This window comes from Pezoporus flaviventris, unplaced genomic scaffold (assembly GCF_033815535.1).
Source record: "Pezoporus flaviventris isolate CSIRO_AGI_PZ_B2104156 unplaced genomic scaffold, CSIRO_AGI_Pfla_v1 ptg000086l, whole genome shotgun sequence".
In the NCBI taxonomy this organism is placed as follows: domain Eukaryota; kingdom Metazoa; phylum Chordata; class Aves; order Psittaciformes; family Psittacidae; genus Pezoporus; species Pezoporus flaviventris.
Genome location: NW_026892634.1, coordinates 2,356,731 through 2,428,819, shown reverse-complemented (window position 1 = coordinate 2,428,819; position 72,089 = coordinate 2,356,731). Strand labels below are relative to the sequence as shown.

The following is a 72,089-nucleotide window of genomic DNA, read 5'->3' as shown; positions in this document are numbered from 1 at the left end:
TAATAATATCTATGTACCATGGATAAATTCTTGAGCTGTTTTGAGGCTTTCAGAGGCTGCAGTGATGAGAACAAAAATGCTAAGAAATAACAAAATATACTACAGATATTGTACAGTAAAGCTAAACAACTTGTCAAACATTTCAGCTGGCTTCAGCAGATAGCACAGAAAGAAAGCAAGAGCATACATCATTAGCCAAGCATGAAAGCCACATAATTCACCTTTAACCTACAAACTTCTGTGATTTTGAAGTAAATTGTTTTTCTGTTCATTAATCTGAGGCATTATTAACTTTGTAATAAAGTCCAAATGTTCTTATTATTGCTGAACCCTGATGCTGAAATCTAGCTCTTTTAAAGTCAGCAGTAATCATTTGCAACACAGTAAGCAGATGGAGACCCCATCAGAAATCAATGTCCCATTGTAATAGGTCCTGTGTGTCTAGACAGTAAGAGACAGTCCCAGCCTTTGAAAAGAATACAGGCTGAATAGACAAGAGAAACAAAAAATGTGGAGAAGAAGCCAGCAGACCACAAATGAAGTGTTGTGCTCAGGTTCCCACTGCTGGTCCCTGGTGAAACAGAGATGGGGATATGCCTGGGGGTGCTGTGGCTGAGGGCCTCACACATTACCTCCCACTTAGGGCTCGATGTAAGGACTGCTGAGGGGCTCCTGCTGCCTGTGAGAATAACAATGAAAGAAAGATAACAGGATCAGCCAGGGATTCTGCAGCTGAGGAGAGCTGACATGATATTTATCAGCTGTCTGCAGGAGGGAATCGTATTTCTTTTGCACAGATGGATGCGCACATAATCAACTTCTGAAAATGCAAAACAAGAGTTTCTGATTCCCACCCAAGTGACCTAGTAATTACATTAAATCCAAGGATGTTTGTACCTGCATCTGAATAATTAGCAAAAATTAATTAGTGCATGTAAATGGAAGTATCTGCAGGTGTAACAGACTTGCTTTAACTAGTTCTTCTTAGGATTAAGCTTCTGTGAATACAGTCTGTATGATTTCCAAACCTGTTCACCAATTTCATCAAAACTTAGCAATGGTGTTGCTGTAAGATCTGTGAAAATATGTGGGTTGATAGGAAAGACAGTAATAGTGTCAGTATCTCTCCAGCTGCATGCCCTTATTTCATTGTATATTTGGGCTTCCATGCAGACAAACAAAATAGGAATTGGTGTTACATTTGTTCATGGTTTGTCTTGTCTTTAAATGAACCCCTTGTACCTCATGTCAATAGAACTGAACCCTGGCTAAATCAAATTTGCATTTTAATACAAATGTTTTCACTCTGACAGGTTTTTTATAGATATTTTTTTTCTCAGCATCTTACCCTGAAGCCTTGAGAAAAAACTGAGGTCCAGAAGCAGTCCTGTCAATCCTGGTAAAGTCACTATGAACCAAGAACCAGTAATGATCTGAAAATGTAACGGCTTGGGCTTACCTCACTGGTTCAGGACCTTCACAGTGTAATCACCTGAGCAGACTCTGAAAAATCTGTCCTTTGAACTGGGAACATTTCAGGGCAAGGAACACACCACTACATGCATGGGCACTATCTACATATTGCAGATGCCAGAAGAATGTGAATGAATGATAGCACTGTTTTCTTCATTAATCTGAACGTAGAAGGTCTTCAATGATTCAGTTTTCTCATAAAGAGGACTTTGGTTTGATGAATCATTGCTTGGCTGTTTGTAATATTAAGGAATGTAAGAGGGACTGCTTTGTATGCCCATGATTGATTTAATAGATCAGATCTACACTCCAACTTCAGAAGTCACATCAGTGCTGTGGCTGATTGTCTTCAAACAAGTATTTGCTGAAAGCATTGCTTAATAGATTGTATATAAGGACACTGTGATTTCTTTTCTAAACAAGACACTGAACCATCGACATCCTTTCCTGATGTGCTCAAATATGGTGGTTCAGACTGTAGATTAATCACTTACAATATTTCAGTCTGAGACTTATAAAAAATATTTAGTTTTATAACAGTTTCAACAGCTGAATTAAATACATATTGAACAAAAATGGTATAGACACATTAAAAATGGACTACGCCTTTTTCAGTGAGGCTTTTTGGGGGCATAACTTAAAAATAGGTAACAAATGTCTAAGTTCTGGTAGAAGGATTTGGGGAAACAAACACTTATTTTTTAGTCATACATGAAGAATCCATTTTCCTGAGCATATATAAAATATAAAGCATAAATACATTATATATTTATATTTAAGAGTATGGTTCAATCCAGCTGGATTAAGAGTGGGTTTAAAGTTAGGAAAGAATACACAGTTCTTATAAACAAATGCATTTTGTGCTTTGATTTGTGTCTTTGCACGTGTGTACAAAACAACCTGTTAACCACTCTGCTTATGAACTCTGGTATTAGGGACTCTCTGCTATTCTATATCACATTGAAAATTCTGTTCTCACTGTTGTGCATGCTTGTGTCCTCTGTGACCTCTTGCCTCCAGATTCAGCTGAAGTCCCCTGGGAGGTGACAGAATGAAAAAAAATCTTTAACTTGGCTAGATATAACAGTAGAGGGTCATTAAATCCTGGTGATCAGCTATTCAATTACAGTCCATTTAATCATACAGCAGCAAAATAATTGGCAACAGCTCAAGGCAAACTAATTGTTCCAACTTGAAACTCTAGGGTGACAAGTGAGCTGCGGATGAGGTGGTGATGGATTCTGAACATCTGACAGTTCTGATCTGGGAGGCTCCTGACAAGTAGACTTCTGGCAATCCGGGAAGGGTTCTACCTTCAGTCATGTCAAAATATGAGGAAAGACTGGGGGCAGAAAAACAGCTGCTGGAAGGAGAAGAAAAGAGCACTTTCAGAAGGAAAGAGGAGAGGAAGAAGGGTGGACTCTTCAAAAGCATCTAATCTAAAGACTGCTTTTCAACAAGGGCACAGAGGCCAATGTGTGCATAGAGTTTGCCCTTTTTTTGTTGGTTTTTTTTTTTTCCCTCTCTGTATTTCTTGCATCAGCCAAAAATAAATTAGGCTAGCTGGAACTTATGTATGCCCTGGGAGAACTGTATGGTAAGCTCAGAGAACTCCTGGTCTTGCAAGTGCAGGAAGGAATTAGCTGGAGCACTCTGTGTATCAGCACCAGTGCTGGAGGCTGGCCTGTGAAACTCTTGTCACAAAGGTTGTGGCATGTCTAAGAGACAGAGGCAGAGCCTGGAACCACACCCAGTCCACTGGGACTCAAAACACAAGGCTAGGTGAGGATCTGCAGGTTCATGACAGTGCAGGCTTTCCCTATACGGAAAGTACAGGGAAAACAGTGCCATCAGGTGAGACCCTAATCAGCTCTAGCATGCCTTAGAGAAGCAAATGTTATTCACTGCTGGAAAAGCATCAAGGTTAGATGGATATTGTGCTTTTTCAGGCTGGAAATTCAGATGTTCCTCACTAAGACCTCAAAAGTCAGGAGATATGCCAAAACGTTTGAGGAGTTTTGAGGACAGAATTTCCTGGAATGGAGGTACAAATGCTTGCGTTGCTCTTTCCATGTGGTAGCACAAAAGCTTTCCAAAATGCAGAGTTGGAGGTACCAAAACAACAGAGAGATAATACAAACAACTCCAGTGGGAGCTATGAAGAAGTTAGTACACCTTGTTTTATAAGGCATAACCTGGTGATTAGTTGCAAATATCAGAAATTACAATAAAATTTTATTATTAAAAAAGGTGTTTTTCAGAGGGCAACAGCCATTGCCAGAAGCCAGAGGCTGAACATTATGAGCAAATAATTCAGAATAAAAATTTCAGGTTTTGGGGGGAACAAACTTCTCTCTTAACAGCATCTACCGTGATGTTTAGTGGAGGGGCACAGGACTGGAAGGGATGCAAGAAAAAATTGAGCGTAAGCCTAAGGGATGACTTATGTACATGATTTTATTAAAGTGGCCACTAGAGATGGAGGACAATTTTGTAATCAGATCACTTGTTTCTCATTCACTGTAATCCTGCTGCAGAAACCTGGGAGAATCATGAAAATGACAGAATGTTCCAGGTTCAAAGGGACCTTTCCACAGAAGGGGACTCCAACTTCTGTAGAAAGCAGTGACTTATCCATGCTCTGTTGACTGAGTCTTGAATACTTTCCTCAAGGGGAGGTCCACCACTTTCCTGGTTCCCATGTCTAATTGTTCTCATGATAATTTGTTTTTTTTTCTCCCCTATATCCAGACAGAATTTCCTCTGAAATTAGGGAAGGTATCTGTATGTGTCCAACTTGTAGACATGGTCCATAATTCAGTTACTGGTAGTTGCACATTTGTTTGTCATTATTTCTCAGTGTGGAGATCTGGAGGCTGATCTCACCCATGATGACTGAGGCAAAGACGACACTGAGTATTTTTGTCTTTTCTGTAGGCATTTTTTATTAACCTTTCAGCCCCACTCAGCAGCATACCTACAGCTTCCTTGTACTTCCACTTGGTAACACACCAGTAACAGCCTTGTTTGCTTTTCTGCTACATCTTCTGCTAGTTTGAGCTCTGGCTGTGTTTTTGCTTTCCTAACTACATTTCTGCATGCAGGAGCAGTATTTCTATATTTCTTCATGAAATTCTCACGTTTTCCATCTCTCTCATACTGCTCTTCTGCATTTGAGCACACTCAGTGACTCAATTTTTAACCAGGCTGTTTTCTTGTTATTACTTACTTTTTCTGATGAAGGGTGCAGGCTGCTATTACACTATGAGAAGGCTTTCTCTGAAAATCTCTGGTACTCCTGAACTCCTGTGCCCTCCAAGGCAGTCTCCTATGGATTTCTCCTAACACGACCAGGAGAAGCTAACATCTGCCCTTCTTGGATTCAGGGTCTTCATTCTGCAACTTGTCTTCCTTAAGACCCTTAAGACCTTACACGTCACAACCTTGTAGTCACTGTAGGCAAAGCTGCCAAAAAGTCTCCATTATTGGTAAAGAGTAGGTCTAGAAGAGCACCACTCCTAGTCAGTGTATGCAGTAACTGCCTTAAGACACTTGGGACATGTCTTCAGCACAGAAATGTAGATTGCTTATGCACCACTGTGTTGCTTTCCCAGGACATACCAGGGTAGCTGAAGGATGGATAGCTGCTGGCATGTGCCACTTGAGTGAACTGCTGATAATCACATGAAGCCTCTTGCAACAAAAGGATGGTTTTCTTGCAAAAGGCATGGGAACAGAGCTTGACCTGGATGTCTGTGTAGAATTTGCTGTGAGTCTGTATGCTATTTCTCTAACAAGCCGAGGTGGAGAGACAAAGAATTAGGCAGGTGGCTTTGAGAGCTGATCATTCATACATAAGATAGACCTAATCTAGATTTATGGCTACAGGTGAACACCTGAGACTTCAAAATGCACAGGAAAAAGAGATCTTTTCCACTGACAGTTATGAGTAGGAATAGGAGGACTCTGAACTAAAGCTATCAGCTGAAGAACAGACAAAGCCTTTTAATTGTCATTCAACTTTGTACAGCTGACATTGAAGGAGACAATGAAAGCTGATTGATTCTTGCTTCCTATGCTTAGTCATAAGCTGCACTGACTCCATGACAAAGAGAGAAGCTGGGAACATCAGTACAATTTGGCTGAAAGCAAGCCCTATCTCTGTTTGATCCTCCCTACCATTTCACTGACTTTGATGATGGTGAAAAAAGAGACCATAGTTAAAACGTGCTCACAAACTCAACTTGTTCTCCTGCAGCAGAATTGGCAATCTGGATATTACCACCCTCCATTTCACAAAAATGAGAGCTTTAGGAGATTTATATGAACCAGAATTCTGCTGGAACGATAGAAAGACCATTGTTACTTGTATTGCAGCAGCAACTAAGTGCTCAACTGGAGCTCTTTGCCCATTCTTACATGGCAAAAGCCATGTCCAAGAATGCCAGCCACCCAGAGCAAGGAAGCAGACTGTGGGAGCAGTGCTGGGGAGGAGCTGCCCTGCTGCAGGCACTCAAACACTTGGAGCTGTAAGAAGGTTTTTGTCAGAGCAGTGGCCACTCACAATGAATGTAAGCAGTGAGACCTTGTCCAGCAGCCTGAACCAAAACCTGATTCTGATGAACATCTCCCCTGTTGAAGGAGACAAGGACCTGTCATTCCTTCTTTTTCAGAGTTCCAATTTGTTCTGAGAATAAACGCTGGCTTCCAGTAGCAAACTACTGATGCAGTCACATGATCACATAAACAGGTAATTTTCAGTACTTATTAAATGTTTCACAAGCATCATTCTGCATTATGTTTTCAATGGTTAGTTTTATTTATGTCAATGGTAGAGTATAACTGAAATTACTACATCTGTTAAATGAGTAATTACAAAATTTAGAGTATCCTAGAAGCATCTTTTGAGTATTAATTGTCTTAATGGAAAGTTATGCAAGTATGCAACCATGCAGATGTACATAAAAGGAATATTATTAATGCCTGACATATTATTTACTAAGAACATGATAAATTCTGTCATACTACATACCTGAAAAAACCCTGTTGTTAAAAAGCATGGATAGCCTCAGTGAAACAGAATTAAGCACAGAAAATTAGAATAAGTATAAAGAAGAAAGAATAAGTAAAATTAGAATTAATATTAGATTCAATTCTTAACAATGTGGAAAACAATCACAGTGGAAAAGCCGAATTTAAGGATGTGTTATATAACGTTGCCCAAAACCTAAGCAATACTTCAAGACATGCTTAATGAGATACATTGATCAGAATGCATGCCACTGAGGCACATAAAAAGTTATTGATCGAGATGTTAACGTTTTATCAACATCAGTAAACAAATTTATAATGGATAAACAGAAAACAGACAAAAATTACTTATAAAAAAAACTAGGTTCAACTTGAGCAACCTGTAACTGAGAAAGTCAGGTAAATCCTATAGAGAGAAAAGGTAGCTTACCATCTTATTTATGGGGAAATGGACATCACTTCTTAAACTTCCATTTTCTACTTAATTATTCATTGTTACTACCAGGAAGACACGAAAAGATACCCGAGTACTACAGACAGACTTGCTTAAATATCATGGATGATTCAACGTTAAGGTTGACTCCAATCACAGCTGAAGTGATTACCTTGGAGTCTTCAGATCTGAAATTGAGGGCTGAACTATAACTGCCTATTAATTATTTCATCTTTTTTTTTTGCTAAAGAACTATTTGAATTGCATATTCTAGGTTCAAAAAAAAAAATAAATCTTAGAATCATAGAATAGTGAGGGTTGGAAAGGACCTTAAGATCATCTAGTTCCAAACCCCCTGCCATTGGCAGGGACACCTCACACTAAACCATGTCACCCAAGGCTCTGTCCAACCTGGCACTGAACTCTGCCAGGGATGGAGCATTCACAACTTCCCTGGGCAACCCATTCCAGTGCCTCACCACCCTCACAGTAAAGAACTTCTTCCTTATATCCAATCTAAACTTCCCCTGGTTAACTTTTAACCCATTACCCCTTGTCCTGTCACTACAGTCCCTAATGAAGAGTCCATCCCCAGCATCCCTATAGACCCCTTCAGATACTGGAAGGCTGCTATGAGGTCTCCACGCAGCCTTCTCTTCTCCAGACTGCACAGCCCCAACTTCCTCAGCCTATCTTCATACAGGAGGTGCTCCAGTCCCCTGATCATCCTCGTGGCCTTCCTCTGGACTTGTTCCAACAATTCCATGTCCTTTTTATGTTGTGGACACCAGAACTGCACACAATACTCCAAGTGAGGTCTCACGAGAGCAGAGTAGAGGGGCAGGATCACCTCCTTCGACCTGCTGGTCATGCTCCTTTTGATGCAGCCCACCAGGATACAGTTGGCTTTCTGGGCTGCAAGTGCACACTGAAGCCAGCACATGTTCATTTTCTCATCAACCAACACCCCCAAGTCCTCCACAGGGCTGCTCTGAATCTCTTCTCTGCCCAACCCGTAGCTGTGCCTGGGATTGCTCCGACCCAGGTGTAGGACCTTGCACTTGGCATGGTTAAACTTCATGAGGTTGGCATCAGCCCACCTCACAAGCGTGTCAAGGTCCCTCTGGATGCCATTCCTTCCCTCCAGCATATTAACCGAACCACACAGCTTGGTGTCATCGGCAAACTTGCTGAGGGCGCACTCAATCCCACTGTCCATGTCAACAACAAAGATGTTGAACAAGACTTGTCCCAACAGAGATCCCTGAGGGACACCACTCGTTACTGGTCTCCAGCCGGACACTGAGCCATTGATCACAACTCTTTGTGTGCAGCCATCCAGCCAGTTCTTTATCCTCCAAGTGGTCCATCCATCAAATTGATGTCTCTCCAATTTAGAATGTTGTGAGGGATGGTGTCGAATGCTTTACACAAGTCCAGGTAGATGATGTCAACTGCTCTACCCCTGTCCATCAGTTCTGTAGCCCCATCATAGAAGGCCACCAAATTGGTCAGGCAGGATTTCCCCTTAGTGAAGCCATGCTGGCTGTCACCAAGCACCTTGTTGATTTTCATGTGCCTTAGCATGCCTTCCAGGAGAATCTGCTCCAAGATTTTGCCAGGCACAGAGGTGAGACTGACTGGTCTGTAATTCCCTGGGTCATCCATTTTCCCCTTCTTGAAAATGGGGGGTATCTTTCCCTTTTTCCAGTCGTCGGGAACTTCACCTGAATGCCAAGATTTTTCGAATATGATGGCCAGTGGCTTTGCAACTTCACTTGCCAGCTCCTTCAGAACCCGTGGATGGATTTCATCGGGTCTCATGGACTTGTGTATGTTCAGGTTCTTATGATGGTCTCGAACCAGACCTTCTCCTACAGTGGGTCGCTAGGGTCTTCATTCTCACAGTCCCTACATCTGTCTTCCAAAATGTTTTACCAAACATTACTCCCATTGAACTGTAACAATTGATTTGACATCCTTCATACATAATATAATATTCCTTTGGTTGGTAGTGTTAAAATGATTTTCTTAAAAAGAACAACAGGAAAAAGCCATCACTTTACTACTCTTTCTTGCATTGGCAGCCTTTAGAAATGTTTGCTAGGAAAGCAACTGGCAGAAGAGACTTTTTATGAAGAGTAGTGTAGAGGGGATTAGACACAGATAAGCAGCTGTCTTTTGCCATCCTGGAAATGGAAGAGCAAATGGATTATATCATACTTCTTGTAAGAACTGAAGTGATAATTACAAATTTATTTCTCCTAATAAAGTATAGAAATTAGAGTCAACTTAAGAAAGTATGGCACTGCAAATGAATTTATTAGACCTTCCATAGTCATAATAGGCTTTTGCATTAGCTTTTTTTATTAATGCATAGAAGCAGTAGTTTTGAACTGAATATTCGTAAGTTATTAGATGCTAGACATAAACTGGGCCACGCCTGTGAAGTCTATCAGGAAGAAATATGATTTAAAAGTAATATTATTTCAACAATTTGATTAACATTTGCTATGTTGTCTATGTGTTCACCATAGCCAGAATACTGCATATATTTGGAGTACAGACATCAGTTTAATAATGAACTTGAGAAATCAGCGTCAAACTGAGAAATAAAATATAACCTCACCTGAAAGCAGTAAAAGAGAAATTCTTCTTGCATTTATTTTTAAGTACATTGAAGAAGAAAAATAAAATTGCCAAATTGTTAGGCTTCAGGAAAAGATCATCAACTTTAAAAAATACATACATATACAAGTTTTCTGAGTCAACGAAAAAATAAATTTAGGTCTTCTAAAATAATCCTGTTGGCATAATTATCTTTCAAATCGAAAATGACAAAGAAGGATCTCTGCAGGAGCCGACAGTACAAAGAAGCATGTAGCTTTTCTAGAGCTCCGATGCCATCTGCTGGACGGGTAAAAAGAATGCAATGAGCCTGAACGTGGTTCTGCCACATGGAAATCCCAGGATGGGCTGTCCCCAGAATACTGGTACATAAAAAGATAACTTCAGAATTAGGAAACAAATCCTTCATGGGATTGAGCAGCTCTCCAGGGAATGGAAGAAAGGTGAATAAAAGATATAAAACGGTGAACTGACATCTTGGTTCCATGCAAAGAGAGAAAAAACATTTCAGGAAACAGGAAAAGAGACACCAACTTCAAATGTTTTGAAAAAGTTCCTCTAGCAAGAGTCCTTTCCAGACAGTAATCTCTCAGTTTGGGCCCTAAATTAGCACTTAAGTCTAGCTTTATGCAAGAAGACTTATTCTTCAAAGATGAAAGATATAAAAAGAAACTGCAACAAAACTACAAGGACAGATTAAGATTTACATCTTAGCTGTAAACTACAGAAGAATGAGAAATCAAACTCCAGGGATAAAAGTTTTCTGAAGGGTTTTATGTCCTTTGAAGGCCCACAAGGGTGATATTTTTAGTTTGTTTAGCTGCACTCCAGATTTCTGTTCTGCAAGTTCAGACTTTCATGCTGATAAGCTTTAAATACTGTAATATATGCAAACCAGTAACTCTTCTACAATACTCCCACTTCAGAGACCAAATGGCAATGTCACCTGGGAGAGAACAATGAGTGTAATAAGTGAGCACCAAGACTGGGAATCTTCTCCCTGAAGCAGCAATTGGATACTTGAGGAATGTACGTTGAGGCATAAACTAACTTATTTTTCCAAACCCAATACAGTCATTATTTGCATATTAAGGTTGACAAAATCATCACTTATCAGATTAAAATTACACTTTTACTGTAGTAAATTGATTTTAATAATTGTTTTCTGTGGGGAATGTAGACATGAATCTTCTAGCTAAGCCAATCCATCTCCACTGCAGCCTTGGTTGTGGAACTTTCTGGCTCTTTTGAACAATCTTTTACTTTCTTGTTTTTCACCAGATGGAAATTAAGAGTATTTTCTGCACTACTAGAAATCTCTGATGAGACCACAGCATTGCTTGAGTCATGGCAACCAGCTGCAAGTACTGTGTGTGGCTGCTGGGCTGAGTATCTGGGGCTAAAAACTGCTGGGCTTCCATGCAGGTGGCATATACTGTGTCCTGTCTTCTCAGCAGGTATAAGTGATTTGCTGCATATTGAGTTCACTGGAAAGCATGTATACACGTAAAAGCGTGTAATTTACATGTTTGTCTCTCGTGCCCCAGCTGGAAACATTAAGGCCCTGTCTCATCTAACAAGCAGCACACTGCTAAGGTTATGGCAAATTTTATTTTTCTGCCTCTCAATGTGAAGTGCTATTGATCATGTACTAACTAGTATTGCTCCACTACAAGTTTTACTCTGTTTATCCAATCACACCTCCACTGCTTCTTATTACAAGTGTGCACAACTATGGAAGAAGAATCTTCTCAGTTTCTCCTCTTAGAGAAGCCATTAAACAGCAGCAAGCAAAGAAAGAATAATCTGTAACTCCTGATAATTCCTTTATTTTCTCCCCTCAGTGCAGATTAACCTGGACAGCATGACATCTCCATTGCATCTCACTGAAGCTCGGTTAAAGTCTGCTTGCTTTACCTGATTTGATGTTTGGTCTTTATGCTCAACTTGAAGGAATTTATGCTCATGAGTTTATGGGGATTAGTACCATCTTGATAAAGGTAAAAAGCTGATATAGGAAGAAGAAGTGCTGAGAAATCTGTAATGACAGCAGGGATCATTAGCTTGTAAGTTATTTGAGAAATTATTCAGGGATTGCTGTTTGGACCCATCTTACTGGAAATTTTCCTTAATGACTGTCTTGCAAAACATGAAGAAACATTGTGATTAGTTCAAAGTTTACAGGCTCAGTCCACATGGGAAAAGATGTAACTCTGAGAACTGGAAGAAGGTATATATAAATTAAGCAGTACAGACTACAAAGTCATCTCTTTGGACAATAGCAAGAATTTCTGCTCTCAGTTGGTGATCAGTAGTTGAAAATTGCTGAGACAGCCAGGCAAGTGTGTGTAACTGGGTGTAACTGGTCCTAACGTAGATACAAGTCACTAAGAACACAGCGCTGTGAGAAGGGCAAGTGCTTTCACAGGGCAGATGTAAAGCAACATCCAGAAACACAAATTGTACTAGAGAGATGGATCCAGTTCAAGTCCAAGAAAGATTAAATAAATCTAAGAGAGGAGCAGAGAAGGACAACTAAAACACCCACAGGAAATAAGGCAGAACTACAGGGGCCTGGCATGTTTAGCCTCACAAAATGAAAGCCAAGGAGAGTACAATTACTGTACATGAATACTGTAGGAATCCTGAATGGCCATGCTGGCCCAAGACAATTAGGTTTAAATTTATCACAAATACATTTATGCATGAGAGAGAAAGACCTTCAGTTTCAGAAGATGGGGTATCTGACTCATCATACCCAATTGCTAGAGGCAGAAGGACCAAAAAGCTCTGAACCAAACACCACCACCACCAACAAAAAAACCCCACGATGTAATTTTTTTTGAGATGTTTCTAGGAAATAAGGAGCCCTATTGTATCTTCTGGCTCTGTCTCATATTCCTATTTTCTACGTTTGAGCCAGAGCACCCTGTGTGTACACAGAACTACAGTGTTCCTGGTACGGCTGAGTTTCTGGTCACTAGCCATGGTTATCCTTGGGACTTTTAAACTCCCTGGCAATTGCTGCAAGGAAAAGGCCATCATGAGATTTCTGAAGGTTGTCAGGGAAAACACAGATACTGGATGAACCAACATGGCATGATGCTGTCCTGGATGTGCTACTTAACAACAAGAAAGAACTGGCCAAGGCTGCGACAGTGAATAGGAGCCATGACTGTAATGATCCTGACACAGAGGAATTCAAGATCCTGGGGAGGGGTGGGAGGAGAGGAACATTGTCAGTACATTGTCACTACATTGTCTATGAACTACATGTCACTACATGAACTAAATTGTTAGAAATACCAAGATGGTTTCTGTAGTTTTCATACATTTATCGTATCATTCAATCCTTAGGGGTAGAGTAATAATGACAGCATCCCGGTACTCCTGAGGGCTGGAGGATACCCAGCTGTTGGCCCAAGCCCTGGCTGGGTGAGACATAGTACGTGGGCATAAGCAGCAAGGGATGCAAGGTCCCAAACCATTGCTCAGGGACGTCACCATGGGCCATACTCACGCACATGCGTCTGGGTTTACCACAGCGCCACTGTATTGTCTAGTGCTCCAAAGAAACCAGCTATTAAATAATGAAACTTTTCACAGCTAAAAAGATTTGTACATCTCCAAATAAGCTCTTTTGAAGCAGTGCCACTGCCCGCTCCGTCCCTCCATCTCTTCTCTTGTGCTCTGTGTCATTGTTTTGTGACAGCCATCGAGGCCTCAGCTGCATCTTCCCAGGGCCCAGTCAGGTTACTCTGGCCATGGCAGACATCCCCAGGCAGATTTGGCAAGAGGGTTCATTCAATAACACCTCCTGCTTCCCTGGGTGGCTGCAGGACAAAACCCCACAGGCTTTTCCAACACTCCAGCACTGTTCGCCATCTCTCTGGCCTCCCCTGCTTCCTCCCACAGGAGTTCCTCCCAAGGGCTGCATCATAGACAGCACTTGGCTCACTCTGAGGGACTGTCACCCCTATCCAGGGATGGCAGAACCAGGCAAGTGTGATCCTCTCTGCTTAGCGCCCATCAGCCTTCATCCAGGTACTATGTCCTCTTTGGGTTCACACACAGGAAATACACTGACAAACCAGAGGGGCCCAGGGCAGGTTGCTGGGACCTTGAGGCTGAAGTATGTGACCTGAAAGGATGGTCTGGGGTCTGGAACTGGTTCAGCATGCAGCAGAGAAGGGCTTTGGGCACCTCACAGTACACCCTGGTGCCTATAGGGATACAATTAACAGCATCAAGACAGGCTTTTCCCAGTGGTACCTGGCAAGAGGGTAAGTGATCACTGTCACATCAGCTGAAACAAGAGAGGTTCAGCATCAGGTTAGTAGAGGAAAAAAATGAGAATAATTCAGCTCTGTAGCAAGAGCCAGAGACGCTGTGGGTTTGTGCACTCAGTCAGCATACGAACTGTCATAAATGAAGCCAGTGTGATACTCCAGTCTGAACACAGGGCAACTATCCAAAATACTTGAGATACAAAATGTAAAAGATCCCAAGCACTGGCTGTCAAGGAGAACCACTATGAAACTACAAGACAAGAGTACACTGTAAAAAAGAAATAAAAACAATCCCCAGTTCTGCAACAGGTGGGAAGCAATTTGAAGAAAACCTGGAGAGTCAAACTCTGCTGTAACCTATTTTATGAAGCTGAAAGGGCTGAGCTAGAGGAAACACCAAGAACTTGTTCATTTAATTTAGTAGGACAAGGCCCTATATCGTGAGTTGCCCTAAGGTTCCCCAAACCACTCAGGAGGAAAAAAAAAATTCTTACCTTTTTTTTATCCTCATTCTATTTGCTCAATGTTCAAATAAATGGTCAGGAAAAACTTCAACCTTCCCAGTTCACAGCCTTTGGGGCTCATTCTCAGTTATGCCGAGGCTTCCACAAACCCTCACACCAGAGCTGAAGAGCTACCATGTAAATGAACCCTCCCCTCACCACAAACTGGGCAGAACTAATTCAGAGCAACCACAAAAATCAGAACGAGTAGTTACATTTAACAACTTCAGAGCAGAAATGAGTAGTGAAACTCCCACAACCCCTCAGCACAAGGTACTTTCATTTGCATGTGAAGCTCATTTACACATGCTTGACTGCTGAATGAAAAGTTTAAAAAAAATCCCTTGTATTTTATATGCAAAGTACAGAATTAGATCCAATATCAGGCAACAGTGAAAGTGAACAAGCAGCATACTGTAAGTTGCTGCCACCCATGCAAAAAAATAGCAAGAAGTATTTTATCTCTTTTATTCTTTTTAAAGTATCTCTTCACGCAATGCAAGCAAGTTATTCTGTGCTCCCAAGAATCTGGCTTCCTACTAGCAACAGTCAGCAGTTTGTTTTGGGTTGCAAAAACCCAAGAGGCTGTGGCTGTCCAGCAGCTGTGTATGAGACCTTGAGGTGGATGATGACAGAAGCAACATCAGCTGTGTGTGGAATACATGCACAGGTTCAAATACCAGCTGTGTGTGTAATATACACATAGGTTCATGCACACCCACAGGGAGAGGTGTCTCCCACTTTCCTTTCGTATTGCAATGCAGCCTTCTGGCCCCTTCCCCCCTATGCTGGTGGCAAGAACTGTCATGAAGCCAATCTTACCCTAATAAGTTAGAAGATAGATTTTACTACATTGACGAAGTGGCAGAGTAGAACTTGTCAAGGTATTGCAAAATACAAAGAAACCTGGGGTTTAAGTCTATTACAGCATTGAGTTAGCCTAAGATTAGTGTCCTCTTTTGCAAAAAGACAGCCTTGGTTACAAAGAAAATGCACTGGGAGATTCCACATCTACTATATAAGAGGTTGTAAAGAGCTGAGCAGGGATCAGGGATCAGCTTTAAGGGTTATTCGTAATAGGGCTCTCTCTTCATTGCCTAAGGAGTACTAAGGGAAACCGAGGTTAGTAACTCATTAAAGGTAAGGACTAACTATCGAAACCAGCATTGGCAGAACTGAAATGCTACGTTGCCCCATCCCCTGCACCAGTTTGTGTGATAAGCAAATGACATCCTGGGCTCTTTGTATCCATGGGATCAGAGTAGAAATGATAATGCAGAAAAGATGACAGAGACTTTAAGAAAAGCAGACAGCTTATAAATGCTAGTTAGAAAGCTTGGGGTTACTATGGCAGAGAACTAGTCTCAACTGTTGCAGTATGCGCACAATAATGCTTGTCATGACTTTGAAAAGACATTTTGCCTTCAACATGTTTTAGGTGAAACAGCATGCCGTTATCACCACCTTGGAGGAATGCTAACCTGGAGGGTTGCTTTGGTGACAGGTAGTCTTCCTTCTGTTGAGGCAGCTGAGGTCTCTGCACAGCAGTCAATGCTTCCCACAAGGGGCAGCCATGCTGCTCTGACACACTGTCATGCAGCATCACCGTGGGGAGTGACTGAGAAGGAAATGTCCTGCCCACGGGCTGACTGAGCTCATACGAACTCCTATGCGTGTGTGTATACCAACAGATTCACGACGATAACCCGCACGAGCTGCACTCACTCACCCACCAACTCCCGCCCGCACCCCCGGCACCCCTCCCTCACACCTCTCAGCTCCCATCGCCTGCGCAACAGCCCGGCCCCGGCCGCGCGGCTCTCCGCGCCTGCGCATAACGAGTGCGCCGGGTGTCGGACAGAGAAGTGGGCGTCGCGCAGGCGGGTAGGCCGCGGTCAGCCCAGCCTCCCGCGGGCTGGCGGCGGAGGAGCGGTGGCTCCGCGCAGGCGTACGCCGTGCCTCGTAGACCGGGAGCGGGTATCCGCCACTCCGAGCCAGGGCAGCAGGGCCGAGCGCCCCTCAATCCCGCCCGCCACTGCGCGGGAGCGTGACTGGTAGCCGGAGCCGCGCGGCGCAGGGCGAGCCGTTGCTCCGCCTCCTCCACTTTCTCCTCCTCTTCCTCCTCCTCCTCGCCTTCCTCCCTCTTTCTCTTCGCTTCCTATATTGGTTTCTCATTTCCTCTCCTTCGCTCCTCTCCCGCTTACTCTTGCGTGCTTGGCCCCGCTGCGCTGTGGGGGACACGGAGGCAGGAGCGTGGCCTGCCGCCGCCATGCAGATCACACTGAAAACGCTGCAGCAGCAGACCTTCCGCATCGACATCGACCCCGAGCAGACGGTGCGGGCCCGCGCAGGAGCGGGAAGCGGGAGTGGGGTGTGTGTGTTCCGTGCTCCGTCCCTTCCCGGCCTCTGGCCTGGCTGCCTGCTCTTTCGAGAGAGCGCCGCGGCTGAGGACTGAGGGGGCTCTGGCCCTGGGCCGGGGAGGACGGGCCCTCCTTTGGGGGAGGGGTGGGCAGTGAGTGCGGGGGGGAAGGGTGGCCGGAGCCTCTGAGGGCCTGGGGCCGGGGTTGCGTGTTTGGGGGTGTGGTGGATGCCCGGGAGGAGTTTGGGGGTGCGGGTTGTGCGCTGCTCCGTGGGGACGGGGAGCGGGGCGCCTCACCGGAGGGATGTGGAGCAGGCCCGTCGTGGGGGTCCTGTTTTCCTTGGAGTGCAGAGGGGTCTCCTGCTGGGGAAGGGCGGCTCCTCCTAGCTGGAGGAAAGAGGCTGTTGTGGCCGTACCCCCTGCGGATGGACTGACTGTCCTCGCTGGTTTTCTAAAAGAACGCCTAGAAGGTGGAAAGGAGAGCAGCTGACGCTGTGCTGCAGAGGAGCAGAGCGAGAGGGCTATAGGAAGCTGAAGTTTTTCCTTTTGGGAATATACATGACAACACCCATGGGTTAGTGGGCAATGGGGGAAAGTAATAATTTCTGCTAGTTTGTATTGGGAGTGGGTCATGACCTCTTGGGTGAAGCGGGGGGTAGTGCAGCAGAAGGGAAACTTGGTGGTAGCTCTCTGCTGATACCCGCCTGGGCAGGAAACGTGGGGAGAGTTGTAGGGTGCTTCCCCACGGGAGTGTGTACCGGAGAGGAGATCCTGAGCATCCAGAATGCATCCGTGTATGCTTAGATAATCGTACACTGTGTTTGATGGAGGTGGTTGATTGCAGGGAGGCTTTTTTGCTTTACCTACAGTGTGAGCCACGGTGATTAATCTGCACCTCCGAGGTGAGGGAGTGCATGTGAGATTCCACGAACCGCTTAGCATGAACGCAGGTGTCTCCTGCAGAGCAGGCATTTGGGTGAGTGGTGAGGTTTGTAATAGTCTTACTCTCCCTTACTGACAGGTTGCAGTAACTGTGTATCTCTTACAAGACTGGGAGTGGGGAAAGGGCAGGTTTTGATTGCAGGTGAATGTTTTCTGTCGGCCCACACGAGTCTGCTGAGAAATCCTGAGGGGGAAGTACAGGGTTCTGAGACAAGAAGGGCTTTAAGTGAGTTTGCAGGGCTGGAAGTTGCCTTGTCACTTGCCTGAGCACAGATGGTCGCCTTTGATAGCGAAGCCCAGGCATCCTTGTGGCTGCCTTCTGGAAGATTTGGGGACTTTGGCGTCTGAAGGTATGTCTGCAGCAGCTCTTCACATGATGTCTGGGCAGTGAAGCTCTGGAAACCATGGAACACTGCATCTGCTTTTACGAAGTCTGTTAGTTTACTCTCTTTCATCTTAAGAAAAATAAAGGGTGGCAGTTAAACTTGGACTCAGAGTTGGCTTGGTTGACTGGTATGGAAGAGACAGGTGGCATATGTCTCTTTAAGCAGATGTTGGAAACCTTCAAGAATTTAAGGTATTAGCCTACTTGTTCATGAGGGTTAGATCTCTTTCCCTCTTTTTTCCTGTTCTCTGTATTCAGTAAGGTCCTGAGAAATAAAGTCAGGAAGAGGACTTAGGACACATTGCCAGTCAAAACCCCCACCAGCTTATGAGACAGCAAAATGCACTAGCTAGGAGTTGACTGGCGGAAATTAGACTGCACACTCTGTAAGTGTAGTTTTTACAGTAGCTCAGTAACTGAAATGAATTATTTTCATGAGCATAAGGCTTCACGTTTTGGCTAGGGATGGGTGGTGAAACAGAGGAAAGAGAAGGGGTAGGATTTGAGGAGATCTTTTTTTTAAAGTGAGAGGGGTGAATCCTTCATCTTAGCTGTAAAGGTGTGGAGGTGAGAAATGTGTTCAACACTACCTACTTTTTAGAGAATCACAAAGGAGTTCTTATTGAAAGTGTTGAAAATCATGGAACTTAAAGTTTTGAGCCTCCAGTTAGAAACCAAATCTGTTAAAATGGGAAAAAGCTTCAAAATGTAATTGGTTAATCAGGTGTTTTGCAAGTGTGTGTTTGAAAGTTCTCAAATCTGATGTTGAAAAATACTAATTGTACTAAGTGCACTGATTTCTTAGATAATTTTCCAACACCTTGAAATAAATGTGTGAGAGCTGCGGAGGTAAGGAGAATTACTTCTACTCTTTGAAGTTTGTGTGTTTCTCTCCTAGAGGTAGGCTTGTTTACTTGGAGTTGTGCCCTATACTGTGACAAGGCCAAAAATCATCCAGTTGTGATAGGCCCAGGAATCTTGTTGCTCAGAAACTGGATTCTCGTTCTCTAAAATTGATTTCTGGTTCTAGCAATTTCTCCCCGTAGTCTCACTAAAAAAAAAGAAAATATCCAAAGAGACTTGATATTACAGTGCAAGGTAGTATTCTGACGACTGTTCATGCTTGTAACCGAAGGCTGTCATTAATAGCAAGGGATATTTAAACAAACCTTCCAGTGAGAATTTGAAGCAACACACTTCATAGTAACTAGGCTTGTTAAAGCTTTTGCACAGTTAGCTGATACATATTTTTTTTTTCCTGCTTAATTGGACAGTTGAATTTTTAAGTTCAAAATGGCTTTTTGTAATGTGACTTCAGTTTTAGTTTAGTTGTGTTTTAAAGTATTGGCCAACTGAGTATTTTAACTGAATAAAAATTAGACTTGAAGCATGGAGTATTCTTGTTCATGAAAGTGCTAGGTGAAGACTGTCAAATATTTTGACTACCTAAAAAAGTTGGAAAGATTTAGCCCCAGACCCTATTATTTGAGAAGGCTTATTAAATGCAAGAGTTTTTGCAGGCATGGATGTGGTGTGGTGTTTTTTTGGTGGTTTTTTTGTTTTGTGTTTTTTTTTTTTGTGGGTTTTGTTGTTTTTTTGTTTTTTTTTTGCTTTTTCTAACTTTTGGGGTAAATTTGTGGAGTGCATAGGAATTAAAGAACTGATTGTGCTCCTCAGAGAGGTGGACTTACCCATTGTAATCATTCTTATGTTCTGAGCGGGTCAGTTCTGTACTTGAAAATTCAGATTTAACCAGGGTAAATTAAAGCATGTTTTTATCTACGCAAGCTACTTTTTATGTGGTTTTCACTGTGAGAGAGTAAACACGTGAAATGTTGTGTTAGGAGCAAGAAATAAGCTCAGTCTGAAACTGATTCAGACCTGTGTAGGCACATCTGTTGTCTGAGATGACAGTGATGACACTGTAGGCTTCAAAATCTAGTGCTGCCGTTGTAGTTATCACTGTGTCGACATGAAATAGGCTTTTAAAAAATCTTAACATTCTTAACTTTCTTTAAAAATGAAATGCCGATTGAAAGTCTATTCTATTTCATTTTCAGCTTCCTTGTGCTGTTAACCTAAAACCCTGATGTCAAAATGCAGAGCATTGCGAGGAATATTCAGGATGCCTTTTGGCCACAGTCTCTATGGTGCATAATATGGGCTTTCATGTTTCACTGGTCTGCCACAATGTTTCAACACCCATGAAGTTCTGGCTTGTTTAACACCAAGTCAACAGGACAATTAGTTGTGAAAGTTTGTTCTTCCACAGAACTTCTGTATGTTCTGGTGCCTCTTTAACAAGTTTATGCTTTATTGCTAAATGTATTTGGGGATTTTTGGATGCTAATGTTATGGCCCTTTGTTGGATTTTAGGTTTAGAAATTTAGGCTAGATACTAACCAAAGCTGTATTAAATGTGTGAGAAGTGTGATCCAGCAAAAATGAAGCAGGATCCAAAGGGTATGTAATAAGGAGAAAAGTGAGTTTTGGCATATATTTAATTTTTCAAGGCAAAACAGGTATACTTGAGGGGAAAAAGATACTTTAATTTTTAAAAGACAATGTCATAGCGAAGAATTTGTATTTTCTGATTTTAGGGGGTATAAGAACATTTTGGCTTTTTAATGAGAATGAGGTGGTGCATACAGTGGCAGTATGTTTTGATACGTCCATGGGGGATGTCTAATAAAATGACAAGCTGCTTCAGTTCTTTTCAGAGAGTGCAGTTCTAAATTTCTGAATTACTTTAGACTATTGTCTGAATGCACAGACTATGATTTGTGAGTCCATATGAAAGCTAATGCTGTATGTGAACCCACAAAATTGTGGTAGTTGCATGTGTGCCTTCAGTATATTGAGTGCTATACTAAAGCATCTTATAAAAAAAAAAGGAAATGCATATTGAAAGCCTGTGTAATCTTAAACCATACTTTGCACCAATGCTTGTTCTATGTGGGGCTAGGAAGGATTCGTGGAAACAAATAATGGGCTGTTGTAAAATATATTTATCATACTTCTTAGAGCTGTCCTGGTAAACTGTGGGCTTCTGTTGGAAAACCATCTCCTGGTATAGTAGCATTAGTAAAGATTAAGTTAACAATTCAATATAAAATTGAAAGAATTTAAAACAATAGTACGTTTATCTCATAAGAAATTGATTTTTGTTTTTTCCATGTGATATAAGAAGATATAAAAGCAGTAGATTTAGTTTTGGTCATTTTAGTTCTGCTGAATGTATTATATTCAGTATATAGTATAGTGTATGTAGTGTATATATAGTATAGAGTATATAGTATATATATATATAGTATATAGTATTTTTCAGAAGAATTAACTTCAGAAACAGTTCTGCAAGAGCCAGAGAATATTATCGGGTGAAATGGTAAAATCTCACTTGGAGGCTTGTAACCTCTAAGCAAATACGAACTTATGCTTACGATCTCCTTTCTACGTGTGTTTCAGTGCAGCAGTTGCTAATTAGAGGATTGGTTTTGTAATTCTGAGAGTTTATAATCTTAATGGTTAGAGGCAAAGTGCTCCTATGATCCTGTTCAAGAATCCAGAGATACTCTTCTAGGTTAAAGATGTTCTTCTCAAGTCCTGATATTTTTCTCCCAGTTCTCCTTTGATTTTGCAGCAGGTATGTTTCTCATCTTCTAGAGGCAATTCTTTTGCATTTCTTAGGATTTTATTGTTGAGTGTATGTACTTGCACAGTCAGAGGAAGTGTGAATTTAAAGGGCACGTAGTTGCTGCTTGAGGTTTCATAGATGACTTTGCAAAAATTGTAGCTTTGGAGATTAGCAGAATGAGTTTTGGGGCACTTTTTATTTATTTATTTATTTATTTATTTTCACCACCAATATTTTTATGCATTCTTTGCAGACCATAGCATTTTCAAGTTATGCTCTTGATAATCCCTGTTTATTTTATTAACTGTTGGGTTGTTGGGTTTTGTCCCTTTTTTTTCCCTAGTGCTTTTCTTCAGTAACTAGTCTTTTTTCCTGCTTCCTGGCTAGTTAGAATTTTCAAGCAAGGGAAATTGTTCAGTTGTTTTAATTCTTGGCTGAAGAAGGGTAGGTTTTCACATGTTTAGGAATATTTCTCTGAAATTTTAGTGAGTGTTCTAATGTAATTTCCAAAGAACATCAGGGAGACTGGCACATATTATTAAAAATTTAATAAAGGAAAGGTTAAAGTAGCATAAATTAGGGATAGAACTGATTTTATTCATATTAGAATAGGTTTTCACATGTTATCCATTTTTTCAAATGCATTGGCTGTGTCCGTGATTTTGCAGTTATTTTCCCTGGAATGTTCTCATTCAGTTTAGCTGCCAGCAAGAAAAAGTAACCTTTGTACTTTTAATAATTTGTCAATATTATGTGTTGTATTTCTGAGCAATCCAGTCTTCTGAAGACCACCATTATTACCAAGGTGGCCAGTAAACTGAGAAGTTAAAATGGACACACTTACGGATAGCTCTGTACTTAATTGTGCCTTACATTTAATCTGTTTTGCAGGAACAATAGGTGAGCAAACATGCCCATCCTTTATGTGGATAACAGCGGGTTGGAAGTTCCTTTTGGAACTTACAGGGAGTAGAGAGTACGTGTTAATCAAAGAACAGCATGAGCAGATAACCTTCCTATTTCAACAGTACCATTGCTGCCTTTGCCCATACAAGGGCATAGAATTATAGAATAGTTAGGGCTGGAAAGGACCTTAAGATCATCTAGTTCCAACCCCCTTGCCCTGGGCAGGGACACCTCCCACTAATCCATGTCACCCAAGGCTCTGTTGCTTTTGAAGATTTTCATTGTCTTTCAGAAATACAGGAAAATACTTTCCTGCAGGGAAATTTATAGGGCTAGGTAAAGTCACAGGACTGAAAGATATGGCTCCAACATCTTCTTCTGCCAAAGTTTGTGTCTTTGGTCACTGTTCCAGACAGGATGCTTGGATGGACTGAAACAAACCACTTTTTAATTTTACAGGTTATAATGAAGTGCAGCATGTCTTACCTAGGCCCTATAAGTGACAGACAGGAAGCCTCAGCTGCTTTCCTCTGAATGCTGCCCTACAGGGAGCACCAAATGAATGTGAAAAGGAGAGGGCTTGTGGCTGCTGTAATCATCCCAAGTCAGAGTGTGATTGCAAGGCTGTCTGGCCCTAGTTCCCTCTGTCTCTTTCATGCCTTGTGGGTTTGCATCAGAGGCATTTTAGGCTTAGGGAAGGGACCAAAACTGGGGCTGAAGTCCTTATCGCTATACCCCCCCCTTCCCCCCATACCTCAGTGTCTGAGCTTTGCACCTTCTATTTCTAAGTGAAGGTTGTTAATACATATCTAAATAAAACTTGTTTTACCCCTCCAGCTGGTTTGTCAGAATGCAGCATTGGGAAGGGTTTTTTTTTTTGTCTTTTTCTAATTACTTAAAATGTCGTATCAGTTTTGTTTGTAGTCAAACCACTGTATTGCTTTTACACTTATAAATCAGTCTGTAGAGAATGATCCTTGTTCTAGAAATTGTCTGCTTAAAGGTACTGGATGGTTGTATATGCTAATTAGCATGACCATGCATGGCAGAGAAAGTAAGCTTTCTCCTTAAAACAAGCACTAGTGGGTTCAGAGGGAGCACTCGAGCTGTCAGTAGCCATGTACAACTACCTGAAAGGAGGTTATGGTGAGGTGAGGGTCAGTCTATTCTCCCACGTAACAAGAGATGGGACAAGAGGCAGCGGCCTCAAGCTGCACCAAGGAGGGTTTAGGTTGGATATCAGGCAAAAATTTCTTCCCTGAGAGCGTGCTCAGGTGTTGCAACAGACTGCCCAGGGAAGTGATGGAGCCACCATCCCTGGAAGTGTTCAAAAAACACGGTTTAGTAGTGGCCTTGGCAGTGCTTGTGTAAAGGTTGGACTTGATGATCTTAAAGGCCTTTTCTAACCTCTTTCATTCTATGATTCTGTGTCTTCCTGTGGTTTTGGAAGGTACAGATAGCTGAGCTTTATTTACCTTGTTGCTAAAAGGTTTGTTTTAATCTATGTGTTCATGTGTTAGTACAGAGCTGCATGTATGCAGCTAAATGTAGCTAAACTAAAGGTAACTAAAGTCTGTCTAAACGATGGAGCTTATAGACTATCTTTCAGTCACTATTTAGCATCAGAGAACTGACCCTAGTGTCTCCTCTTTTAAACAGGACTTAGATGAATTTTGAAATGGAGGATAGAACTGTGCAGAGGCTAACTTTGAGATGAGAAATTAATTTGTTGATCTCTAGGCAATGAACAACAGCAAATACTAGACTGATGAGCTTCAGCTAGGTGTAGATGAGCTCAATTTTGGAGAGCAAATTAGAAAGGCAGAGGTAATTGCTCAGGAAGTAAATGTCAGGGCTAAATTTGAATTTGTACCTTGCCAATTCCAGACTATTTATCTTCCAGACAATGCAGCTGCTTTCTTTGTATACTTCAGCACAGTAAATGCAAGTAGCAAATACAGAAGTTTATGAATGCTTTATATTGCCTGTGAGGCTGTTTTAAAATACTGGAGTAATTTTAAACACATTGTTTAGTTGAGTAATTTTCTTTTACCCCAGTCATTCACTAACCTTGTAAACCTGACTCGATTCAAAAATAGCTTCCTCTCCTATGGTACTGCTCTCTTACTGTATCTCTTATGCCTTTGGAACCTGAAGTAGGGCAGCAGTCTGTTCATGCAAACATCTAGGTGGTCTCTTGACTGAATATGAGTGTCCTGTTTAGGAAGACAGTATAAGAGATTACTGTAAGTATAAGTTTGTGCCAGCGAAATCTGCTTTTTATTATGTGTAGAAGTAGCTAGAATTAAACGTGTTCTTGTAATTAAAGCTGCTACAAAGCATTTAGTTACAAGCTAAGTAGTTTCTTATCCTTGGACATTTCAATAGTAGGCACAATATATGCCATTAATCTGTTGCTGATCATGGTGTTTGAATAAGGGTAGTAAAATGTGTTGCACTAGTCAGTTTGTTGCTTCATTAGCTGGTTTATTGTCTGCTACAGCTGCATCATCCTCACCTGACTGAACAATGTCTATATGGCAGTGTAATGTGTGGTAAATATGCTTTCAAGGGCCATGGGAGGAGATACTAAGCTGTTCATGGAGTTAGTCAGTAGAACCCCTGGGAAACTGCCCACATGAACAAAGGAGCAGAACAGAACTGGCAGATCTTTAAGGACACTTTCTATAGAGCACCAGAGCTCCCAATCCCCAGTTCTAAGAAATCAGGAAAGGAAGAGGAAGGCAAGAGACTGGCATGGATGACTGGAGACCTGCTGGTCGAACTAAAAGGGCAAGAAGGAAATGCACAGAGAGTGAAAGCAAGGGCATGCATTCTGGGAAGAGTGTAAGGATGCTGCCTTGTTGTGCAGGAAAGGGGCCAGGAAGGCCAAGGCCTGACCGGAGCTGAACTTTGCATGGGACACAATAATAAGGGCTTTTATAGTTATGCCAGTCAGAAAACAAGGGGTAAAGAAAGCGTACCCCCGTGGATAAACACAAGTGGCAAATGGGTAACAGCAGATGAGAAGGTTGAGGTACTCCACAACTTTGCCTGTTTTCACTGGCAGCTTCTCTTTACCACACCTCTCAAGTGGATAAACAACAAGACAGGGAATGGGGGAACAAAGTCGATCACACTGTAAGATCAGGCTTATGACCACCAGAGGAACCTCAACATAGGTAAGTCTATCGGATATGACAAGATGGATCCCAGAGTCCTGGGGGAATTGGCTGATGTAGTTGCCAGCCCACTCTCCATGATGAGAAGTCATGGAAGTCAGGCAAGGTCCCTGGTGACTGGAAGAAGGGAAATATTGCACCCACTTTTCAAAAGGGTAGAATTGAAGACCCTGGGAACTACTGACCTGTCAGCCTCGCCCTTGTGCCTGGGAAGATCATGGAACAGATCCTTCCAGGAGCCACACGATGGCACATGGAGAACAGGGAAGTGATTTGAGACAGCCAACACGGCTTCACTGTGGTCGAGTCCTGCCTGGCCAACCTAGTGGCCTCGTGTGATGGAATGACTGTGTCGGTGGACAAGGGAAGAGCTACAGGTGTCAATCTGTCTGGGCTTGCATAAAGCCTCTGACACAGTCCCCCACAACATCCTTCTCTCTAAACTGGAGAGATACGGATTTGATGGGTAGACTGTTTCAGTGGATAAGGAATTGCTGGATGGTCAGTTGCATCGTGAAGGTAGTGATCGATGGCTCAATGTCCAGATGGAGATCAGTGATAAGTGGTGCATCCCTCAGGGGTCTGTGTTGAGACCCATTCTGTTTAATACCTTCATCAGTGACACAGAGTGGGATCAAGTGCACCCTCCATGAGTTTGCAGATGGCACCGAGCTGAGTGTTTTGGTTTACACGTGTGAGGAGACTAGATGCTAACCAGAGGGGACCTGGACAAGTCAGAGAAGCGGACCCATGCAAACCTTGTAAGGTTCAGCAGGGTCAAATACAAGGTCCTCTCCTCGGTCAGGGCAGTTCCTGATACCAACATGGGCTGGTGAGGAAGGGATTGAGAGCTGCCCTATGGAAAAGGACTTAGGGGTGCTGGTGGATCAAAAGCTGGACATGAGCCACCAATGTGAGTTTGCAGCCCAAAAAACCAACTGTATCCTGGGCTACATCCAAAGAAGCATGGCCAGTAGGTTGAGGGAGGTGATTCTGCCCCTCTACTCTGCTCTGGTGAGACCTTACCTGCAGTACTGCACGAGAGACATGGACCTGTTGGAGATGGTCCAGATGAGGGCCACAAAAATTACCAGAGGAATGGAGCACTGCTTGATGGCTTCTCTGTGGCCTAAGGAGACTGTTTAGTTTTGAGTGACTTCTGACCTTGAATGATAATTGAGGAGGAATTCACAAATTAGTTTTCTAGCTTGCAGGGAAATACTCTAAAAATAAACATAAATCCAGGGGTAGAACAGACTTGTGTAAAGTAAGCACATGAGAGTGGTAATCAGCAAATTATTATTAAAATGAACGGTGGTTTGACTGCCTGATGACTTAGGGATGGCAGTAAGCTGCTATTAGTTTTGCTGTGGAAAAGCAACTGACTGGGTGGAGACCATTTCTAAAGCTTTTAGCAGGTGCTGGGATGTTACGTGTAAGAGCATCCTTCGTCATCTGCTGGGGAAAGAGAATTGGCTTCCTATTGGTGTAGTTCCATAGAGGGAAACTGTGTTCTATATCCTTGTGTGGCTAGTGATTTAATCACCTACATCAGGTGTAAGTTTACAGAAGAGGTTGATTCTGCCAGCCTCGTTTGCTGGGTCCTAAAGCCTGGTAAAACAAACTTACTTTTTTGTGTGTGTACTGCTGAAAAGATGAAGCTCCATTGTGAGTGTAAAAAGTTTGGTTTAACCCTCTTGGACCAAACATCCAAACTGAAAGCATTAGCCTGGTGAAAAGACTGATAAAGAAATATGGGAAAATACCTGAGAGGGAGAAGTGACAGGACCAATAAAGGAAAAGGTAACACAAAGATTTAAGATATCATGAACAGAAAAAAATAAAGTGATGACAAGAAGCATGACTTAAATATGGATAACAGCTTTTAATTATGCTGGGAATCACAAAGCTCCACTTCTCAGTAAATATTTACCACTTTGCACCTTAAGATACTGTTCCAGTGTATTTACTACTCGAGCAACCCTAATAGTAAGCTACAGCTTTAAAAATTAACAAAAATGGTAATACTAAAGTTGCCTGTGGCACAAGTAGTTGTCAGTCCTATTATAGCTAGGTATACACATCTCAATTACGGTGTTTCAAGAAAAAAGCTTATCAATATTCAGGAGAAAAAACTTTAGAAAATGAAGTTATTTTGAAGTAATAAGTTTATAATATTGCGTTTGTTTGTTCTACATATATTTGGAGCATGTGTCAGGAATATTTAATGTTTTTATACAGGCAGCTTGTCTTAAAATATGATTTCAAATGTATCGATACAGAAATGCTTTGAAAGGAACATCCTTTATCTTCTCGGGATAGCATTATGCAGCCTTTCTATAGGATATGGGCATTCTGACACTCAGTGTCATTTGAGCTGTTGTATGTGGTGTTCTAAAGTGTTGACTATGGCAGAGATCTGTATAAGCAAGTAAATAAGACTGAACACTTTGCTGTGAAAGCTTAAAATTGCTATGCAGAGCTCCAGAGGGGAAAGAGTTGAAAACCGCTTATACAATATTAACAACTTGACAGTTTGCACAAGTCTCTGCATCTCAAAGCTTCAGGTCATTGCTGTGGATGAAATTGAATGTCATGGTGACCTTACCGTAGAAACACATTCTCTGAAGAGTCATTTGAAGAAGAAAGCAGTGAGCTGTATATAGCATCTGTACCACCCTGCATTCAGAGACATAACAGGGAGGGGAAATGGGTCAAAAGCATTTTTGCCCCATTTCTTATTTTTTCACTGTATTTTAAACTAGTATATAGACTTCTCATGGAGAAATTGCTTACAATTTGATTAAGCACTAGGCACTATGTGGGAAGGGAACACACTGCTGTTCAAGAGATTGAAGTGGTATATTTGAAGACTGATGTACTTGACATGAGATATGACTGAAAGCAACCTTTCAGGATTTAAAACTTGGAACAAAATGTGCATAAACAGGTTTGTATTCTGAAACTTTATTTTTTTATTTCCCCTCATTAAGAATATTTCTGTCATTCAGGTGAAGGAACTGAAAGAGAAGATTGAGTCAGAAAGGGGGAAAGATGCTTTTCCAGTAGCTGGCCAAAAACTGATTTATGCAGGTAATGAATATTCTGAAGGTATTGTATATGAATCTATGTTGTTTTTTTATGTTACTGTTTGATTTTTATGTGAGTGTTAAATCTTCTAAAGATTGTAAGTACTGAAATGCAAACAGGGTAAAAAACAAACAAAAAAGCCCCACAAAAACAAACCAACAACAAATCTGTTGTCAAAGGGAACTCTTAATTTTGAATCAGAATTGTTCAGGTTTTAGTACGTCTGTTTTTATCTTTGCTCTTGCAGCGTGATACACTAGCAGCTTTAGTGCTGGATGAGGTGTGCTTATTGAAGTGGAAATAGCTTTTGTTAAAAGAAATCAGTATTTAAGCAGATCACATCTGATGTTCTGGGTTAACTGTTTTTTTTGTACAGTTTATGCTGTGTATAGCTGAAGCATTAATAACCTTATTTCTTATGTATTAACAAAAGAAACCCACCACCAAATGTTTTGTATACTAAGGTACTTTCAATACTTTTAAGCTATGTCACTAAAAAGCAGGCTGATGTTAAAGACACAAAGTTACAGTATTTGAGCTAACATAGTTCTAATATTTTTAGGCAGGTTTTTTGTTTGGTTGGTTGGTTTTTTACTGTTTTCTACTTTGCTGGTCCATTCTGGCACTCATACATAGTCCCAGGGTTTTTTGTTCTTACTTCATTTCAGAACTTAAAGTTCTGTTCCAGTACCCGCTCTAGTGCTTTTTCCTCTCAAATTGTGCTTGAAAGAAGTTTTGGTTTTGTTTTTTTTTTTTTTACTTCTTCAGTGTACTGCTTTGTAAACAGCATTACTTTTCCACTTCTATGAAGCTAAAGCCACTAATCACAATAGAAAGATGCTAATAGAAGAGAAGTTGGAGTCTCTCTGTGTTTGTATGGAGTCTTTAGGACTATGTTTCTTAGCAAGTTTTATGTCCCATGTGCTTCAGTGAATGGAATGTACATCAAGATCAGGAAGGTAAAAGTCGTGTATAAAAACAAATATGAGCAAGGCAGAAGGCCTTGTGCAATATGTATAATTGCATGATGCTCTTAATACTACATTTCTGTGATTAATAAAAACAAGGGCTGCATATGATCATACGATGTGATAAGTATTTTTAGAAGTCTGAATTTATCTTCAGCATTGCATAATCCTCACAAAAATTAGAAAATACGATTCAGAATCGAAGACTATACAAAAAACGATTTTGTGTTTTGTTTTTTATTTTTTTTCTTTTCTTGGACAAGAGATATTACAAAGGTGCATTGATGACATTTTTGATTAAAATGAGCTTTAAACTTTTTATAGTTTGGTAAAGGAGAGTAATATCCCAGCTGAGTGTAAAAGTATAAAAGTATACAATTATTATTAAAAAATGCTTGCATTTTTTTATAAAGTTATGTTAATGAGAGGTGGGATAGATCTGTTGTGTTGTCTTTACTAGGGTAAAGTTTAGAAACCCTGTGAGTGGTGTGTCCTGAAAGTGTAGGATGTCTGCATATATACATTGTGCATGTTTCTTCCCTGAAGTGTCTATAAACCTGAAAATTGTAAGGAAACCTGTGTAGGTTCTGAGTCAGATGCTGCACCATCTGCTGCAGATATTACTACTGCTACAGTATATATAATCAGTATTTGACCTGCAAGACTGGTGGAACCAGTAGAGTAAGATAGTGGCACCTCATCTGTTTTCAAAGTGTCATAATGTGCTTATGTTGCTTGATTTCTTTGTAATCATCAGGATAAGATTGTTATCTTGCTATACACAGTTAAGTGGTGTATTCCACTAGCACTGAGAGTGGTTATGAAAATTCTCCCTTTGAAATGGGGAAGTGGTGCGAAATACCCCTAGTGTTCTGATTTGCGGTACTGCCTCTAGATCAGCTTATGATAAAATAAAAAGGAAAGTCTGTGGTTTAATGTGTTTCTCAGTTCTTCTAAGCGTGAGACAAATCTACTTCACCACAGTACTATCTCTGAGTATGACGTTTCAAAAGTTATTTTTTTTTTCTGGTTTATTTATTTTCATCTGTCAAGGTGGCAGGATATGGAAAGTTTCTCACTTTTTCTAAAGCTTTAGCCTTCTTTTAAATTGTTAAAGTTTCAAAGTCACAAATATATGCAGATAAACTTAGTCTGTGGCGGACTCTGGGAACTGTAAATAGTTTACTGCATCTGAACAGCAAACAAAAGCAGAAACGAATTTTCTTCCTGTATCTAGAGTGTGTAAGCAGTCATAAGTTACTTAAGATTATTTTATGCTGAAGCTTTTTGTCTACATTACTTTCATCTGTGTTAAAGGTCCAATAAATCTTTTGCTAGATATTTAGTGCTTCTGTTTTGAATTATTTGAAGCGTCTTCAACACTTGGAGCAACAGCTTTCAAGCTAACTAGTCCTGTCGACAGCATAGGAGGAAAATTGTGGCAGCTCTACTGCTAAAGCTTAATACTTGAACCACTTTTTGTAAGGTTATTAATCTGCATAAAATGTGTTTTTTACAGGCTTTTGTTTGAACTTTGTGAAGGAATCTTGAGATCATCAAATGATCTGTTTAATAACTTCTTAATTTATGTTTGTTTAATTTGCCAGGTAAAATCCTGAATGATGATACTGCTCTTAAGGAATACAAAATAGATGAGAAGAACTTTGTGGTTGTTATGGTGACAAAAGTGAGTAATTATCTTTGAAAAAGCAGTTGCATTGTTTTTCTTTTAATTGTGGTGACTGATTGTATGTGCCTATCCTTAAAACAAGTCGAGTTTGATTATGTGAAAGTTTTTGTCAACAGTAAAAGTAAATTCGTGTGTGAATAGATACGAAATATTATTTCAAAATTCTGTCTGGCCTATGCTGATTGTTATTTTTGTTCTGTGCTGAATGTTTACATTGAAGACAAAATTTGTCAGTGGCTGATTTTATTGTTTTTTCTTTATTGTCTTTCTAGTATTTTATTATTAAAAGGAAAAAGGGAACGTTTGTTACTAAATTCCCTATGTAGGTCTCTTCCAGTCTTTCCATGTTGCTTTTCAAAACTCATAGCTGTTTCTTTTTTCAAACTCAACAGCTTAAACCACTAAAGAAAGGATACCTATGCCAATCAACAAACCTGTGAGTTTTGAATGACTGCAATGGCAGTCATGTGGCGTGTATTTGAAGTATCTCCTCTTAGCCACTTGTGAGATTGCTTCTGGAATCAAGCCACCGATTTTCTAGGCACTTCAGACCTTTGGGATCTGAATAAAACTGACTTAATCTCTGTCATAAGTTAATTTTGGAGTTAGAAGTTCTCCTGTTAAAGAAAACACTATTCATTTGCCCTTCATTTCTGTTTGGTTTAGCTCATTAGATTCCCTGTTTGACTTTTAACTGTTACTGCTGTCTTCCTGAAGAAAGAGTGTTTTAATCTGTGGGTTGTGTGGAGAAGAGGCATTTACCAGTATAAGAAAACAGGTGCAGATGGGATTTCAGAGTACAGCTTGCATTTTGGTTATAGCAGAAGAAACACAGATCTCCATGAAGACCTGTTAAATGCAGTACCTTATATTAAAAAGGACCTGTGTTTTGGAGTTGGGCATTTCTTCAGTATTAAAGTCTTTGTGCTAAGTCTTTTGACCTCAGTTTTGCTTTGATTCTTTTCTAGATAAGACATGTCCTGTCACATAAGCACAACTGCTGATTTTGTCTGATGCTCAGACATGTTTCAGTGTTTTACTTTGAATGTTTCTTAAAATGCTCTTTATTTTGCCAGTCATGTTGGAAGCCATTTGCTCTCAGCCTCTCCTTTCCTTTAGACAAAAGGAGGAAATATATCTTTCTTAGTTTAAGCAAACATTGTCTGAAAGTGATTCACCTTGAATAAGTAGTTGTGTTTTGTTAAAGTTCAGCTGTTTCTCTTGGTAAGGCATAGATGGGGTCAGGCTTGTCACTCAAGGATAATCATAGGACACAGCTTTCAAGAACATAATCCTTTACTTTAGCTGAAAGTTACATGCATTCTGAAAAGTGTAATTTCTATATAATAGGATTAATACTGCACCCAAGCAAAATTCATGTTTCCAATAGAAATGTGAAGATTAATTCACAATTACATGCTAGTATTGACCACTCTAAATTTATTGCTATAGATTTGGTAGTCCTTGATTCTGCTGGATTTTTGGTGCTCCCTATGGAACTCAAGTATGTGTAATGTTATTTATCATAGAATCATAGAATAGTTAGGGTTGGAAATGACCTTAAGATCATCTAGTTCCAGCCCCCCCTGCCATGGGCAGGGACACCTCGCACAAAACCACATCACCCAAGGCTCTGTCCAACCTGGCCTTGAGCACTGCCAGGGATGGAGCATTCACAACTTCCGTAGGCAGCCCATTCCAGTGCCTCATCACCCTCACAGTGATGTTGGGACTTTCCTCCCCAGCCTCCCATCTACAGCTCATATAACATCTTGGGAGGGACCTCAAGGATTAGCTGGTGCAACCTCTCTTGGAAAAGCGTGGCCTAGACTAGGTGTCCCTGCGCCCTGGCCAGCCAAATCTGAAAGCTTCCAATACTGGGGAATCTGCCACTTCACTGGGGAGGGGATTCCAATGGCTGATTGTTCTCATTATGAACATGCCCTGTCAGAATCTCCTGGGAGTTAACTTGTGCCCATTACCCCTCTTTTTTCCATGTGACTCCTTGTAAAAAGGGAATCTCCATCTTCTTTGTAGCCACCCTTTAAATAGTGGAACATGATGATGAGGTGTCCCCTGACGCTTGTTTTCCCTGTGCTGAACACACATTTCTCTCAGCCTTTCCTCAACAGGAGTCTGCCCTGTCCTTCAATCATGTCTGGGGCATTTCCACATCTTTTTGTATAGCAGGGACCAGAGCAAAACAGTGTTGCAGTTGTGGTCTGACAAGCGCTGGGTGGAGTGGGGTGGTGATGTCTTTAATCCCTGTTGGCTTTCTTTGCCACAGCTGCACGCTGTTAACTCACATTGAACTTATGTGTCAGGACCAACCCTCAAATCCCTTTCCAGAGGCCTGTTCCCCAGCTGTGTAGATCAGAGCCTGTGCTGCACTCATGGATTATATTGGCCCAGATGCAAGACTTTACACTTGTACTTGATGTGCTTCATAGGGTTCTTTCTGCCCTACTCTTCCAGCCTGTCCAGGTCATTCTGCAGGGTGGCTTTCCCTAAGTGTTCACTTCCCCACTCAGTTTGGTATTGTCAGTAAACAGGGTCAGGGTACACCTGATCCTATCTTCCAGATAATTTATGAGATACTGAACAGCATTAGGCCCAAAATTGATCGCTGGGGACCCATTTATGTAGTGCTTTGAATATAAGGAGTGCATAAGTAAAACTTGTTGCAGGTTAAGTTTAAATTGCTTAGCATCTCATTTTCTGGCAAATAGGATCATAGAATCATAGAATAGTGAGGGTTGGAAAGCACCTTAATATCATCTAGTTCCAAACCCCCTGCCATGGACAGGGACACCTGACACTAAACCGTGTCACCCAAGGCTCGATCCAACCTGGCCTTGAACACCGCCAGGGATGGAGCATTTACAACTTCCCTGGGCAACCCATTCCAGTGCCTCACCACCCTCACAGTAAAGAACTTCTTCTGTATAGCCAATCTAAACTTCCCCTGTTTAAGTTTTAACCCATTACCCTTTGTCCTGTCACTGCAGTCCCTAATGAGTCCCTCTCTGGTATCCTTGTAGGCCCCCTACTGGAAGGCTGCTATGAGGTCCCCACGCAGCCTTCTCCAGGCTGAACAGCCCCAACTTTCTCAGCCTGTCTTCATACAGGAGGTGCTTCAGTCCCCTGATCATCCTCGTGGCCCTCCTCTGGTCACGTTCCAACAGTTCCCTGTCCTTTTTATGTTGAGGACACCAGAACTGCACACAATACTCCAAGTGAGGTCTCATGAGAGCAGAGTAGAGGGGCAGGATCACCTCCTTCAACCTGCTGGTCACGCTCCTTTTGATGCAGCCCAGGATACAGTTGGCTTTCTGGGCTGCAAGCGCACGCTGAAGCCGGCTCATGTTCAGTTTCTTATGGACCAACACCCTCAAGTCCTTTTCTGCAGGGCTGCTCTGAATCTCTTCTCTGCCCAACCTGTAGCTATGCCTGGGATTGCTCTGACCCAGGTGTAGGACCTTGCACTTGGCATGGTTAAACTTCATAAGGTCGGCGTCACCCTCTGGGTGGCATTCCTTCCCTCCATCGTATCAACCGACCCACACAGCTTGGTGTCATTGGCAAACTTGCTGAGGGTGCATTCAATCCCACTGTCCATGTCACTGACAAATATGAACAAGATAGTGTTCATGATGAAAGTGATTTCTGACTTCAGCACTTTTTTCCAAATTTGAGTGGTGAGAAAACCTTATGCTTGTTACACTTGCCAGATGTCTTTTAGACAGCCATTTTAGTTTCTTCTGAAAAATGTGCTTTTGTAAAACACAAGATTGTTTTTACATTTAAAATACTTCGATCTGTAAATATTTAGTCTTAACTTTGCATTTTACTTTATGCTCAAATAGTGTGGCTGCTTAGGTGTATAATTAAGTACTTTACTGACCCTGTTAGTCACCTGTTTAAACACAGTGATACATTATAGACTTAATGTTTTAATGTTATGCTGGATGTTGAGGCAGCAGTGTCAAATACAAATGGTCTTAATTGGTACGTTGACTATAGAAAGCATGAGTTTAGGAGCTTTGTGCTCTGAGTTCTGTTGTCCCCCTGTAGGCCAAAGCAGCAACTGGAGCGACTCAGCAGTCAAATGCTACTACTGCTACTAGCTCAACGACTACAGCTCCCACACCAGTCACTGCACCACTCCCTGATGCTGCCCCTGTACCAGCTCCTGTTCCTCTACCACCAGCACCAGATGTAGTTGCCTGTGAATCAGAACCTGTGAGTGATCCTAAAGAAGAGAGGCTAGCAGAAGAGCTACCCGAGACACCAGCTGCTGTCAGTCCATCGTCAACTGACAGGTACAAAGGAGACTCCGAAAATGCTTTCCCTGTCCATTTCTATTGCTTCTAGTTTTGATTTTGTTGGGTTTTCCATTACAGTATTAGTTCAGTCATTTTCTCAGTTCTATGTCATTTTTCCTTTTTCTTAGCTGTAACTTCAGACTTTGGCTCCAGTATAGCATTATAATATGCTGGTAAGAAGTGCCCCTCACTGCTTACACCTTCTCTGGTGGGAAGTGTGATCTTGGGACTAAACCTATGGAGTGGAGACTTGCATGACACGGGATTGTACTCCCATTAGGTATTTCAAAGTTACTGTGGCACAAGTTTCTTTTCAGACCGAGGGTATTCACCTGCATGGAGATCTACTTACAAAGCTCTTAAAAGACTTAGAGGGGCATGTCCTCTCCTGTTCATAGACCTCTGATTGTGTTTTAAGTCTTGCTGGTTAGACTTAAACAATAAGTTCTTTATTGTTGTAAGAATCTCTTTAATTTCTGGAAAGAGTGTTTTTTGGTGGGTGCTTTTTTATTTGTTTTTTTTTGTGGGGTTTTTTTGCTTGTTTGTGGTTTTGTTTTTTTGTTTGTTTGTTTGTTTTCCCAAAATGCAGTATTGCTCTTAATAATGTAATGTCTTATTTGTTCTGAATGTTCTTTGACCCATCTGCAGATAGCTGTGGGAGCTGGGGTAGTTTTTAACCTGAATTCTTTACATTTAAGAAAATCAAATGGAAATTAGAAGTTTCATCCCTGTTGTATACTGTGGCTTATTTTGCTCACTTTAATTTGCTTAAGTTTGCACGGGATAAAAATGCTGTTAACTGTAATGGCACTTGCAGTGCTACATAGCATTATACATTTCCGTACGCTGGTTTTCGATCTGTATGTTGTTTATGTGGTGCACAAGACATTGATCTTTGAAGTGGTTGTATTTAAACACTATCAAATACTGATGATAAGGAAACAAAACTTGCAATTGCCTAATATTTTGAAATTAACACAAATTTCTTGCAGTTGGTAGCCTAATCGATTATTTAATTTTGGAATTCTGAGAAATAGACATATTTTTAAAATGGAATACAAATGAAACTTTATTTATCAGTTGAATAAATTTCGATTTTTTTTTTTTTTTTATATATAATGTTAATGGCTGTGGTTTGTTTTTTTTTTTTTTTTTTGCTGCTCAGCTTGTCCAGTAGATTCAAAGATCAATTTAATATTTAATACTAAAACAAGTGCTTTCCAGGTTTTCCATGTACAGATTGCAGTATGTAAAACTGCGGTAAGGAAGCCTTACATACCTAACAGGAGGCAAGAGGTAATTTAACAAATACATTGTAGTTACCATCTGCCTTAATTTCAGTGAGTACTGCTTGTTTCTGATTTGCTTTAGCAGTTAAATTACTGAGGCTGGTGAAGGCATATTGAGCCATGGCCGGGCAAGCTCTCGTCTTGTTTCACTTTGATCTTTTTTAGTTATAATTTATACTAGTGAAGCATTCTTGTTGGAACTGATTTTTTTTTCTTAATAAAATGCATCTCTGTAAATATCTTGTTAGATTTTTTAGTGGCATCTTCAGAAAACTCATTCAGATTAATCTGATTATCTTTGATTTGCTGATAGGAGTTGTCAGATCTGGTAGCTGATAGATGTGGAGCTGGTGCAGCTCCATGACCCCAGGCCTATCAAGTATCAAGACTGAATGTTTATTCCCAGCACATACACACAACATGTATATACTTGTATATATGGCTGGCTGCAAAGGTTAACACAGGCGTGAAACAAAGGGCACTTAACAGCCATACAGCACAGCAGTAGCATTTTGTTCACCTCAGGCTACTCAAGGCAAAGCCTACTAGTGCAGAATACATATGTACAGGCATACATATGAACCATACAAATTTGTCCAGTAGCTGGCCTTAGTCTATTTCAATACCTGGCCCCTAGATCTCCCAGTCTCTTAGGTTTTTGACATCTGGGTGTGTGACAGCCTGAGCCCTGCAGCCCCACTCCAGTTGCTGATACTCACATTCTCTTTGCATGTATATGCATGCATGCACACACACAGAGGATAAATCCAGGAACTGACTGTAGGTATTCACTGAACCTGGTAGCTAGTCCCCTCTGGTCTCCCAGTTGCCTCATTCATTGCCATATGAACAGATCTCTCCACTAGCTGATTGAGACCTATAACCTTAACCAGTAGCTGACCCTCTGACGTTACAGTCTTTCCAGCAGCTCCTCTTTCAGGCACTCCAGTCTCTGCAGCAACTGGCTCTTAATTTACAGCCAGTCAATAACCAGCTCTCAAGCATCAATCCTACTTAATGTAGTCAAGCTTGATGCTTGCGGGTGATTACACACATGCCAGTGTATGCCTCCACACAGAATACGTATGTCTTGTCCCTTCAGTTGCCAACACCTCAGGCACTTAGGGAGCCCTTGGTCGCTTTCCCAGTTGCTGGCACTGAGACTTCCACAGTGCCTGGTCTCTGCAGTTGCTGGCTTCACAGACGTGGAGCTCTGTGGCTCATTGTTCAGTGTCCAGCTGTGGGCAGTTAAGACTTCTATACACACACATGCATGTAGAATACAGACACCCCCAGCATGAAAAATAGTTATGGTAGTTGGAAATGGAATTTAATTAAAAGGCAGGATGGACTGGTAGTCAGGTGCAGGGCATGGCCAGGAGGTGCTGTTTACATGTGAATGTGGCCCATTTTCTTCCCACCCCCCTGTTTTTTGGTTTTGTTTTTTTTTTTTTCCTCTTTAGCTATGCTTTTCATCTGTAGGGTGCCTTGATGCTTCTGTTTACCTGCCTTTGGTTCTTCCCCATGATATCCCATAAGTCTTGTACAATTGCCAAATGCTTTTTTCTGGCACCCCATGGTGCGTTGCACTACCCTGTAGGCAGTAATGCCCTTTGGTCTGTGTGGAGACCGGAGGGCCTCTCCTGTTGAACCATCGGGGTGTCACCCTGAGACGAAGGGGCTGGTGCTTTCAGTGGCAGCCCTGGGAGGAGCCAGGAAACGGGCACCCTTGGCTCTATGTTAGGTGAAGTTCCTCTGCCTGGGGTTGTGCCTTTGTGTTCCTTGGTGTTTGTGGAGATGAGCCTTTAATCCTTTAACAGCTTTTGATAACTTGAGATGGAGTAATTACAAATATTAGCAGTTTATATTCCTCATTGAGGTCAAACCAGCGACTATGGGGAAGCAGTTAGTGAAACTGCTGTGTGCTTTGAAAATCTACCTTGTTCTCCCACCCTTTAAACTGTTCAAACAAATGGCCAATCCTTGAGTAGGTGGGCAAGAACCAGACTACTGGGGGGCAGTTGGAAGGTTTGTAAGTTTATAAAGTCTGATCTCACTATAAGAGAGAGTTCTTTGGAAAGCTTTGTTGTTTTTTTAGAAACAAAAGGGGCTATTAGAGTTACAGCTGCTGCTGCTTTTTTGAAAAACAGGAAGTTTTCCAAAGTTTTGTAATTACCATTGCACTTGTCTTCATCTTACAGTACAACAGGTGATACATCTCGATCAAATCTTTTTGAGGATGCTATAAGTGCACTTGGTAAGTGGAGTGTTTTTTTAATGTAGACATTATTTTGGTGCAGCAGAAACAAATGACGGATTAGCAGATACTGACATTCTCCTCTGTATCTGTCATTGTTAAGTTATAATCAAAGTATTCTTCTTTAAGACCTGAAGTTGATACCTTAGAATCAGCATCAAGAACTTCTTTACTGAAGAATGTTGTACTTCATATAGTTTTATTGTGTAAAAGGAGAAGATCCTTATAATTCCTGTTTTCTTCTTTTCCCCAATTTGCCTTAATTTCTCTTCAGTTTGAAGTGGCTTGAATAGAAGACTGGATATAAATAATATACTTTTCACCTTTGCTTCTCAGTGTGCAGGTTTGATAAAATGGCTGCCTTTATTATTCATGTTCCACCTTTGACAATACTGTCATTTAACACATTTAGATTAGATAAATTGAGTGCTATCTGGGTTGAGGAATGAATGCTTTTGTGTACTTGCAGTCAGTTCACTTTTCTTTTGAGAGTTTAAATGTCTTTGTCTATCACTGGAATAAACAGGGTAAAAACAATAGGTAGGAAGTTCTGCCCCACATTTATGCTGATTCTGGTAGGTAGGAAATTACTAGTCAAACCCACAACTCCCACTTAAATTTTTCAGAGGGGAGCTTTTTTTTGTGTAGCATTTTAAGACACAGAAATAAGAGGGAGGTGTTGTTTTTTTTTACTTTATCTTACTTCTGTAAACATTAAGCTGCAACTCGGTACAAAGAGTTACACACTAATTTCACTTACATTTTTGTGTAAGGGTGTGTTGATATATTGGAGATAGGTGTTGTGATTAAGCAGCCCAGAGTGATGTAGGAGCAGCAGTAATGTTTTATGTGCATTGGTGGTAGCCACAAGGTTTAGTCTGTCTGTTTGCAGCTTAGGTCTTACGTTACGACATACTGTTTTAGGCTGAAGAAATAGATGAGCTGAAATAGCTTACAGATGCTATAGGACACAACTAGTCAAGTTCCATTACATTTTTAAAGTGCTACTATCAGAGAAGCTGCAGGCTTCGTTAAGCATTCATTATACCTTAGTGGCCAAGATCTGGTCATCACAAATACACATTAACAATAATGGCTAACAAGTTTGTTTAAGGTGATGGTCCTCAGAATAAAAAAGAAAAAAAGGAAATAAAATCTTTCAGTGTGAGCATCACCTCACTATTCATTTTATGTGAAAGTTCTCTGACTGGTATCTGATACAGTAAACCCACATGTCCCTAACAGTTTGAAAATAGCCAGACATTAAGTGTAATTTCCTGGGTGAGCATACTGCAAGGGTTAGATGCTAAAAAAATTTCAAAGACAATAGGCATGAACTCTATGGTTCTTTTTCTTTAGACTCTGTCTTAAAAGGAATTTGCTTGTGCAAATTTATTTAGCATTGTCCTAAGTAGGATCCTAGGCTTGCTCTTACTATGGCTTCTCAGTTACATTGTCTGAAGATAATTGACTTCACTTTAAAAGCAGGGATTGATTTCTACAAATTTGCTTTTGTTTTCAGTTAGATATGCTGACTAAAAACTCATGTGGCTTTGTGTGCTGCGTGAGGATCTGCGCATCTTGCAGTTCCTGTGCAACTGTATCTTTCACTGGAGCAGCCTAAGCTTTATTTAGAGCATGGGACAAGAATTACTGTGGGGAGTGTGATGAACTGGAATTTGAAAGTTAATCCAGCTTTAAAATGTTCTTTCAAAAGACAAAAGCAAAAAGCAGAATCAGTTCAGCATTGTCCTCACATCCACAGTAGCACTATGTAGAGATAGGCATGACTCTATATCATGACACTGATGGTGTTCAATTCCTCAGTTGTTATTCTTCATCTTACTTTGCATGACTTGTGTAAGTAGACTGTATATGAAGTACATGTGCCTAAATTCACAGTAATACCTTTTTCTTCTTTGGCTTTTAATTATGGCTTATGTAGCTGTCTGTCCACAAGAGGCTGACCTTTTTGCAGATGTTTTTTTTTTTTTTACCAAATACTTCATACTGTTCTAGTCTCTACCTAGCTTATAGTGTAAGAGTGCTGCAGAAAGGTTTAAGTGCTAAGTAATTAGATCAAAATGTGTTCTGTCTGCTGTTTGCCTTGATAAGTTTGTTAGCTAAAACAAACTAAACAAGCTAAACTAGAGCTGTCTAAGAAAGGACATGAGTAGTAAGTTTAGCAAAACCATTGTGTTGGGACAGTTATTGACTTGGCTTTTTTGCTTCTCTGAAAGTATGTACAGAAATATTTATCTTTAGAGTGAAGTTTAGGGTATTTTTTTTTTTTAATGTCTTTGAAAAAAATGAAGGTAGATGTAAAATAATAGTTCTATATGCAGACATGAACTTACGGTTCCTTAAACTCAGGTCAGCACTATGATTTTGAGAACTGAACAGTAATACTCAAATTAGTAAAGGGTTATAGATCCATTATTTATAGATAATGCACAAGTATCCTTGGGCTAGGGCTGTTTTATTATTTTTTATTGAGTATTTTGCCCTCAGTCATACATCCACTGACTACTTAGAAACGTCCTTTAAAAATCAAGCAATGTGGTTATGTTAATGTTGACTTGAGTTCAGCACCTTCTCCCAAAGGGAATAAAACTTGAGGTTTTACTCGGTTCTGCTAATTGTGACTTACTTATCTTAACGGGGTAGCTCTAACAGCATTCGTTTCCTCTACTTTTTTTAATTTGTTGTGCTGATGGTGACTGATAATTCTTTAACTCTCCTGCCACTAACTTGCTAGTGTTGAAGTCAATATTAGGGTTCCACTGAAATGAGGAATACCTTTATCCAACGAAGGACATGGTATTTTGGCTTGGTTTATTGCTTCTGTAAACACACACTTCTGTTTTTGCATGGGAAGATAACCTTTAAGATATTACTTAATTCAAATTTATAATAGGGTAGTTATTTTTTTTCAATTTTGTTGCCTTTGCTGTACTTGCTTTTAAGAAAGAGGAAAAATGGGTTGTGAAAAGAGAGAGTGATTTTCCCTTCAGTACCATTAGTGTAGGGATCAGTTGTCCTTCAGTTGCATCATACATAGTGTGTGTACACTTTTCTCTTGTTAGTTGCAGATATGGGCCAATTTTAGTCCATTTATGCTGTAAGAGGTGGGGGATTTGATGTGATGGATGCCTAGTCAAATATACATGTATTAAATGAAATAACTTGTTCTCATTTACCCTAACTTTAAGTCTTCTGCCTGACTTGAGTTGGTCCATATTAAACTGATTAAATTACTTTGGTCATCAACAGCATGCAACAGGGAGCAATACACAGTTGTAACTTGGTTGTCACTATTTATCATCTGTCTAAGCATAGCATAATGTAAAGTCGGCGCTTAGAAAAACCTCAATAGCTAACTGTTTCAAAGGCAGATTTCTGCCTAGAAAGTTTAATTCCAAATTTACACTGCAGGAGACTTTTCTTGATTACATCAAGAATTCAGTATTGAGGATGCCCTTGACCTTAGATAAAATCATAGGGAATATTATTTCAATTATAAATACAGAAGTATCACAAGTGCTGCTTTTCTCAATAGAAGTTTGCATTGTGTTTGTTATCTTCTATGATTCTAATCAAATGCATAATGAAAAAAAAACAGAACATATTTGGGGTTAAAGCAACTGAACCATGGCAAGTTTAATACAAGCTATTCTTTACTCTTCAATGAGTGGCTTGGATTTGTGTAGAAATGAAATTTATCCATTGAAAGTTTTTTTTGCCTTTTTGCCTTATTCCCTTAATATGGTGGTCATGTTACTTCTAGTAACAGGTCAGTCCTATGAGAATATGGTGACTGAGATCATGTCAATGGGCTATGAACGAGAGCAAGTAATTGCAGCGCTGCGGGCTAGCTTCAACAATCCTGACAGAGCAGTGGAATACCTTTTAATGGTGAGCACTTTTTTATCTACACCTTGTTCTTTCACTTTATCTTATCCTCACTAGAGAATAATTTTGACTGTGATTTACTTGGTTGTTTTGGGTATTAGCCAATCAGTGAGAGTAATACATGTTCATAGGGGCATAACAACAGAGTATCTGGGAGTCTGAGATTTGGATTTGGAGGGTTATAATGTGTTACAGAAAATACTAAAGTTACCCCTAATTGCTTCTGTCACTACTTTGCTTTTATTCTTTGTTGGTCTGTATGGATATGTATGTGAAGTGTGTCCAGTTACAGTGATAGTTTTAACTGCCAGTGGCTGGCCCAAGAAATGATTTCATCACATCTTGGTGACAGCAATAGCTCTCACCACAAATTTTATATTAGTATCTATAATGTCACAAAGGCCTTTTTTTGAAGTTCCAGTTCATTGTTTTTACTAGTAATGCACAGTGTTCCTGATAATAGACTTTCCAAACAAAAATTTGAAAGTTTTTTTTTAAGCATTTTTGATTTAACTGGTGTTTTAATTTAAGCAGTGTTTTGGAGAAGAAATAATTTCTCATTTGGTATATAGAGTTTGAAGGGTGAAATAAACTTCATTGTCATGAGAAGAAGTAGAAAATTTCACTTTAATTAAAATCTTGTTGGTTTAGGGGATTTTTTTTTTTATTACTTCTCATTGTATACCATAATCTGACAGGTGTATTGTCTGTGTCCCAGAGAATCTGTTCGGGAACTTGTTTCTTAATCAGTATTTCTTTAGTTTTAAGTCTTTAGTTTTTTCTCTAGCATACCATTTTTTTCACTGATGTGCTTTTTCCTTGCTTCAAATCTGAACTTTATTAAACTCTTGAAGCCAGATATCTTGAACCAGTTATTACAAAATATATGTGGATTGAATTTCTGGTAGATTGATAAGAAAACTGTCATCTTTAGCTCCTGTTATAAAACTTCCCTTTTGTAACTGATGAAGAAAAACTTAGCAACTGCAAGTCACTGGCATGCTTGCTACTTACGTTAAGGATCCCAAGACTTTTTAATCTGCAGATTTTAGACAACAAATGTTTTGAGTACATGAATGTAAAAAGTTCAGTTCTCATCTGCTGTAAGGCAAATAAAAGGTGATATATATTGTCTTGCCTTAAGGGCAGATGCAGTGGCTCACATCTACCTGCTATTAGTCTGGAATATCAAGTGTCTAGAATATGAGATGTTTGTTTTTCATGCCTTAAAACCATTGATTTTACTGTTCATTTACTCTGTACATATACCATAAATCCAGTGCCTCCTGTAAGTGCTGGACTTCCTTTGTCAGTCAGGTACGATGTGCAGTACTTGTACACTCAGTCTGGCATTTTCCTGCTCTACTTTATTCCCATTCAGGAAGTCCAGAATAGAAATAGAGCATCCCTGCAATGGAGTTCAATGCACGGCGTGTCTGCCAAATGGATTTAGTCTGACTGGTCTGAACAGTTCATTTCTATTGCTTCACTAGGTTTTGTGTTTAAGAGGGGTCCATCTGCTACATAAGGTGGTCCTTTTCTGTTTCATGTTATCCTTTACTGAAAGTGTCTTTCCCTTATTCTTCCTCTTGCTGACGGAGGAGGGAGTAGGGAGCGACAGTCTTGCTCTTAAGAGACCCTATAAGCTGACAGATGTATATTGTCCTAGAAAAACCCTGTTGTTGCAAAGTCTTTCAAACTGCTCTTAATCTGCTGGGTCTAAACATGTTCCTTACCATCCTGCTGCATCAGAGCAGCTTTTCTTCAGTTAATACTCATCCGTTGATGACACTCTTCTTTGACTCTCTGCCTACCTTTGAACTATCATGAGTGTTGATCTTTTATACAATATGCAGAGTAGGATTAGGGTGTTGAGAGCTCTAAGTGTATACCACTGTCCTGGTTTAAAGAATCAGTATATCAGAGGTACCTATAAAATGCTGGAAAGAATGTGTCAATAGTACCTATAAAATGCTGGAAAGAAAGTGTCAATAGAGTATCTTAACATGTAGCTGTTGCTTAAATGGGACCTGAAAGATTCCACTTGTGCATGGTTCACATTACAAACTCTTCAGTTTTCATGGCTTCATGGCTGATGATTTAGATGTAATCCTATGTCCTTGAGCTGTGGTCATGGAAGGAGGTCTCAATTTCAAAATTTCTCATTGCTTTTTCTGTGCTGCAGATTGATCTTTGGAGTCATTTGAATTCAGATCTCCTTTTGACCCAAGGATTTCCTAACCCTTAAGAAGGAATTCTGGTTTTCCTTCAACAGCCAGGCTGTTGGTTGTAGCCTTGTAGTCTGGAAATTTTTAGGAAACATTTCTTTTACTGTGAGGGTGGTCAAACACTGAACAGGCTTCCTAGAGAGGTGGTTGATGCCACATGCCTGTCAATCTTTGAGGCATTTGGACAGTGCCCTTAATATCGTGCTTTAACTTTTGGGCAGGCCTGAAGCAGTCAAGCAGTTGGACTAGACGATCACTGTAGGTCCTTTCCAACTGGAACGGTTCTGTTTTAATTGTGTTTGTCGTGGTTTAAACCCAGTCAGGTAACTTGTTACCCCAGCTCAAAACACAGCACTGCACCAGCTACCACAAAGGAAAAACATGACTGCTACTGCTGAACCCAGGACAGTGTTACATTCTTTGACTGGGCCTGATGTGATTATTCCTCTGCAGAGAGCACTGTCAGCTAAAAACTGCTCTGGTGCTCAATTAAACAATAAACAATTTTTTAATCCACTGTAAGGTACAAAAAATGGCCCTTTTGCTGTCCAAGCAATATTTACATTCAGAATTAATCGTTATTCTGTTGGTGAACAAGATGCATACACTTCGCTAGTCTTTTAAAATAACAGTTTTAAAATAACAGTTGCACAAGTGTTGCTTGTTTGGAGAGTGCAACTGCAAGCTTGTATTTAAGAGTTAAGTGCTGTTCAAGATGACAAATAATTTCAAAGTAAATTTGGTTGGACTAGTTTCCATAGTGCTTTCATTCAAGAGCAAGCTTAAGGTTTAAACAAGCATATGTTGTTTGATCTGGGCACAGATCACAGTCTCAACATATGCCTGTGAATAGGTGAAATCAACCAGTAATTTCCTAAGATTAGTCCACGTTCTGACATTATACTTACATTCCCTGAAATTACTGATTTTTATAAGAAAATGTGTTTAAGCAGTGCTTTGTAAGGTACTGATAAGAGTGAGTTACCTCAATTGTGTTATGAATGGAATTTTCTTCCTGCTCTGCAGAGGAAAGGATGTGTAGCAAGCTGACCAAGCCGTATAATGGTAATAAAGTGTCTGACAGGGAATACTTGCATTTATCCCTCTGAGAGGCTTAAATGTAGACTTGATGATTAGTTGATTTTATACTTTGATGTGCTCCTTATCTCACAGGTGAAGCGAAGTTTTGGCTGGGGCACTATCCATTTCTCCCTTTCTAGGTGCAGCCTTTATATTAGCTGTGTATTTGTCTTTTTTGTTCAGCTGTGGTGATGAATGTAGCATGTGAAGAATTTGTTATAGCAGGATTTTTAATCTACATTATGTACCAGTGATTTCTATGGTAGGCTTGCCAAACCTCTTAATTGTCTGGTTACACTGAAGTTCTATGATATATTTCCTCCCACCCTGTTCCTTATGTTTTATGATTCCCAAACTGAAGGATGCCGCCTTGAAGGTAGGTGAAATACATAGTTATACCAATTCTGCTTCCTTCTCAGACTTAGCTGGATTTAACATGCTGGAAGACTGTATAAAGACCAAATTTTTTGATGCCATAGAAACTGAGTATTGTGAGGTAGAGGATCTTGTATTGTCTTGCCCTTTTGGGGCTGGGTTTAACATAGCTCCTGCCACTGTGATTCTGTGTGTATCAGGAGGTTTACTGCTCTGTAATCTGCCTCTTTTTCATTCTTGCCAGTCAACTTCCTTTGCCTGTATCAGCAGGACTTGTAGTCAGTCTTTCTTGGTGCCTGTTCCATGCCAGCCTGTCCAAATTTCTAGGCTTCAGAGAGGAGGATGGAAAGGAAAATTTTGGTGTAGGACTTCACTGACAAAGGAGCAAGCATGGTTAGGGTATGAAATTTGAAGGATTCCCATGCAGGAGAAAGGCAATAGGGGTAAGGTCTGTCTCTGTTGTATAACCCACATTCTAGTTTACTATAATTGTTCTTTTTCAGATTAGTCAATTTCATTCTCTTGAGCAATTAGTTCCTGTATAAAGTTTGTTTGCAAATGGAAAATAAACAAAATGCAAGTCAGCTTTTTTAAACTGCCACTATTTGGTAACATACAGGCCTTTACACACTTAAGATACAGTAAATGACATTTGTCACACTGTTGTGTTGAGGAAAGAGGTCCAAATAGCAGTGTTCTTCTGTCCCTTTTTAATTACTTGCCAGATTGTATGGCATCTGTAACCTCACTGTTAGCATTGTGTACAACAATTCTGTTCTAATGTAACTTTATTTGCATAACACTATAACATAGTATATTTAGTTTAACTTTTTCACTCATCAAATATCTTAACAGGATGCAAAGCACGTATTTGTTTATAGAGTAAGATGCATTTTTAACTGATGCAGTGCATACTTTACTACCTCACTACACAAACTACATTTTTCTTGTCAAAAAAGTTACTCTTTTCACAGCGTTATTTCAGTTGTAAACGCATACCTATCACAGCATCTTGCTTTGTCTTTGCAGTGAAAACATTAATGTGTTTTGCTTTATTCTTAAATTAAAAAAAAAATCATGCAGTAAAACAAGTATCTTTCAGCATTGTAGATTAATTTTGTGAACTGTGGCTTTAGGGCATACCCAGAGATAATCAGGCTGCGGCTGAACCCCCTCCTCCAGCAGCAAGCAGTGGTGCCTCTCAGTCTTCAGCAGTGGCAGCAGCTGTAGCAACTATACCTACAACTACTAGTTCATTGGGAGGTAAGAAAGGTTATATTTGGTAGGTTGTGAAAAACATGCGCTTCAGCATTCTCTTCTTCAGAGAGTTTTAAGTTCCTGGTGCTTCTGAACTGATCAGAGTGAATTGGGTAAGAGCTGTAACATGGAAATTCCAGTTCTGGTACTTGCTTGGAATTAATGGCTTGTTGTATGTGGATATATCTGGAATAAAGCACAAAACTTCTAACAATGCTGTGAACTTGCACAATTCCTTTGATTCAATATTCTGGATTTAAATGTGAAACCATAAATGTGGGGATGGTGTTTTCTCTCACTTTAAGTTCTGGCTTCCTACTTCTTTGGCTAACTGCATTGTCAACTGACTATACTAATACATTTACTGCTTAGAAATTGGAATATTGAGGATTAAACTTTCAGTAACTCTGTGAGGTGTGGCTCCCAAGAGACCTATCCAGGACCTGGGACTCCTCACTCAGCAGTGCAGCGCGTGGGCAGAGTGGTTGGTGCCTGAAGAGAATTGTCTTAAGGAAACACATGAAAAAGGAGCATAATCAAGGACTAGGAAAAGTCTGTCTTAGGGTGTGGCAGAGATACGGTGTTCAAGATACAAGGCAGTTTCAAACACACAGGTAGAAGTGACAAGCATACATGATATCATCCATAAGGAGAGAATGGGGGAAATGGAGTATTTTGGGCCACTTTAGACACTGCTGTGTTCAAGGCAGTACCTAAGTATAGGATATATGGGAAGGCAAGACTCACTTGTGAAGGACAGAACTGGTCTATTGCAGGAGGAAGAGAGCTCTGGTAGGCATAGAGACAAAACAGTAAGCTGGGTAGGTGCCTCTGAATGAGGTTACTCAAAGATGAGACGTAAAAAGTGCTGGAGATAAAGGGCAGAAGGCTGGGTGAAGAAAAAAGGAAGAATTGTTTAACCATAGTATAAAGAATTCTTTCTTAAAGCTAGAGTAAGTTAGTGTGAGGAAGCAAGCTTTTATATTGCTTAGTGAGGGGTGTATTGCCCATTTTCATGTCTTGTTTCTATCAACAGTTATGGTTTAGGTATGTATTTTATTAAGAATCTGTAACTTTAAAACACAAGCTGTTTCATTCATTTTTCAGGACATCCACTTGAATTTTTACGAAATCAGCCTCAGTTCCAGCAGATGAGACAGATTATTCAGCAAAATCCTTCTCTGTTACCGGCATTGCTACAGCAGATTGGAAGGGAGAACCCTCAACTGCTGCAGGTGAATCTTGAAACAACAAAATAATCCTGCTAGTTTTGATTTAGCTTTACAAGAAAAGGTTATGTTTGTTAATAATAGTGTGTTAATAACAGCTATAACGTTCTACTGTTGGCTTTTCAGCAGTTGTTGCTATATAGAATGTGTTTTCTATGACATTAGAAATGGGTGTCAGTCTCTTTAGAAGAGATGCAGAGGACATCAGGCAGAGGGAAGGGTCACTGCACCTGAACTGAAGCATAAAGTTGAGTTTCTTATATTTAATCACTTCTTTATGAACTTTTTCCATATTCTTTAGACTACTTAATTCACTGAAAATAAATATTCTTACTTGCCTGTTGGCAGGCTTAAACATGTTTTATTTCAATATATTTATTTATTTTATTCTCCCATGCATTGCAGCAAATAAGCCAACACCAGGAACACTTTATTCATATGTTGAATGAGCCAGTTCTGGAGTCTCGCCAAGGTTTAGCTGGCAGTGATGATGGTGCCAGCACTGGAGGACTAGCAGAAGCTGGAAATGGTCACATGAACTACATTCAAGTAACACCTCAGGAAAAAGAAGCTATAGAAAGGGTGAGCCTTTTTTATTTGAAATGTTGCTTGGCTGTTGCTGTAGGGTATGTGCTTAAGACATGCCTTAACTTAAAGTTTGTTTGTACTCAGTAGATCTGCATAATTTTTTATATTTGATATTTCATAGCTGATGTAGTCTTGTTTCAAATCACCTTTCTTCTTGCTTTATAGCAGTTGAGTCTGAAATCTCTTGAATCTATTACTGAGAAGTTGTAGAACCTTTAAGTGATCACAGCCTGTAATAAGTGGTGGTTGAATCAGTTTTCCTTAGGAATGGGAACTCAGGCAGTAATTTCGCTTGGAAAAGCTTTAGATAGTACTATTGTAGAATGTGCTGTGAGAGGTTTCCAGGTACAAAGGTGTGTCTGCATGAGCACTGTTTGCAAAGTACTTGGGTAGTAAGAGCTCTCATAGTTAAGTAGATTAGTTGAAATCACTACTTAACCCAGTTATTTGTCTATCCATGAGAATTAGTTAATTATAGCTTTCTAAACATGCAGGTAAATGTGTCTATAAAAACACATTTGGGGGTGGTATATTACATGCATAAATACTGTGTGTAAGTAACACTGACTACGAATTTGCATAGATGGTAATGCTTCTGAGATTTTTCTTGGGACAAATTGCAGTGTCGTGCTTTGGTACTGTTTTTGTATATTAAAGACTGTATTTTTCAAGTGCCAAAGCAAAAGGTTATGTGAGGAAAAGAACTATTTTAGTATAGGTGTCAGTTCTCTAGATCTCTAGGAAATTGACAAATAATAAAATTAGTCTAGTAAAATTGTGCATGTATTTCTTCACAGATCATCCTCTCTAGTCTGCTGCATTTCCGTTAGAACTATTTTATGCAGTAGACTATTGCCTCTACAACCTCTTCAAAGGTTGTATGCTTCTTCAACTTTCCGTGAAAGACACACCTCAAAATTTAGGTGTCCTAGTATTACAGCTGACACATTTGTGCTGTTTGTAATTATGAAGTTAAATCTAAGAAAGGTTAATAATGGGTAATAGGACATTATTTCCTACAGAAATTTGATCTGCCATGTATGTAAAATGTCTTGCAGGTGCTGTGATGATTTTAAGAAAATCTCCAAATGGTTGCATGCATCTGCCTTTAGGTTAAAGATTGGCAATTGATTTGCTGAATGCCTTTAAGTGCAGGCTAAACCCATTTCCCTTGGCACAGTAATAAGCTCTTCTCTAGTATTCCCATTCCAAATTGTTATCATGTCCCAGACATCAAGTAGTTCTTTGACTTACAAGACACAGATTGCTCTCACCTTACTTCTGATGGCTTCATTGCATAGTCAGCCTTATAGAAAGTGAAAGTCCAGTTGGAACAATTGAAAGTATGGCTTAATGTAATGTGTTGGGCTACGTACTGGTAACCACAGGATGGGAACTTTTGTTTCAGGCAATTTGTATTAAAAATCTTGAGTGTCATATAATTAATAGTTTTAAATGGGCAGTATTTGAAGTTTTTATTCTGCAGCAATGCAGTGTGCTGTTACTTCCTAACATTACTGTGACCCAAGTCTGTTCTAGTAACTTACTGTGTCAGTGAAGTAAGTGGTACATTTTATGTTGCTTCACTAGACTCATTCAAATCACTTTCTCAAGTGAGAATTCTGTTCACAGAGGCAACACTTTCTTATTCTTTACTCATAAAAGCCTGTGAGGCAGCAATTTTTGTTTCAAGAAGGTTGAAACTGCTGAAGTTGCATATCAAGATACTAGACATGTAAAAAAGCTTAATATACAAAACATATTTTCTAAATGTGTTTCTTTTCTTCAGTTAAAGGCATTAGGATTTCCTGAAGGACTTGTGATACAGGCGTATTTTGCTTGTGAGAAGAATGAAAACTTGGCTGCCAACTTTCTCCTACAACAGAACTTTGATGAAGATTGAGAGACGCTTTCTTGTTTCATATCTCACACCAGTGCATTACACTAAATTTGCTCACTCGATTGTCTGGGATTTTGGGCTTACATTCATAATGCTTGGTGTATGGTATATGGGGAGGGGCAAAGAAGATAATATAGGCAGCAGAACAAAGAAAGCAACATGTCTGCTTTAAATTAGCAGATGCAGAAAATGAAAAATAGTATACAACCAAAAATCAGCTCCTGCAGACAATTAGTTCCTTCTCTAAACTGTAGGTTGACTTTTTCTAGGTGTTCATTCTTACCGTGTACTAGTTCCAGCAATGTAGTGTAATGCCCTGCTTCATGTTCCTTTCTACTTAGTATTGGTATGGGAAGTATCCTGTGCTACTAGGTTCTACAATCTGTATTTTGTGGCAACACTGGATAGCAGCTTTGTGAAATCTAAAAGATTGAGCAAATGTAAACATGAATGCCAAAATAATGGGTAGTTGTTTTGCTTTTAAGGTCTGTTAAGGCAGTGCAAGAAACACAGTATTTTGCTTAATGCTGGATTAAAGTAATGTTGGCTTTTTTCCAAATGAAAACCCATTTCAATTTAAAGTGTCTTGATCATTGAGAAACACCATACCCTTCTTTGCCCCTCTTAAATGATCTGAGAAGCTATATGCATACAGGTAAAATTACTATCCTGTTTACATCTTTTGTTTTGCAGAATTACTATTCACCTCAATGTTATGTTGCAGTAAAAGTTTTCAAAACAAGTAATTGCATGTTTGGTTTTGTTATATGCACTCTTGTGAATTGAATATTCTTTTTTTCTGCCAGCAAACGAAATGCAAGCTTCATTTTTGTTCAGCCAGCTTTTAAAATACAGCTGTAAGCATAGGAAGATACTTGCATTCTGTTGCTCTTGAGTAGGTTGTAATGCTCAAGCTATTTCTGTTCAGTAAAGACTTTCTTGGGTTTAGTCACCTTACGAGGATGACTAGTTCATTCCTGGAGGTATCAAGCAAACAGTCAGTCTGTTCCAACCCCAAAAAAATTTGCATTCATTAATACCTTTCATTGAAAATAAGCTCTAGTTACAGAGTTTTGAATCTTACCTCTTGGTACCTACTTGTCATGTATTTTGTTTAGTCATCATAAAATGTAAGAATATTCCTTCTAATACATTGAATTTTGGAGACAATTTTGCCCGTCATTGCAATGCTAGCAACAAAAACAAATTCTAATTTAATCTAAAGCTATTATCTGCAATATTTCTTAAACACTGCTTGGGGATATTTTGTGGTTTTACTGTTGTACTCCAGTTGCCTGGATTACAAATTTATCTCTACAGTAACCACGAAAGTATTAGTGGTACAGCACAGAGATGTTGTACCACTAATGATATTAACCATTTAGTGGTATAACTAAATAATTATTTTCTGCTTAGGTTATGTATCAGTGGATTAACTACTTAACTGCTACTTATGCTCAAAGTACAAGTCCAAGTGTCTTGAGAAAAGAAAATGAGAAATGCTGAAATGTTTGTATTTGTTTCTTCATTGTTGTCTGTAGTCTGTTAAATAATTATCTGCACAAAATAGTGAAATGTATTAAAGCCTTTTACTTTCTCTTTCTATCCTTAGACATTTGTGATGTTTTTTCTAGATAGTGCTTCAGTAATTCATATTTTATTCTTTTAAAATTTCATAGGTGTATAATGTCTAAGCAGTCAGTAGTACAACCCAAATCTATCAGTAAGAGGTGTCATATCACTAAATAGAAAATTAAGTCTTTCATAATGCTTTAATTTTGGGGAAATTAACATTAATACCTGAATCAACCAGTAGATCTCTGCTAATTAGGATTCTCAGTATATTTATGGACTGGAAGAGATGACTTTGGGTGTAATACTTGGCAGGCAAAAAGGTGTTAAAAGGACCAACTGCCAGGTACTTGAAAAATGCCAAATTGATACAAGGGCTTCTTGAATGTACTTTGCTACATAGCTAATATCTAAGCAAAAGTTTTTTTGTTTGTGGGAGTCATCTGTGCTGATCAAACTGCCATCAGAAATAACCATTCCTTCTCTAGAAGTGTGGAGAATAAAGCACGAATGTCTGTGGGTGTTTCAGTGCGCTCCCTCCAATTTTGATTATGAAATATATTTGAATTAAAGACTGTTGAGCTTGATCTTTGTAAAAACGCTAGTAGCTTTGGTGATTTGTAACTTTGTGTGCTGAATGACTGAAAGGTTTATAGCTGCTGTGGCTGAAGCCTTGCTAGTAATTCTGTTCCCGTTTTTCAGCAGTGAGATGATGTTTATGCAACTTCTGATGAACAACAGGTGTCTAAACTTACATGCTAGCAAAAATGTTCAATCTGTTCAGTAGCGGGGTACTTGCCAGGGAGAATGATTTCTCTCTTTGTAGTTGCTGCCAAAAGGGAAAAAATATATGGCACTTGTATGGTATTGAGAAGGTGCGATCTGAACAAGTTGCCTGTGCCTTGTTTTCTACCAAGTATTACTAGGAATTGTGAGCACAGAGTGGTTATCGGCTTGTTTACTGCAGATGTCTTAATGACTGGGGGAGCAGTTCCCTCTGGGCTTTGGGAACAGTAGCTACAAAAATAAAGTATTTCTTCCTATGTTTTGGTACTGGAGGCCTTACTTTCTTGTAAAACTTCTAAATATCTCCTTCAGTGAGAAGTTATTAATGATGCACTTTTAATTGCCTCATTAATTTAAAAAAGCTACTCTGAAGTCATATTAAGTCTATAGCTGCCTATTCTTATATCCTCTACACAGCTGCATTTTAATGGTACTTTTCCTCAGTCCTTGTCCAGAATCATTTTAGGAATCTAGCTAAAACCCAAGCAATGGGATTGATGGTATGCTTTATTCTTACCACAGTAAGAGAACTTTTTAGGAAGGTGAGATAATCACTTACAAAATCAAACTATGGCTCTGATTTTAAAATGCCTTATTGAGCTTTCCTTCAAGAACATGCACGAATGAGTGAAACTGGGAGACACAAAGCCAAGTCCTCAAGAGCAAACAGATCTGTCACCTGTGTTTACACTGTGTCTTTCAGTTTGTTTTACAGATATTTAGAGGCAGGCATGTTAATGTTTACATTACATTTTCTTACTGTTTTCTTTCAAACCCAGCTTTGTTTGTGCTCAAAACTAACCTAGAGTTTCTGCACTTCAAAATAGTATATTATTCTATGGAAACAATAAGGTGGGATTGAAGAGAGAACAATTTTTTTCAGTAGCATTTTCAGTTCTTCTTTGCCTGGTTTGGCATGTGAACAAAGTACTCAACATACTATCTTTTGAAATACGTAATTTTGAAACTACAGCTATGTGGTTATGAAGCCACAAAGTATAAGTTTTTTTTACTTCACTAAACCATCTAGAAAAGTAGACTTATTCCACCTGTGATGAAGTAATGTATAGGAATAATACAATTAGTAAATTGCCACAAAATATATGAGTGATCATTATTGCTGATGGGTTGGAGTTTACGGCCATGGAGTTTGCAGCAGGCTGTAGCTGATACTGCAGACTTATAATTGTCAGGTGCCAGTGCCGTATTTATACTATGACATATGACCTGTGAGTTAAAAAAGGACGTTGACCTTCTTGGTTCTTGGTAGCACTCAGTGCCTTTCCTCCATCCTGATAGAAGTACTTACTGGCTAGGCAAGAAAAAAAAAATATTAATTATGTAATTTCACTTCAGTTTTAATCAAAGCACATTTTATGAAGACAGAAGCATCTGGAGCACTTCCTGTCCAGACTGCAATGAAATTAATAAATACAAATGCATATTCATCAATAATAGTAGCAGTGTGGAAAAACAGTAATAGACTCTGAAGATACTTATCGCCGCTTCATCTCTTTGCTTTGGCATTTTCCCCAGGGAACTTTTACAGACAGTATCTGGAATATGCTTTGCTTTCTGAGAGACTAGTGCTAAAAATAATACTGAAGTAAAGGATTTGTGTTGTATGTAACAATGCAGCTGTGCCTAGAGACCCAGAATACAGTTTTTTGCTTTCAAAATAGGCACCCTTCCATTTTGATATGTCTTGACACATTAATGTGAGTACTGTGTGCTGCAGAGGGCAAGGAGCAACATCCTTGAAATTCTTGTTGCCTGAGATACAGATTTTAAGATGTAATAGACTAGGAGAAACCGGATACTCTGATATTCCAACAAGCAGCTCTGTTTGCCATCACAGGGGAAGGATTCATTGCTGTCCTTGTAATAGGAAGTATTTGACTCTAAATGAGCAGCAACTAAGGATGAGAAAATGGGGCAGTGTCTCCCAAGTGCCTGTGTGGCTGTATCTGTAGAATTGGTCAAAATCTTCTAAATTCAGGTACATAGTTTTAATTACCTGTAATGAAATGGTTAGTCTTCTGTGTGGGATATGAAACAAAACAGTGAGTGCTGAGTACTTGGGACAGAGATCTCTACAGGGAGGTGAGGCTGAAGCAGAGAGTCTATGCCTGGAAGAGGCAGTAGTGTTTGTGAAAGGGTGTGCCTGAAGAGATTACACAGTATGGTGCAGGTTGAGAGGAATGAAATGGTGTAGCAGGATCAAATAGAGAGTCAGCTAATGGTGGGACTCTATGTACAAACAAATGAGTTAGCTTGTTAGAGATGTTAAGAGCAGGTAAACATTTCTATTCACAGAATCACAGAGTACTTGAGGTTGGAAGGGACCACCAGAGGCCACCTAGTCCAACCTCCCTGATAAGGTAGGATCACCCAGAGCATATTACTCAGGATTGTGTCCAGACAATTTCTGAATGTCTCGAGAGAAGGAAACTCCACAACCTCTCTGGGCAACCTATTCCAGTGCTCAGTCACCCTCACAGTAGAGAAGTTATTCCTCATGTTCAGGTGGAACTTCCTGTGTTTTAGTTTACATGCATTGGCTTTTGTCCTATCACCTGGCACCACCGGGAAGAGTCTGGCCCTGTCCTCCTGACACCTTCCCCTCAGTTACTTACACACATTGATTGGATCCCTCCAACCCTTTTCTAGGCTGAGCAAGCACAGCTCCCTCAGCCTTTCCTCATATCAGAGCCCTTAATGATTCTGGTAGCTCTTCACTGGACTTACTCCAGGAGCTCCATGTCTCTCTTATACTGGGAGTCCAGAACGGGACACAGTACTACAGGTGAGGCCTCACTGGGACAGAGCAGAGAGGAAGGATCACTTCTCTCAACCTGCTGGCAGTGCTCTTCCTAAAGCAGCCCAGGAGGATACCGCTAGCTGCCTTGGCCACGGGGTCACACAGCTGCTGGCTCATGGACATAGCTTGCTGTTGACCAGGAGTCTTTGGGTCCTCCTCCACAGAGCTACCTTCCAGCAGGTCAGCCCCTAGCCTGTACTGGTGCATGGTGGAGGTTATTCCTCCTCAGGTGCAGGACCCTGCACTTGCCTTCTTGCCCAAGGAGACAAACGGTGAGTTCCTTTTCAGACAGTAGCTCTTTGTCTAGCACTTACACTTGGCTTCTACAACCAGTGTAACAAAGGTGATAAAGAGTTTACAAAACAAAAACGACAATAAAAAGAAACAAACCAGTTTGTACCTTGGCAGAGATCTCATAAACAGCATGTAGTTTTTGGTAGTGAAACTGCAAGTGTACCTGCTTAAAGGTGGGGGAAAAAAACTTATTTTTATCTCTGGCTGCACATTATGTTGTTGAGACCTGATCTGTTCTTTGAGTCTCTTCAGGAGTCTTCAGGCATTCTCTGAAGTCAGAGAAATGAGTGATCCACCTAAAGCGTGCATTTAATAGTAATACTGCTTTTATCTCCATGTAAAACATCGCATTTCACTTTGGCAAAGGGCAGGATTATGCAGCGTATCAATGGAACAATGCTGCGAAGCTCATTTAGACAACTGTTTCCGATGGGATTATGCCTCGAGTGTGAATATAATTTGTGACCCATTAGTACGTGTCTTAAATTATAAACTCTGACCTATGGAAAGCTGCCACAAAAACTGGGAATACTCAATCTCAGAAGAGCAGCAGGGTTAAGATGAGAAGCTATCAGAATATGTGAAATATGACTATAAATCAACACAGCCGTGGTTTTTTTCGGCTGCAGTTAGAAATAGTTGCTAAATGAGCACATAGCTAAATGGTTTTTCACAGTTCTCACTATTTGATGTAGCTGGCTCACTGAAACACAAATACTGAGGTAAAATACACAAAAGACTGTTTTGTACACCTGGTTAAAGCGCTCACACGGTACCAAGGTCACAATTTTAAATTGGTGGTAAACTGATACTTCTAAAACACAACCTCAGTTTGTCCATGAACAATAGTGATTTTGCTCACATGCAGGATAGCAGAGTGGAGAGCTGTTACTACTGAATACAAATGTTAGGCATGACTATCTGTGGGAGAGGCATGTAAATAGCATTTAATGCTGGCTTTGTGTTATGGGTAGCCTTGTGTCCTGAATTCAGTTTAAAATATGCTTGCTTCAGAGTTGTTAGGATCTGTTGCTTTGCAAACTTTTCAAAGAGTCAGCTTTGTCACTTGTGAATTGTATATCCTGACACTTCTTAAAGGGGAGGCTAGTTGAAAGCTAAGAATGCAACTGAGGAGAACCAAGATCATCACCCATGAAGTGATAAGACCGTAGCCTTTTGGAGGGAAGTCATATTACTTCAGCCTCACTTTGCATCAGTATGCTTAAGTCATGCATTTGGTGCACTGTATCTGGTGTCCATGCTGTCAGGTGGCACAGATACAAAGTGCTGTTTTTAATGAGAGAGAAGTACTGTGTTGGAAGCTAGTGTGGCATGAAAAATAGGTTTGAGTAATGGGGCTTCTTCTTGTGCATAGGCAGAATTCTGCCATCTTCTGTGTGTTTAGATTTTGAAACCAAAAACACTGATGCTGCAGCTTCTTTTTGCTGCACTGCTGGAGTTCGTACTGTCATTAGAATGTTGTATTAACAAGGCCTTAATAAGCCTTGATATGCCATAATAATACCTTTAAATGCCTTATGTCTAAGTGATTAAGTCTGTGCTTACATAAATAGGTATCTTAGTAGTAAGATGTTATTTACATGATTCTGTTTTGTAGGTGGAGAAACTTGTTATCATATTAGTAATTCCACCTGAACTGGCTGTCACACCATCTTCATTAGCCTGCATGGAATCATTAGTGTATTTTACAAGTGCTGGAAGATTGGGAGTTTCGTCCCTCTTCTTGTGGAACTTCTTGGGAGTTTTGCTGTATGGCGAGAAGAAAATGATCAATTTGGAAAGCTGAGACAAATTAAATTAAGGGTTTTGTGTAGTTACCTTTTACTGGATTCTGCTGATCCCCACTCTTGTGTGTTTGTAGGCACTCCAGTGCCCTGAGAAGGGATGCAGTTGTTTTTTTTTTTTAATGGAAATAGTAGCAGGGTCATTATTATGCAGTAGCCTTAATCAGATGGAAGCATAGGTTGCTTAATTTTAATTCTCCTCTCCCTTTACTTCTGACCTGAGCCACAGTTTTGCTTGTCTTCATGTTAACACTCAGATTTTGTAATTGTGGATTGAACTACACTTCAGAGATGAAGAAAGAACAGTTCAGCTGTCAAATTAGCAGCTACAGACTGTAGATAGAGGTCACAGAAAGCTGACCAGGGCTGCTTTATTGGGAAACTGTGAGGAAACGGGAGAAAGGGACAAAGTGATTCATTGTGCATTTGGGGCAAGGTAAAATGTTTGCCAGGTTACTATAGCAGTCTGTGAAGCTCTGCTGGGACTGAAGAGTTTAAGTCCTAGGTTAGGGGGTTTTAACATGCAAATGAGGTGGCTAGAGAGGGTAGACACCTGAAGAAACCTCTCTGCTGTTTATGTGGGGGTTTTTATAGATAGAAAGTGTGTGCATCTTGCAGTATCAAGATCGGTCTTCAGTCTAATCAAAATTGCTTCACTTTTGCCGTGCAAACTGAGTGTAATCTTATGGTGCCAGAATGTGATACTTCTCAGTGGAGTCTTATCCCAAATCTGAGTAAGTAAATCTGAGAGCACATAAAATTTCAGAGAGCTTGAGTGTAGAGGTAGCAAACACAGTCATTTGAGTTTGTGTGAGAGAACAGGCTAGAGTCTGGTCCTGTGCTTGATCAGAACACAGGCTATTTGGCAGACCTGAGCAGCTTACACAGTGTAAATGGCTAACAATTGTACTCAGAAAAAGTAATGATTATGAAGGACATGGGATGAGGTTTTTGGAAATACTATCATTAAGGGACTTTCGGGGAAGCTAACCTCACTAACTGAAACTATTTTTCCTAACTTTTTGATGCTCTGATTAATTTTTTTTTCCAAACTTTTAAACTTTAACCAGTCTGGAATGGAACTTTCCATGCTTGGTGTCTGCCTGTGACTGGGCTTTTTGTTGATTTGGGTTTTTTTGTTTGGGGGCTGTTTGTTGTTTTCGTTTGTTTGTTTGTGAGTCTTTGGGAGTGTGTTTTTTTGGATATGTTTCAGTTTAAAAACAATATTGGGGTAAGAGGAATCCATTATTTTTTTCAAATTTAAAATTTGATTGACTGAGCAGAGGTACAAGATATCCAAATATTCTTTGATGTGGTCTCCGTTCTTTTTCTTTGTATGTGCTCGGGGCCAAGAAGAGATAAAATTAGGAGGGTTGAGGTTTTATTCTTTGACTTAAAGTGCCCAGGCAGAGCTTTTTTTGTTGCAAGAAGTCTGGAGCATCATGCCCAGGTTGTATGTAGCAAGTCAATGTTTCTGACCTATTCTGAATATGCTGAGTTTTACCATTCATGCACAAATGACTTGTTTACCATTCATGAGCAAACCTTATCATTTTAGGCATGAAAATTTGGCTGTTCTTGACTGCTGTGAGAAGTTAGAGCACTTGAAATCTGTTAAGTTTGACCAGGAGTACTGGTCCTATTATGGACCCCTGAGGAGCACACCACTTATCACTGGTGTTCCATCCACACACTGAGCCACTGACCACTACCCTCAAGATGCAACTGACCATCCAGCCAATTCCTTATCCACTGAAACAGTCTACCCATCAAATCCATATCTCTCCAGTTTAGAGAGAAGGATGTTGTGGGGGACTGTGTCAGAGGCTTTATGCAAGCCCAGACAGATTGACACCTGTAGCTCTTCCCTTGTCCACCGACACAGTCATTCCATCACACGAGGCCACTAGGTTGGCCAGGCAGGACTCGACCACAGTGAAGCCGTGTTGGCTGTCTCAAATCACTTCCCTGTTCTCCATGTGCCATCGTGTGGCTCCTGGAAGGATCTGTTCCATGATCTTCCCAGGCACAAGGGCGAGGCTGACAGGTCAGTAGTTCCCAGGGTCTTCAATTCTACCCTTTTGAAAAGTGGGTGCAATATTTCCCTTCTTCCAGTCACCAGGGACCTTGCCTGACTTCCATGACTTCTCATCATGGAGAGTGGGCTGGCAACTACATCAGCCAATTCCCCCAGGACTCTGGGATCCATCTTGTCATGTCCCATGCACTTATGCATGTTCATGGCTCTTTTGGTGGTCAACTGAGCTCTCCATTGATAGCATTTTTATTAGTTTCCTGTTTTCCTCACTTTTTTTTTTTTTTTCCATCCTTGCTTATATATTATTTTGAGATGTTCCTTTTCTATTTGGCATCAGTTTTGTGGGCAGCTTGCAGATACTGTGCAGATCGCAGGGGATGAATCATCAAGCTATGGCACATTCAACTGTGGAAATGAGGCCTGAGAATGTGGACCATTGCCTCTCCTCCGCTGTCAGCAAATACCTGTGAAGGCTGCTAATAAAGTTTATGTCATCTTACTCTTGTTGCTATTCTACTTGAAGGATAGTATAATAGTTGTAAGCTGCTACTTTAGAAGAAGTGAAAGGGGTGGGCTGAGGATCTCCCAAGGTCCCTGGTTGATCCAGTGTCTCAAGTGTAAGAACTTCCATCATGTAACCTTACCATTCTGGTGTGGACAGAACTTCTGTGGAGGCTTATCCTCAATTTTGTTGTAGTTGTTGTCTTTGGTTTCGTTTTGAGAGTTTTGGTTGGGGATTTCTGTGGGGGTTTTGGGTTTTTGGGGGGTTTTGGTTTTGTTTTTTTTTCAGGTGTAGAGGCTGACTAAAGAGCATTTGAGTACTCAGTTCTGCCACCTTCACCCTGTGTCTCTATATTTTAGGCAGACAATGAGGAAAGCAAGCTTGGCTGGCACTTTCAGTTTTTAAAAAATTCACCAGCAATGTCAACACAAGTTAAATTACCCTTACGTTTACTTATTAGGTTTTGATGTGTGAGGAAAACAAGTTGCAGAATTGGGTAGAGTTATCTGCCAATTCTCATCTCATGATGTGAAATATTACCATACATTGAAAAAAAAAGGATTTTTGAATGGCATATAAATACCCTATGTACCTCTATAATTGCTGTAAAATTATATGTTGTTCTTTACCTCGTACGGAAGCAACTTCCCATTTGTTTATTTTCAGAAGCATTGCTTCTGCAGTGGGCTTACGTTCCCATCTCTCCTCCTCCAGCTAAAAGCATCCATTAATGTCTGTGAAAAATCTTTATGAAAAGCAAAAGCCTTCTCAAAAATTGCACAGATTTATTTTTTTTAAACAGATCATCTAGTTGAAAAGCATTAATTTTCTAAAAGTGCAAACTGAAGTAATTTTAGAAAATGATACTACAAAAAGCCCTTACTATTTGCAGATCAGCAAATACACAGCTTAATGACTTTGTTCACTCTGTGCTAGGAAGAAATGAATAGAGTAAATCAGAAATATCAGATTTCGGTGACCTAGACTCCAAGGCTTGCTGCGGAGAAAATCTCTTGAGTCTCTTGGGTGAGTTCTCAGAAGGTGGGAGAAATTGCATAGCAGAGTCCTGTATTGTTTAAAAATTACATGCCAGTATTGTTCTGGCATGAGAAACAGGGTAATATTTCACAGTGTGAATGTGTGAAACTTTTAATTTAGTTTCAAAGTTTGGGTTTTCATACCTTTCTGGTGACTGCAGAGCAATGCAGGTGCACAAGCCAGTGTTTTCTGCTCAGGGTTTGTGTCTAGCTAGATGTTGCTTCCTTTGATACTTGAAAATGCCTTGATGGATTGCCAAGGTGGGTTCATTTACTTTGTAGGGATATCTTTAATTTCAGCTTGTAACACTGGTGATTAAGGGGGAAGGAGCACAGTGGCATTTCTAACCAGAATTAATTTTCTTTGTCAGCAGGCTGTTTCTTTGGGTGGAAGTTGGGAAGAGGTGGATATCTGTCCTACTTCTTATAACAGCTGGCAGTGAAAATTAAAGTCTTGTGCCCCTTACCATTGTGCAAGTGACTCCTGTCACGTCTTTACCTCAGGTTTTTGTGCTTTGGAACTTCCACATTCCAGCTGTCTACAATGAAAAACGAGGCCTAACCAGTCTGCCAGTCCACAAGGTGTAAAACAGCATAGTGTTTAGCACAACTTTCGGGAGCCAGAAGGTCAAAGCTCCTTTTCATCCGCAAAAGTAATGCATTTGCTTCTCGGGAGATGCTTGCTAAAATGTCTCCTCATCCTTTAAGGGTGATCTGCTTTGGTCTCTGTGCCCCCAAAGCATTTTATTCAATAAAAAAATAACAATCTGAAAAGGAATGTCCATGTGGAAGGTTCTCGGAAGATCTGTCACCTGATAATCTGTAAACAATTAAGAGCAGATTGGGGGTGGGAGGAGAAATTCCTGTTCTGGAATGACAGGGAAGGAGGGAGAGTCAAATGAGGTGCTGTAACTGTCTGTGCTATTTCACTTCAAAGAAACCCCTCATTATCAGTCCTGAAGTTACATGCACCTTTCTAGCTGTGAGAAAATGGAGGGATAGAGGAGAGCCTTTGCTCCTCTAGCCTGTCTCTCTTGCTAATACAAACAGTTGGAGCGATCTCAAGCCTATATGCTCTTAACCTCATTCCTGAGCGCCAGAGTGTGTTGAAAGCCAATAAACAAAACTTCCTGCAGTGGAAATAAATATTCGGGCTAAGACAGAGCTCTGCTGTGCTCCTGAATGAAGGTCTGAATTTGAGTGCCTCGCTGCCCATCTCTGTTCAGATTTGAGCTCCAGCAGACCAAGAGGTGATGTCAACAAACAAGCCCTGCAGCGGGCGGGTATTCAGAGCAAACAGAAAGCTACCTGCTGACCAGGCAGTATCACATCGTAAAGGGGTTTCTCACCAGGAAAGCAAATTATTGGTACTGCAGTAGTAAGTGTGAGAACAATGCCCTTGGTGCTGTGAAGGACCCCCGATGTGCTCTGGCAGATTAGGAACAAGTCTTTCACAGCATTAGGTTACTTAGTCTGAAAGCCTGAAAATACTCCTGTCTGCTTTTTAGACTTTTATACACTTTGAAGCAGCGGCTTGTTTGTAAGGTGCCCTTTTTCTCTGTATGTATCTTTGATTATATTAACAACTTAAAGAACTTGTAATCGCCTTTGAAACAATCACTCTGGCAATAAACAAAGACTCTGTGGTAACTTGAAGGTGTAGTTGATGAAAGTTACAGGGAAGAAGGGAAAAAGGCAGTTTTTCTCAGCTTCCCTGTCCAAAATAACCCTGGCACCCTCCAGACCTCCTCTTTGATGCATCTTGGTCTTGCCTTACGAAGAAGATGCTGGTGCGTGAATAAAAATGGAAGTGTGACTTGTAGCAGTTGGCCCCAAGCCATATTGCACTACAGTGTATAGTAAATGACCCTGTTATGTTAGCTCTCCTCTTGTCCCTGCAAGTCTCTTGTAATCATCATGGAAATCTCGCTCACATGAGGAACAGGCTGATCTGTAGGTGTTCTTGCTTATGGCAGTTGTGAACCAGAGAGGGGATTGCATGTGATACCAAGGTAGGTGGGGCTCTGTGTAAAACACTTGAATTACACCTCAGCTTGAATGTATGTTTGAGTTTTGTGGTTCAAAGTGGAAGGCTTTCAGTGCCCAAATGACAGCTCAGCCTTTGTGGGAGTTTTGGTGAGTACTTGGTTTCTTCAGAAAAATGTCAGTTCTCTGGAAAAGGTTTTAATGTTTTAAAAGTGGACCCTTAATACTAAATTTCTAGCATCTGGGACATTTGTCGTCACCTCAGCACTGGTACTTTCATCACACATGGCAAGAAAAAATTTAGGAAAAGTTTAATTAGAAATTAGCCTTATGGGAGTTTTAGTAACTAGAGCAAAGGGCAAGATCACTTGTAAAGAACTGGTCAACAGACATATACCCCAGTCTGTACCCCTATATCTAGGTTAGCCTGCATCATCTCTGTTTTCATGTGAAGCACTTGGCAGTGCTGAAGTCAGGTACTAGGCTGCTTTAGGTCTGATGTAGGTTGATAATGGCCCTTCTCTGAAGATGCTGCAACTTGTTTTAAGAATCTACTTATTGTGTGAACATGAATGTTTTGCTTTTGAAAGTAGAGTTTTCTATGGTCACCTGGTCATTTGAGTGCATGCAGTGCAATGAAATATTGAACTGGGGAAGTAGGTTTTACTTGTGCAAATAACAAAAACCAGAAGAACCCCTCCAGGTAGTCCTTTGAGTGCCAGAAATAATATAGTCTGGTTACGTGTGGGTTTGTGGCTCTTTACATACACTGAGCTCTCTTAGAATTTTTCCGTATGTTGGGATGTTTATAAGCCTTTTCTCTCTATTTTGAATCCTTTGGTTTCTATCTGCATATGGGTGGGTTCCTATTGCACTTTGCTTTTCTGCAGCATGACACATTTCTCTTTGGCTTCCCTTAACCTCCTAGGGGTGCAAACCTCTGTCCCAGTCAAATTGGTGGATTAGCTTTGGAGGAGGATTGGAGATGGCTAAATGATGACAACATGTCTGAATATATCAGTCTTGCTGATAGAACTTCTTAGCAAACAAAGTTCTCTTCAGAAACTTAGCAAAACCCCCAAGCCCTGAAACTGAACTCTAAATCTTCACTGGCATACAAACTTGTCACCATCAGTTCCCTGTGTGCTGTTTCGGACACTTTCCTCCACACACAAGGCCTGAGGCCATCCAGAATTTCTTGAGGAATAGCCACTATTGAGCTATTCTTTTATTTGCTGATGGATATCTCAGTCACCCCACTTTTCCCAACTGCCCTTCTGAGTAGGGCTTTTTTAAGAGTCCTTTATTATTTTTAGTGTGTCTGATAAAGATGCAGTTACCTTCAAGCTAAAGCATGCAACGATCTGTGTTGCATTTCAGCTATTTTTTTAAACTTTTCCAGGTTTCCCATTAACCCCTCAGCAGGCTTTGTCAGCACCCCATAAAAGCAGTGTGCTACAAATGTTCCAGTTCTCTTCACAATGGCATGCCAGCTGCTGTGTGAGTTTCAGATGACACTTGATTTTTTTCCAGACCTTTTGCAGACCAGAAGGAACGGAAGCAAAGACTGTGAGTTTCCCTCTAGGAAATTCCACTTGTCTTTCCAAAGAGCACTGTAAGGAAGGCTAAGCATTAATAGGAATCGGACACTGTTTAGTGTGCAGGGCCGACAAACAGAGACATCAATTTTCTTTTTGCAATAGAGCAACAAATGGTACTACAGAGCATCCACTGATGTAGGTTATTATAGTTTTACTGATCAGCAGATTCATATCCTTTCATCCCAGAGGGGCATGTGTCACTCAGAGGTAGTTTAGTGATTTTCACCATCAATATTGAGGGAGACAAAAAGGCAACATTAAAAAAAGAGATGGCTCTGCAGAGACCTTCAAGAACCTAAAGGGGGCCTACAAAGAAGCTGAGGGGAGACTTTTTAAAAGAGCAAGTAGTGATGGGACAAGGGGTGATGTCTTTAAACTGAAAGAGGGTGGATTTAGATCAGACATTAGGAAGAAGCTCTTTACTGTGAGAGTGGTGCGGCACTGAGACAGGTTTCCTGGAGAAGCTGTGGCTGCCCCATCCCTGGCAGTGTTCAAGGCCAGGTTGGACAGGGCTTTGATCAACCTGGTCCGGTGGGAGATGTCCCTGCCTCTGGCAGTGGGATGGAACTGGGCGAGCTTTAATGTCTCTTCCAACCCAAACCGTTCTATGATTCTGTGATTGTATGATATGTGGGGCATTAAAAGCCTACTTTAAAGCAAAACAGAAGAAGCCTACACTTTGTAGTTAATTTGGAAATGGGGTTCCCGTGACTGTTCATACAAGTAGTGTGTTTGTATGGGCAGCTGACTTTGTTAAATACGAGGATTTGTTGTTTGTTTGTTTTTTCTTGTAATAACTGACTTTACAAATGAAATAATGTTAAGAAAAGTGCAAATTAGTACCCTACTTTTGCACGTATTCATATGACTAAGTCCTCAGACTTCAAAGGATTTACTCACATGAACAAAATGAAATGCAGAACTGTTCTGTTTTCATTCTCTTTCTTCTAAGTTGGTGTCTTCTAATGTAACTTCTGGTCCTTCATTCTGAAAACAAGACTAAGGTCCTCTGGAAATTCCTAGTCTAATTCCATTACCTGCTATAAACAGCTCTTTTTTTTTAATTTTATTTTATTTTCCTTTTTACTCTTTTCTTCTTTCTCTATCTCCCCACTCCCACCCCCCTCCAAACAGTAGATTAGTTTGCTGTGCATTGCTTCCTGGGTATTAATGAAAGGCTGAAATTAACTTCTAGCTGGTGACGCTCTAGCCAGAACATGAAGCCTGGTCAGTCATCAAAGGCATGACAGACGTATTACTCATCACCCTGGGATAGCCAGCTTCTGCATGTGTAGGGGACATTCCTGGTCCTGGGCAGGTGTCTGAAGAAGGCCAGGCAAACACAGCCAAGTTTGCAAGGGGCAATGCGTGTCTGCTGCTGAATTTGATAGGGATCTGCTTTCTCCCTGCTGTTTTTCTCACAGTGATACACCAGACCAGTTGCATGGGGCTGGGGCTGGGGAATGGAAGGAGGAGAGGTCAGTAAAATTATTGCATGGGCCAACAGCTAACCAAACCTGTTTAACACTCTGGGTTGTTTGTACAGCGTATTTACTGGTGCATTCTGTATTCAGAAGACTAAAGTGATTTAGTTTACAGATATGGCTCCAAGAGTAGGTACGTATGTCCCAACCAAGGGTCATTATACCTTGGCTAATTCAGCCTAATTAGTCCTGAATGCAAAATGCACTAGATTCCGCCAAAGTTGTGAGATGGGTATTGATTCTGTCACCAGAATCTGCTATCAGTTGCATTACTTCTCATTGAAGTTTTATATATAAATTTGTATGCTCTCCCGAGTTGTAGCATCCTGCTTTTTAACCAGATTAGAAATCCTGTTCTTGCCCCCTCCATCTGCAGTGAACCCTTCTTTATGTCTGATTCTGACACTTCCCAGGCTTATCTGCAGGTTTGCATCCATGCCTCTTGCTTCACAAAGGTAAACACAAACAAGTCCTTCATGTAACTTCCATTAAATTTGATGAGATTCTTTGCAGTCATTTCAGTGGTGGTCAGAATGAGTCTTTCATCTTGCATTCCTAGAAACTGGTTGATCCGGGTCCCTTTTTGTTCTTCTTGTTCTGGCCTTTGTCTCCATCATGTCTAAGCACTTCAGTCAGCAGTAGATTATTCTGTTTTGTTCTGGTACTCTTGCTCTCTGTTGCATGTTGAGGCTGGGGTATAATAGTGTCTCCGTTAATCTACATTTCCCGTCTTTAACCAAAGGTAAGTGGCAGAGATGAAAGGCCAGATTTTCAACATCTGACTGACAGTCTGGTGTGATTTTTCAGTGGTATTTAGAAGCTTCAGAAACCACCACTTTTTTCTTGTTTCTTTAAGCCCATAACTATCCTGAAAAGATCCAGCATTAAATAGCTTGAGAAAAGTCATGGGGAAAGTCTATTGCAGAGGAGCTGAAGAGGCACCAGTTCAATACCTGCTTCTGAATGCTCCCTCTTCTGAAATGTGGACATCTCTCAGCCTTGGGCCTCACCAGCCACCAGCTTTACAGGCAAAATGTTGACAGCACACCCAAGAGGAGCCCTGTATGAAAAAGCCACTCTTGGGCAGTATGTGATGGTGGATGTGGCCATGTTTAAGCATTAGAAGGCTTCTCTCCCATTTCTTAGTTGGCAGTTTTCATTTCAAGGATCTGGTTGTATGATTTAAGAGAAATCTAAATAAGGCTAATATTTGTGGGGTTCAAACCTCACAAGGACCATTAAGCGAGTAAGAGTAAGCTTTCAGAGGAAAAGAGCAGCCTAGTTGATAGGAGAGGATTCATTTTACTGATTGTTAGCTGAAACAAACCACTGAGTTGAACTTTAACTAAACAAAACCATATATATGTCAAGAAGAAACAAGACCAAGGGTAAAGAACATTCTTTGCCTATCCAGCTCATTGAACTGGGAACCATTCCTCACAAAGTCAGGTGAGAAGCCAACCTAAGACCATAACAGGAGAACAAAGAAAAAAGTTCAGCCAAAGGTCAACAAAGGTACCACCACAGAGGTCCCGAAGACCCTTGGGACCCTCACCTAAAATAAACTGTGCATTATAATTATAATTAATTATAGATTATGTTAATATAATTATATTAATAGAAATTATAATGGGAATTATAATGTATATGTATGAGATAAATGCTTATAAGCAAGAAACTCGCAAGAATTGACGTGCATGTTAGGTGAAGCTATCCCCTGTGCATCTGATACTATAATAAATAATGTCTGCTTCCTAATGCTACACTGATATTAGGGAGTTTTATTCTCATGACTTTCAGTGACATAGTGACTTGTTGCTTTCATACTGGAATGATACAGGAGATACAGGGGTGTGAGAGATGAGAGATCTACAAAACACTCTTAAGTCTTGCTGCCTGTTGACATAAACCAGCTCAAGCCTCCAGCTCTCAGCTCACCTAGAAGATTTTGCCTGGTTTGTGGCTGCTCTGCAGTGTTCAGATTTGCAGGCTATAGTGATTAGTTATGCTAGCAATTAGTTGTACCTCCAAAACTGGAGTTCATCCATTAAAGCCTGTCCCAAGATGTCAAGACCTAGCATTTCACCTGGAATCTTTGAAGTCCCTGAATGTTGAAAGTCTAAGAGTAATAATAATAGTAATAATAGTAATCATATATGAACTCATAATCACTTCCTGAATGTGTCACAGCCACATGAAGGACAGACTAAAGCACATTGGTAAGAAATCAAGAAGCAAAACAAAATTTGAAGACACTGACTGCATGTCTTCATAATAAACATCACTGTTTTAATAGCAAATGTGTCCGTTTGACCAAATATTCTTCTCAGTTACACTGGTACATGTTCAGGATATTTTGTAGCATAACTGAGTCACTAATATTACAGAGAGAAGGACTGGTGTTTTCTGAGGTTAGTATGACTGGTCAGCTAATGACAGCCATCGTGAGTGTTGCTGAATGACAGCTTGAAAGGTTCATGGAAGTATATCTTTGCAACCTTGGCTGACAGGTAGGACAAGGTCATTAAAATAATCTCTGGAATATGGCAATGGCCAAAGTTTGCTCCAGAAACTGCTATGTTAGGAAAGAGATTGGAGGTTTACAAAACAAACTGCCATCGTTGCTCAAGGAAAGTTCATGGTCCATAAACTCAAGAATATTTTGAGCCAACAGTATAAATGATGGGAACCCTGCAGCTCAAAAGACCTTTTCCAGTTGACAATAGGCGAAGAATTCTTCCTGAACCTTTTAAAAAGCCATCCACAGAAGGTTTTGCACCTTTTGTCAAATGATATGGATGTGGCCCTGTACTGAAAGAGAGAAATGAAATTTTGAGCTTTTCCAAGAGAAACCCTTGGAAGCCACGAATCATTCATTCACAAGGACTGCTAACTGGCCAATTAATAATTTTAATAGCCCCCCCAAATGGAGACAATATTGTTGTTATAGAGACCTCAGACTAAAATGACAGTAACAACTTTTGTTGTGATTTCCTTTCCTCGTGCTTCTCATTTGTTGGTTTTGGTGGGTGGTGGGGTAGAGGGGAAGGAACGGAGAACAGGGCCTTAATGCTAGATAACCCTTTCAGAATTAAGAAAATAGTTGTGATCTAAAAAGGTCAAAACTCTAGGTGAGCTCACAAGCTGAGGGACCAAAGCATGCATGTGAATATAGTCTTCATTGTTCTCTCCTGTGGCTTGTGTACAGAGAAGGGCAGGATTCAAGAATACTTCAGCTGCTGAAGTTGGGTGCTGAGTGCAGAAGCAGAGCACCAGCCTGCTCCCTGGAGCTGGGAGTTAAGATTACCCCTTGCACGGACTTTCTTAACAAGTCAGGTCCGTCCGTCCTTTCCTTCTCAGACCTGTTGCCATATGTGAAATGAAACATCTCTATGCACTGCTCTCAAGGACTCACAGCTCTTGTCTGTAGCCTGTGTCAGGTAATGAGCAACACTCCTGTACAGCAGCACTTGAATTTGAAGTTAGTATGAGTGTGCTAGTGAGCACACAGCATTCAAGGAGCTGTTGGGTTTAGAAGGTAGCATACTGGTTCAGTTCTGGGGATATATCAATACTTACCTTCACCACTGATTTCCTGTGTATTTTGGGGTAAGTCCTTTGCCTTTTTAGCACACAGACTGATACTATTGTGTTTGCAAGCCTGGGGTGAAAGTTGTGTTATTTTAACTTTATTGTGTGGGTGAAGTATAATCCTCAAAAGAATGAACAGTCCTATGCTTACCGCCTCATGGCCATTAAGGTCTCAAAATTAGAATGAAACACACAGTCACAGAATCATTTGGGTTGAAAGAGACCTCTGGAGATTATCCAGTTCAACCCCCTGCCAAAGCAGGGCCACCAAGAGCAGGTTACACTGGAACATGTCCAGGCAGGTTTTGAATGTTTCCAGAGAGGGAGAGTCCATGGCCCCCCTGGGCAGTCTGTTCCAGTGCTCTGACATCCTCAACGTAAAGAAGTTCTTCCTCATGGTGAGGTGAAACTTCTTGTGCTTTAGTTTATGGCCATTGCTCTTCATCCTGTCACTGGGCGCCATTGAAAAGAGTTTGGCACCATCCTCCTGGTACCCGTCTTTGAGATGTTTATATGCATTAAGGATGAATAGAAAATGAAATCTGTGAGCTGGTTTTGTTCCAGAGCTCAATCAGTGAAACTCTTCCAGGAGGCCTGAGATTTCTTTCCAATATCCTGC

The 72,089-nt window shown here is 40.4% G+C and overlaps 1 protein-coding gene across 2 annotated transcripts; it reads left to right on the top strand.

The window, feature by feature from the left end:
* The first annotated feature begins 16,507 nt into the window (after positions 1-16,507).
* RAD23B (RAD23 homolog B, nucleotide excision repair protein) lies at positions 16,508-53,564 on the top strand. Of its 2 annotated transcripts, XM_061475639.1 has the most exons (11): positions 16,550-16,692; positions 17,586-17,692; positions 28,777-28,858; positions 31,431-31,510; positions 35,588-35,835; positions 39,329-39,384; positions 43,172-43,299; positions 48,116-48,242; positions 49,344-49,471; positions 49,871-50,047; positions 51,843-53,564. In XM_061475639.1, the coding sequence occupies exons 2-11, from the start codon at positions 17,657-17,659 to the stop codon at positions 51,954-51,956; spliced, it is 1,176 nt and encodes a 391-aa protein (XP_061331623.1). In that variant the 5' UTR covers positions 16,550-16,692; positions 17,586-17,656; the 3' UTR covers positions 51,957-53,564. The 2 variants fall into 2 exon arrangements, with proteins under 2 accessions (XP_061331622.1, XP_061331623.1); XM_061475638.1 differs by lacking the exon at positions 17,586-17,692 and having other exon boundaries at positions 16,508-16,692.
* Positions 53,565-72,089: the final 18,525 nt, after the last annotated feature.

What these genes read in the sequence shown, in the direction of transcription:
- RAD23B (XM_061475638.1), top strand. Translation starts at nt 16,627, where the DNA reads ATGCAGATCACACTGAAAACGCTGCAGCAGCAGACCTTCCGCATCGAC. An exon ending in CCAAAAACTGATTTATGCAG is followed by an intron (nt 28,859 to 31,430) that starts GTAATGAATATT and finishes TTAATTTGCCAG; the next exon opens with GTAAAATCCTGAATGATGAT. An exon ending in AGAACCCTCAACTGCTGCAG is followed by an intron (nt 49,472 to 49,870) that starts GTGAATCTTGAA and finishes CATGCATTGCAG; the next exon opens with CAAATAAGCCAACACCAGGA.